Source organism: Mus musculus, chromosome 4, assembly GCF_000001635.26.
Source record: "Mus musculus strain C57BL/6J chromosome 4, GRCm38.p6 C57BL/6J".
Classification (NCBI taxonomy): Eukaryota; Metazoa; Chordata; class Mammalia; order Rodentia; family Muridae; genus Mus; species Mus musculus.
Window position 1 is genome coordinate 9987467 of NC_000070.6, and position 72089 is coordinate 10059555.

The following is a 72089-nucleotide window of genomic DNA, read 5'->3' on the forward strand; positions in this document are numbered from 1 at the left end:
TAGCTCCTCCATCGGGGGCCCTGTGATCCATCCAATAGCTGACTGTGAGCATCCACTTCTGTGTTTGCTAGGCCCCGGCATAGTTTCACAAGCGACAGCTATATCAGGGTCCTTTCAGCAAAGTCTTGCTAGTGTATGCAATGGTGTCAGCGTTTGGAAGCTGATTATGGGATGGATCCCAGGATATGGCAGTCTCTAGATGGTCCATCCTTTTGTGTCAGCTCCAAACTTTGTTTCTGTAACTCCTTCCATGGGTGTTTTGTTCCCAATTTTAAGAAGGGGCAAAGTGTCCACAGTGGTCTTTGTTCTTCTTGAGTTTCATGTGTTTGGCAAATTGTATCTTATATCTTGGGCATTCTAAGTTTCTGGGCTAATATCCACTTATCAGTGAGTACATATCATGTGAGTTCTTTTGTGATTGGGTTACCTCATTCAGGATGATGCCCTCCAGGTCCATCCATTTGCCTAGAAATTTCATAAATTCATTCTTTTTAATAGCTGAGTAGTACTCCATTGTGTAAATGTACCACATTTTCTGTATCCATTCCTCTGTTGAGGGACATCTGGGTTCTTTCCATCTTCTGGCTATTATAATTAAGGCTGCTATGAACATAGTGGAGCATGTTTCTTTCTTACAAGTTGGAACATCTTCTGGATATTCCAAAATGTCAAAATTCTGGTGCCTATAGGTTTATTTCTGGTTCTTTGATTTTATTCCATTGATTCATCTGTCTGTTTCTATAACAATCTATGCAGTTTTTAAAATTACTATTGGTCTATAGTATGGCTTTAGCTCCAGGATGGTAACATCCCTCCTCCCACCCAAATTTCAGGATCATTTCAGCTATCTTGTTTTGTTTTGTTTCATATGAAGTTGAGAACTATTCTATCAAGATATGTGAAGAATTTCATTGGAATTTTGATGGGGATTGCATTGAATCTGTAGGTTGCTTTTGGTAAGATGGCCATTGTCACTATGTTAATCATTCCAATCCATGAGCAAGGGAGAACTTTCCATTTTACCTTGCTAGGTTTCTTTCTTCAGGAACTTGAAGTTCTTGTCATACAGGTCTTTTATCTGCATGGTTAGAGTTAGACCAAGGTATTTTATGTTATGTGTGGCTATTGTGAAGGGTACTGTTTCCCTAACTTCTTTCTCAGTCTATTTATTGCTTGTGTAGAGAAGGGCTATTGATTTTTTTTTGCACTAATTTTTTATCCAGCCACTTTGTAGAAGGTGTTGAATTAGCTTGAATTACCAGCTGCAGGAACTCTCAGGTAGAATTTTTGGGGTCATATATGTATACCATTATATCATCTGTGAATAGTGATACTTTGACTTCTCTTTTGTTCAATTTGTATCTCCTTGATCTTCTTTAGCTGTCTTATTGCTCTTGTCAGAACTTCAAGTAGTATATTGATGAGATATGGATACACTGGACAGCCTTGTCTTGTCCCCAATTTTAGTGGAAATAGTTTAAGTCTTTCTATATTTAATTAGATGGATGCTAATTATTTCCTTTATTATGTTTAGGTATGCCCCTTGCATCCCAGCTCTTTTCCAAGACTTTTATTATGAAGGGAGGTTGGATTTTGTCAAATGCTTGTTTGGCATCTAGTGAGATATGCATGTGGTTTCTTTCTGTCAGTTTGTTTATATGGTGGATTACATTGATGGATTTTCGTATACTGAACCACTCCTGCATCTCTGGGATGATGACTACTTCATCATGGTGGATGATACCTTTGATGTGTTCTTGGATTTGGTTTGCCAGTATTTTATGGGGATTTTTTGATCAATGTTCATAAGGGAAATTGGTCTGAAAAATCTCTTTCTTTGTTGAGCCTATGTGTTGTTTAAGTATCAGAGTGACTGTGGCCTCATAGAATCAGTTTGACAGTGTTCTTTTTGTTTCTATTTTGTGGAGTAAGTTGGGAAGTATTGACATTAGCTCTTCTTTGAAAGTCTGGTAGAATTCTATACTAAAACCACCAGGTCCAGGACTTTTTTTTTTTTTGGCTGGGAGAATTTTAGTGACTGCTTCTATGTCCTTAGGGGTTATAGGCCTATTCAGATGGTTTACCTGATCTTGAATTAGCTTTGGTAATTGGTATCTGTCTAGAAAATCATCCATTTCATTTAGACTTTCCAATTTTGTGGAGTACAGGCTTTTGAAGTAAGACCTAATGATTCTTTGAATTTCCTTAGTGTCTGTTGGTATGTCTCCCTTTTCATTTCTGATTGTGTTATTTTAGGTACTGTCTCTCTGCCTTTCAGTTACTTTGACTAAGAATTATTTTTGCTGATTTTCTCAAAGAACCAGATCTTGGTTTCATTAATCCTTCTCCTTCTCCTTCTCCTTCTCCTTCTCCTTCTCCTTCTCCTTCTCCTTCTCCTTCTCCTTCTCCTTCTCCTTCTCCTTCTCCTTCTCCTTCTCCTTCTCCTTCTCCTTCTCCTCCTCCTCCTCCTCCTCCTCCTCCTCCTCCTCCTCCTCCTCCTCCTCCTCCTCCTCCTCCTCCTCCTTCTTCTTCTTCTTCTTCTCTTCTTCTTCTTCTTCTTCTTCTTCTTCTTCTTCTTCTTCTTCTTCTTCTTCTTCTTCTTCTTCTTCTTCTTCTTCTTCTTCTTCTTCTTCTTCGTCTTCTTCTTCCCTGTTGTTCCTAATTGATTGATTTCAACCCTGAGTTTGATTATTTCCTACCATCTTCTCCTCCTGGGTGTGTTTGCTTCATTATCCTGGTGTTTGCTGGATAATCCTGATGGCAGCAGGACTTTTGGGAAGGTGGGGTGAGCTGTGGGTCAGACAATGGATATCAGGGTACCCGACTCTATGTCTCAGGTAGACCCCACTCTTCAGGCTGTGTCCTGAGTGATCCATACTCTGCAGGTTGTGTCCTAGTCAGACCCATCCAGGGTGGTGGGCAGATCCAACTAGGCTAGGTGGTCGGGCAGGGTTCCAAGATGGTTAGTTTTAGTCCCCTGAAGATTTCCACAAGGGGCAGAGGAGGGCAGAATATTCTTAGGGTCCTGCAAGGCTTCTATAGACTGGGCAGCAAGGCCAGAGCTAGACAATGGGGCTCCAGGAATCATGTGTGCCACTTACCTCTGCTAGCTGCCCCAGGCCTTAATGTTAAACAATTTGAAATAAAAACATAAAGAAGACCCTACCTCTTTTAGAAGAAGGCTCTGGCAGACTAGTTCATCTGAAGTGGTGTTTTACTAAGCCATGGTGATTAAATGGGGAACCTGGTCTGAGAAGAATTAAGTATTATCCAAATTTAGGAATCTAGCAAAGCTGAGAAAAGAGATCTTTCATACAAACTAAAAGCCAGTATCTTTAAAATATGATAGAGATGCCTCATGTCTCCAGAATGATGACAAGTCACTTAGCAAGAGTAAATAACAGTAGGCAACCTTCCAGACCAGACAATTTTGTTCCTCTCTTGTAGCATTTCTAACTTTCTCTGAAACCTATTACTTCAGGACATCCTGCTCTTTTTCTCATAGATCTGAGAGGATCCTGTAGGCTGGCAAGAACATACAGAGACAGTTTAAGGCCCTTCCTGAGACTCTCCCCTGAACCAGATTGCCTATGACAAGTGTCTAAGATAAAGGCTCATGAACCTTGGCTCTGGGTTTGATGCTGTAGAGTTTTGAATGAAAATGGTCCTTCTAGGTTCATTGTGTGTGATTCTGTTGGGAAGTGTGGTCTTGTTGAAGTAGGTATAGTCTAGTTTGAAGAAGTGTGTCACTGGAGTGGACTTTGTAGCTTTAGAAGCCCAAGTCAGGCCCAGTGTAGCCCTTCCTTTCTACTGCCTGCCAATCCAGATGTAGAACTCTCAGCTCCTCTCTACCACCATGTTTGCCTTTATATTCCATCCTTCCCACCACGATGATAATAGACTCATCCTTTGAACCTGTACGCAAGCTCCAATTAAATGGTTTCCTTTTTAAGAGTTGATGTCATCATGGTGTCTCTTCATAGCAGTAAAACTCTAACTCAAGCAGGTGCCATGTAAAACCTCCAAAAGATAATATCTTCTATTAATAGAGAAGGTAAAATATCTCATTACTTTTCTCTCAGCATATATCTACATTTCCCAAATCACTCATCTGTCCTGCTGAAGATCTTTATAGATTAAAAATCTTACCATCTGTTTTTCTTTCTTAAACGTCTAAACAGCTTCATTTGTTCCTTGGATAAAGCCTTAAACTCCTGAGCCCATATGCCTGGAATGATGGAATCTCTCCTTCCTTCTCCACCCTTCTTTGACTCTTCGGACTGTAGCTTTTAGAAATAATGGGACTGGGGAGATTTTGCTCACTGATTGGGCCGTATTGCTGAAAGGCATTATGGTGGTTTGAATGAGAATAGTCCTCATAGGCTTGTATGTTTGCATGCTTGGTTTTCAGTTGCTGAACTATTTGGGAAGGATTAGGAGGTATATCTACATCTACGTCTGTGTCTGTGTCTGTGTCCGAGTCCGCGTCTGTGTCTACATCTATCTATCTATCTATCTATCTATCTATCTATCTATCTATCTATCTATCATCTATCTATCTATCTATGCCCAAATAAGACTTTATTACTGGAAACAATATAATAAGCTGATTTCCAACTTCCATGCTTCAGAGTGGTGACATTTTGAGAAAGTACCTTTTCTAGTACTACTAAAGTTAAATACATGTTTCATTTTGACAGGTCAAAGGGCCAAGTAACCAACACAAATACATTTAGACAGGTACATGTACCCTGACCTATCATATTTCATACTATTAGTAATGGCATGTGTGAGTGTTGCTTGGCTTTAATTAATGATAATCTGATCATTACACTATGGTTTGCATGTGCAGAACTTGAATAGATATAGCTCCTTGTATTTGGCCATTCATAGATGTGCAATTTAGACTCTTGATTTCTCATCCTACCTACAGTGTGTGCATGTGAAGAGACTCATGAGCTTTCAGTTAGAAGGATTAATTTCTTTCTCTTTCTGCCTTCTGATAGCATGCAGAAGCAAGGGGACATGCACCAGATTTTGCTAGTTGCTTTACCAACACCTGCTCTTCTTCCCTCTTAGATGTTGTAACTGGCATTTAGATGCATAGAGTGACTCTAAGATGTGCTTTTGTGTAGTCAGGAAATTACTCTCTTGATAGCAAGATAAAAGTGTTGCCTGAGTCCCTAGTTCCCTAAAGTTTTTTTAATTAAAAAATTTTTTTTTATCATTCCTTCTTCGTTTCTGTGTCTATGGTCTAGAACTCACATGTTATGGCTAGAGTTCTAGAGGACATTTTAAACCAGGATGGCAGAAAAGAGGGATCAGAGTCTGAATCCTAAGTAGGTCAGCTATGGTTCACATATCTCCAGTAACTTTTTTTTTTTTAATGAGAGAATTGACCTTATTTAAGCCACTGTGTCTGTGTCATTTGTAACCAAATCAAATGTTAACACTTATTCAGTGGATGAGGGAAGAATGCATAGATTATGTTTTGGGTTTTGCTACTCATGTAGTATATTCTTCCAGCCCCAAGCAGCATACCAGCCCTTTACGAGGGGAACACACTACTCAGATGGCAGTCAAAGTAGCAAATGGTCGGATGTGTGTGATTAGATTCTGTGCAAGGGTCCACGGAGGTGTGGGTTTTCTGTAACACTTAGATGTTCTGTCTTGTCACCATCATGGTCACAAACAAAAAAGGAACATGTATTTATTTCACTCTACAATGTGACTCCAGGTGTGACATGTGCTTGTTAAAAATTCTCCTAGCATGCAGTTTTTGTAAAGGCTGTTTGACTAACAGTGTGTTAGATATGCTTTATACAAGCTTGCCAGAGTCAGGTTTGTGTGTGTGTGTGTGTGTGTGTGTGTGTGTGTGTGTGTGTGTGTTCTCACCCCTATGCCCAAGGATGGAATTTCAGTATTTTGAAATGGACATTAGCTTTGGTGAGACTATTTACACCACAGAAATGGACAAGACTTGAAAATTCCTTATCACAGTTTTGTGCAGAGATGCTGCATACTAACGGATCACTTTTAAAATATCTTCCCTTTCTCCATTGAACCATTTAGGAAGTGTCCAGGCCACAGTTCTCATGTAGTTCAGATGTTTATGAGCCTGAACGCTTTCCTTTGCATTGTATGATTTGAAATATTACAAAAGCTTATGAAATTTGTAGGGCAAGTGTTATCATCCTTCTTATATAAGGGGTGGTCCACAACTTAGAGGTAAACATGATGAATGAAAAGTGAAATGGGTACTGAATGACATACCTGGGGCTTCTTACTTCTACAAATGCCAGTGGGATTCACTGAGTTTCCCTGAGCACATAGGATGTGGGAAGATTCAGCAAATACAGTTCCAAAGGAAAACACAAATCAAGAAAGATGATGAGCTTTTGATTTTCTGTAAGTTGTTTCTGAGGGGGACCTACTTGGAAAGATCTCATTGGAGAAATCAGAGTAAGCTTAGAAAACAAAGTCTCTTCCTTTGGGTGCTGGGGCAAAGTCATCTGCATAGCTATGGTGGGATCAAGAGTGCTACTGAAGAAAGCCAAGAGTCCCAGGATGAAGGCCAGGGCTGTTTTTTTCTTGTTTCTGTTGTGTAAATCACAACAAGTCACTTTACCTTCTTCCTGGGCTGCCACTCTTATGTAAAATAGGATCATAACGGCTGCTGTGAGGATCAAAGGAGATTACTATTCAAAGCAGGGAGCATAAGGTTCTTGCCTGGTGAATTCTCAGGCAGGTAATATATCCCCTGCTTTCAGACTCCAAGCAACTGCTTATCATAAGATTTATTGCAAGCTATGATTCATACCTGTATTTTCTCAAAATAATCTAAAATATTCTAATTCCAAAGATGTGTGTGTGTGCGTGTGTGTGTGTGTGTGTGTGTGTGTGTAAAATATATATGTTCCAAATGTTCTGAAGATCTACTGGTGTTCTAGGCAGGACAAGCATTACAGGTTTGGGGGAGACATAGGTCTGTCTGAGAAGACTTTTCTGAGAAAAGACCAGCAGTTTTTAATTCTGCTCTGTTTGTAGTACATTCCATGCTGCTTTTCAGACCAAAACTAAATCTGGCAGCAGCAGGCAATCATAGAGTTTTCATGTAATTCAATAATTTATCACAAAGAGTATTCATTTATAAACAATGACTTGTTTTGGAATGATAGCAGCTGTCAGTTTGGAGGCCTTGTTTCTCCCCAGTGGGACAGAAGTCTGGCTTCCCACTCTGTTAAATCATGCAGGGTCGCTGGGTTGGGAATCTGAGACTGAATGCACTTTATAATGTGTTTATGTTTTGGTATGCACATTATTTCATTTTTACTTTGTGGTAATGAAATTCAATGTTGCCAGATGCCTAAAGTGCCTCTGTATATGGACAGGAAATAATCTAGCTCAGAGTCATAATTGCACCTGAAGACACTTGGACCAGAAGTTCAGACATTACCCTGTACCATGACAGACACACAAATGTCCTGGTACTTCTCTGTGTCATCACTTAGATTTGCTTCACCGAGAAAGAATCCTGGATCATTTGCTTCTTGGAAAATCTATTGCCAGAATGATTTGTACGTCTGAATGTTGTGATTGTTTCTCTCCAGTGTCTTGGGAAATTCAGTGTTTTGCCTTCCAATGAAGATCAGACTGCTTGCTGGGAACAGAGTACTTGCCGTCTTACAAAACTATGAAACTACATGATACCTTGCACTTCTTTGCAATGCCCATTCCACCAAAGGCCACTGACTTCTCTTGGAGCTCTTCACGCTTTCCTGAGAGCTTGGGAAACTATTGAATAAATATAAAAAGGAGAACTTGCCCACGTGTCAAGACCTTACACTTCTACAGACAATTTTATTGCCCATGGCAGCTGGCAGCATTTCTATTGTAATTTAGTTTTTGAAAGTTTTATCAAGTTGACCTCTCTGTAGTCTCTTGATATCTATGCCAATAATTATATCTGTGTTATGGTATATTAGTGGTTGATGAAGATTGGCTGAATTTATCCTGCTCCTCTTCCCAAATATGCTGAAGTCCTATCAGAGCTTGTGATAGGGCTTTAGTTAGAAATATGATCTTTGAATATTTAACTGAACTAAAATGAGGTCATTATGATGAACCCTGATCCAATGTGATTGATGTCTTCATAAAAAGGAAAATTTCAACATAGATACAAAGGAAAAAGAACGTGATATTACAGCAAAAGATAGCAGTGATACAGCTACAAGACATGCCATTGTTTGTTACCCACTGTGAAAATCTAGGAAGATGTAAGATAGAACATCTCTACAGGCTTTCTGGACATTTCTTACCCCTGATTATTACTTGATTTTAAACTTAGTATTCAGAAATGTAAAATAGTTTACATCTATGGCTTTAGGACACCACACTTCTGGTACCAAATCCATATTAGTTTTCTAGGGCAACTATAACAAAGTACCATAAGATGATGAAAACTTTTCCAGGACCTCTTTGATGCAGCTCTAGAACTAGAAGAGCTTGCCTTTTCATTTTCTTGAGTTATTCTCTTCTACTCTTTTAGTGCATCTCTCTGTGTCTACACCTCTGCCCTTAGCAGCTGTAGTGGTTTAAATATGCTTGGGCCATGGGAAGTGGCACTATGAGAAGGGGTGGCCTAGTTGGAGGAAGTGCATCACTGTGGAATTGGCATCTTTGAGGACCTATGCTCAAGCTCCACCCAGTGTGGAGAGAGCCTCTTCCTGGCGGCTTTCAAATCAAGATGCAGAACTCTCAGCTCATTCAGCACCACGCCTGCTTGAACGCTGCCATGTTTTCTGCTGTGATGATAATGGACTGAACCTTTGAAACTGTAAGACAACCCCAATTAAATGTTTGCTTTTATAAGAGTTGCCTTGGTCATGGTGTCAGCAATGGAAATGTCTTCCATTACACATTGATCCTTTACTCATTAAAACTAATGGTTCAATTAGATACATTCCCTTCTAAGGGTTATGCTTTTCCATAATCCAGGCACCTTTTCTGGAATTTTCTTAAGAACACAAATTCTTTCTAACACTATGTTGAACCTATGGGTAGGATAGTATTAGGAAGCCCTCTGACAACTTTTTTTTCTATTAGATATTTTCTTCATTTACATTTTAAATGCTATCCCAAAAGTTCCCTATACCCTCCGCCTGCCCTGCTCCCCAACCCACCCACTTCCTGGTCCTGGCATTCCCCCTTTTCTCCAGTTATTTATCTTGCATAGTAATGCTTTAACCTTTGCCATTTTTGCCCAACCAGATTTTACCTCAGGAGAAGGACTTTGTCTTGCAGTTGAGAGAATATATATGATGTCTGGTAAGCAAATCATCTTGAAAGTCTGCCTTTTGCAAACATATAGACTTTACTCTGGTGCATGCGTACCCTTGCTCCAGGGAGCATCACACAAGGAGGAAATATGTGACAATATTAAGCCAGTTCATCACAACCATTTCTTTCCCCTAAGTTGGAGGAAATGAGCCACCTTCACTTGGTCTGCCTGTGTGTAATGATGGTCCATGAGAACCTCATGGCACAAAAAGACATGTGGTAAGTTTCCACTCCTGTTTCTCCTTAAATATAAACTTCCAGCTATTTTTCTCCCTTGTTGAAGTTTTGACTTAATTTAAAATAGTTATATTGAAATAAGTCATCTAGGGCACTTTAGAATGGGGATAATAGAGTGAGTGGCAGAGAGATGGGGGAGGGAGAGGGAGCCAGCACACATGAGAGAATTGGAATCTAGAATTTAGAGGAACATGAATCATTTGAAACCTAATAAGCTGCGTCTGGTGTTAGAAGATCTCACTATTAATAACAGCCACACAACAATTATTTATGGCTAAAGGTATATATACCCTCTTATACAGGCATAGCACATACACGTACATGTGCACATATACCACACACACACACACACACACACACACACACACACACACACACACACACCTGAGCTCTCTGCCTGTATAAAGCTCCAAGTGTGGAGACACCTTTAGGTTAATACTACCAACAGACTTCTTACACGCGTTCGCAACCGGCCAGGAAAGACGCAACAAACCGGAATCTTCTGCGGCAAAACTTTATTGCTTACATCTTCAGGAGCAAGAGTGCAAGAGCGCAAGAGCTCTATTGCTTACATCTTTAGGAGCCAGAGAGCAAGAGCAAGAGAGCAAGAACAAAAGCAAAAAAGAGAACAAGAACAAGAAAGCAAGAGCAAGAGAGAGAAAAAACAAGAACAAGAGAGAGAGCAAGAACAAGAAAGCAAGAGAAGAATGGCAAAACCCCGTCCCTTTTAAGGAGAATTATCCTCCGCCTAGGACGTATTACTCCCTGATTGGCTGCAGCCCATCGGCCCAGTTGTCATCACGAGAAAGGCAGAACACATGGCGGGAAAACTGCCCCTGCACGTGTGCAGATTATTTGTTTACCACTTAGAACACAGCTGTCAGCGCCATCTTATAATGGCAAATGTGAGGGCGGCTCCCAACACAGACTCATTTTAAGTAGCTGCTCAATGTATTTCTTTAAGGTATCCAGGAAGGCTGGCATGTTGGAATGACTGCAGGAGAAGGAATTGTATTGTTTCTGGGATGAGATGGTTAAAAAGGGGGCAGTGAAGAGCACATGAACTGGTGCTTTCTCAGTCATCATACTTGTTATGGACATTCATTTCTGTCTTCTAGGCACATAGGATATTTTGCTTTATTTAGTATTCACAACAACCTTCTGAATACGTTTTATTCTTTGTTCTGTTTTCTGGAAGAAAGAGCTTAATCTTGAGCTTAGAACATTGCCTGGCCCACAGCTTGCCCTTAACAAATGTGCTAACTACGTGATGGAAAGTTAAAAGAAAGTATGAGCAAGATCACACAGGGATTGCCTGAGGCCAAATTTACCTTTACTCTGTGTGGTATTTTCAATTATGCAAACTCATGTTCTTTGACCAGAACTTTGAATAGAAATAGCAGAATTGGAACTGACCTGCCCAAGTTAAGATTCAAGAATCTATGTGTAGTAGCATTGAAATGTAGTTTTTGGCAAAATAAAGGAAGGAGAGCTGAAGTTCACGGAGGTGAAAGATTAGGGCCACCAGAGTAGGGACATGAAGGCCCCCCTGGGGCAGCTGTGGGATAGCCTTAAACTTGACTGCAAGCCCTTGAGTATGAGTGAGGTAAAGGAACTTTACTGGGTATGAGCATAAGGAATGGGTTAGCTGAGTAAGGGCAACTCTGGACCTGCCAATGTCAAGGGATCAGTGATAACAATCTTGGATCCTTTCTTCTTTTGCTTGGAGGAAATTGCTATGACTACATGTTAATGGACAGTTCTTCAAACTCAGAGCCTACAGGGACCTACAGGGGCTCTCAGGGCAATAGAAGTCTGATTCCAAAGAGGTTATATGTATTGGCCTATCTGTTGAGAATGGAAACAGTTTGTGTAACCATACGTGTACATGGCCCTCCAAAAAGCAGCTGCTATTGGAGCCAGTGGAAAACTTCTCGTGAGCAGTAAAATGGGAGCCATGTGCCTGTGCATCCTGCCCAGTTGCCTTCCTCATCTGAGGCATGGCCTGCCCTTTGAAATGCTAAGAGCAATGAGTTTGCACGAGGAGCCTGAGTGTTGTGTGACATGGAAACGTGGAGTTGGCCACTTTGCCAGAAAGCAACTTACACTTCAGACCTGCTTTTACTTTCTTGTTTATCTACTGCCAGATGGGAAGTACCACAGCCAGAGAACAGCATCACCTTTCCAGTGTGATCCCTATAGTTGATGAAGCTCCTTAGATCCTTCCTGATCCAAGAGGCTGTGGATGGGAATGTCATGATTAATTATTTATTACACACTTATTTCATTAGTGTAAAGGAAGCCAACCTGGTCTTGGTAACTAGACATTGGTGATTGCCTACCCATTAGCCATAATTTTCCATTTTCCCACTCAGTTTTGTTCATATTACTTAAGGGCAGTTGCCCCATTTTAATCTTCAGATATGAGACTCCATTAATAAAAAATCACTCTGGGGATCTAGTCTATTTGTCAGCATGAGCAGCTGGCCTAATGCTGGTCTGGAAGACTGTTGCTAGAGACCCCAGGACCAGTTCCTTCTTGCCTTTAGGGAACAGGACAGAGATCAGCATCTCTTTCTTTCAGGGGATGGCAATGAAGTAGTGTGATTCCTGATCTTTTGCTGCTGACTGCCATCTGATGAGTATAGGGGAATTTAGATTCAGGGTTAAGTAAGTAATTTAGTAAAAGAGGGCACTGATTCACAGAGAAATGAGCCTCCCACGCCAGGAACAGAGCCGTTACTCTCCAATGTCAGCTATTCAGCAAGTGTAAGCCCTACATATTTTGGATCATTTGAGTTTGATTTGTTGAAAGTTTCCTGACTAAGGAACCATAGAAATGTCATACAGAGACAAGGCTGAAGACAAAGCTAGTTAGGTAGGTAGGTAGGTAAGTAGGTAGGTAGGAAGGTAAGTGGGTGGGTGGATGGATGGATGGATGGATGGATAGATGGATGGTTAGATAATAGATATAGAGAGACAGAGAGATAGATGGTAGAATGAAGTAGCAACTAGTTTATGAGGTAAAGAATGATTATGAGAGGGAAAACTTGAAAGAATGAGAGAAGACAGACTTTGCCTGAAGTCACTATTTCATCAGAAAGTACTTGCAGAAAGTACAATATTTTTCTTTATCAGTGATTGTAGTCCAAGTGACTGCAATCAACATTTCTTTTGTCCAACGGATCATGGGCAAAGATTTGCCTAAATCTATGTGTATTCTCTGTTTTAATGTCAGACGATAGTTAAAAGTGTAGGTAAAACATGCATGCTAAAAACCAACCAACCAAACAAACAAAACCCTACAAGATTGGTGTACAGTCTGAGAGATACCTTTTCTCATCTGAATGAACAATGTACCTTCAGTCTAAATTGGAAGACTTAAATAGCTGCATAAAAACTGAGAATTATAAGCAAAGTGCTGGAGTGCCGGAATTTTGTTCTAGGTCTCATCTCAGACATGATTTTTTCCAAGGGCTCATAAACACACACACACACACACACACACACACACACACACACACGGCAAGAAGGTAAGGAGAGAGAGAAAAAAACCTATTACATTTATGTAATTTCTACTTTCTAAGTGTGTTTTACTAAGAGTTTGTGTTTACAGAAAGTACAGTTTAACTGCTAGAACTTATTAGTATCAAGTTTTGTGTGAATTTGTTTTGTATAACAGGAAGATCTGAAGCAAATAATAAAGTAGAAAGGGGAACAGGGGAGTACAGTCTTGTATGTTAAAAAGTGACTCCGAGAGCCACAAGCGCAGCTGTGACGTGTGTAAGCACAGAAGTCTCAGGCTATTTTCTGCTGGGGCAGATGTTCTATCAGAATGCCTACACGTTCCCAAGAGTGTGCATGCCAGGACACTCTCCAAGATGCTAGGTGCCTTCAAAGGGACTTGAATCAGTAGACTCCAACTCAATAGAGCAAACAGTCTGTAGTCATTTCGTGTGACATTGTTATAGAGCTGAACCTGAAGTTACTTCTATAGTAAATTAATTGGGTTGGAAATCAAACGTGTATTTGAATTATTGGCCTGGGTAAAGCACCTTGCTGTGCAAGTGTGAATTCTAGAGTTGAGAACCCCAGAACCCATGTATAAGAAAAGTAGTCTGGCAGTCCACCTACAACCCTAGAGCCTGGGAAGCAGAGACAGTGGACTCCCCAGAGGAAGATGGCTAGCTAGACTACCCTGAACAACGAGCCACAGGTGAACCATAAGACCTGCCTCAATGTATAAGGTGAAGAGTAAGTAAGAAAGACACCTGATATTCTCTGGCATCTGTAAGCGCACACACACATATGCAACATTCACCTACAGACATGCATATATGCATACATATACACCTATTCACTACAAGCACATATGAACAGGGGGAATCATTCACAAACTTATATACATCATTATTAGTAGTCAGTCACGTTGCAGCATATCTCCAGGGACTCAGCTTAGTACTATTTGTGAAGTTAGCAGACATCCACATTTCACTTTGAGAAGTCTTTTCCTTGGGAATATGTCAGCCCAACTATTCTAATAAGTATGATCGATTCCATCACTTGTTCAAGCTTCAAGTAGACCTGGTCCCCTGGTCCCCTGTAACTGCCCTACCCCCGTCATTGGGAACAATGCTTCTTGGTAACAGTAGGAAACTTTCAGACCAGTTCCTCCCCATGTATTTGAAAGCTCCTTCCTATCATTCTTCTTTTCTTGGTTTACAGGCAGATTAACCCCAGCACCGTAGACGTCTTAGAAGGATGTACTCAGTTCAACACCCTCAAGTCAGCTAGTTGGCTCAGCTCCAGAAATGGGAAGCCTGCCTGAAGCATAATTAATGCCACAGGACACGTTTATCACAAAGAAATGGCACATATACTTGCTTATATATGTACACACATGATCATGCATGCTTCCTCTGAAACACCATCACAACAATAACATATGCAAATGTAAATGATGAGACACATTATTAAAAGTCCACTGTGGACTGAAGCACCCATGGTTTGAATCAGAACCTTTTTTGCCCCTATACTCTCTTCACCTAAGAAGAGAGAACATAGCATGTCTAGACACTACTTAATATTCAGGGAAGAAAGGTTCACCATGGCACATCAGGGTAGAGCTCATGAGCCCTGTCAACTCTGACCAAAAGAGATCTGAGGAGTTAAGTGTAATGAATCAGAAACAGATGAATGATATTTTTGTTAAAACACACATGGATTTTAAAATTAAGAGAGCAAAGGGGGTTGTGAACAAAACATTACTATAAATGCCCCAGGCTCTGCTGGATTGTATGGGATTGTTCATTGAGCACAGAATACAGCAAGAGTCAGGATTTTATCATTAATGGAGAACATATAGTCCATGATTACACACAAGCCACTAGCAGAAATAATCCTAGTAAGTTACTGTATTTGTGGCAAAAATGAAGTATTACATCAAAGAATGGTGGAATGTGTATCCCACAAGTGGACTCTATCTTGGGATCTGAGAAGGCTGGGGTACTCTCCACACCTCGTTCCTGTCTCAAGGCCCATGCAGACCATTGAGAGATGCTTCAGTGTTTTGTTTCTCTCCTTCACTTTTGACACACCTCCTTTACTAATTGAAAACTGACAATAAAAATACCCCAACCACAAATATCTACAAGAGAACAGATATTTGGACATATTGAAATACTTTGGTGTTGGGAGCCGCCCCCACATTCGCCGTCACAAGATGGCGCTGACATCCTGTGTTCTAAGTGGTAAACAAATAATCTGCGCATGTGCCAAGGGTATTTTACGACTACTTGTACTCTGCCTTTCCCGTGAACGTCAGCTCGGCCATGGGCTGCAGCCAATCAGGGAGTGATGCGTCCTAGGCGAAATATAACTCTCCTAAATAGGGAAGGGGTTTCGGTTTCGTTATTGGGGTGGCTTTCGCTTTTGGGGCTGGGGGTTTGCGCTCCTAGCTCCTGAAGATGTAAGCAATAAAGTTTTGCCGCAGAAGATTCTGGTCTGTTGTGTTCTTCCTGGCCGGGCGTGAGAACGCTATTAAGAATTGGTGCCGAAACCCGGGACGAGAAAATCCGGGACGAGAAAATCCGGGACGAGAAATTTCGGGACGAGAAAAAATCCGGGACGAAAAAATACAAGAAAACTCGGGACCGGCGCAAGGAAGATCCCTCATTCCAGAACCAGAACTGCGGGTCGCGGTAATAAAGGTTCCCGTAAAGCAGACTGTTGAGAAGGATTCAACTGCATGAATTCAGAACTTTTCAGCTGGGGAACGAGAGTACCAGTGAGTACAGCTTTACGAGGTAAGTCTGGTCTTGAACTTTCTAAGGAAATTCAAGACAGTCTATCAGAAGTAAAGTGGAAAATGTTTGGCCTTGAATTTTTTCTAGTGTTAGAAGCCCTTTTGTTCCTTTTCACATGTTATCAAGTGGTTAAGGCAGGGCGGATTCTAGATGAAATTCAGGACAATCTATCAGAAGTAAAGCGGGGAGAGAGAGTAGGAGCAAAGAGAAAATATGGTACACAAAATAAGTATACAGGCCTTTCCAAGGGTCTTGAACCCGAGGAAAAGTTTAGGTCAGGTAAGAATACCTGGGGAGAGATTAGAAGGAAGGAAAAGAAAAAAGAAAAGAAAAAAGATCGATTAGCGGAGGTCTCTAGGAGATACTCGTCACTAGATGAGCTCAGGAAGCCAGCTCTTAGTAGCTCTGAAGCAGATGAAGAATTCTCCTCTGAGGAAACAGACTGGGAGGAAGAAGCAGCCCATTACCAGCCAGCTAATTGGTCAAGAAAAAAGCCAAAAGCGGCTGGCGAAAGCCAGCGTACTGTTCAACCTCCGGGCAGTCGGTTTCAAGGTCCGCCCTATGCGGAGCCCCCGCCCTGCGTAGTGAGTCAGCAATGCGCAGAGAGGCAATGCGCAGAGAGGCAATGCGCAGAGAGGCAGTGCGCAGAGAGGCAGTGCGCAGAGAGGCAGTGCGCAGAGAGGCAGTGCGCAGACTCATTCATTCCCAGAGAGGAACAAAGGAAAATACAACAGGCATTTCCGGTCTTTGAAGGAGCCGAGGGTGGGCGTGTCCACGCTCCGGTAGAATACTTACAAATTAAAGAACTTGCCGAGTCGGTCCGTAAATACGGAACCAATGCTAATTTTACCTTGGTGCAGTTAGACAGGCTCGCCGGCATGGCACTAACTCCTGCTGACTGGCAAACGATTGTAAAAGCCGCTCTCCCTAGTATGGGCAAATATATGGAATGGAGAGCGCTTTGGCACGAAGCTGCACAAGCGCAGGCCCGAACAAACGCAGCTGCTTTGACTCCAGAGCAGAGAGATTGGACTTTTGACTTGTTAACGGGTCAGGGAGCTTATTCTGCTGATCAGACAAACTACCATTGGGGAGCTTATGCCCAAATTTCCTCCATGGCTATTAGGGCCTGGAAGGCGCTCTCCCGAGCAGGGGAAGCCACTGGGCAATTAACAAAGATAATCCAGGGACCTCAGGAATCCTTCTCAGATTTTGTGGCCAGAATGACAGAGGCAGCAGAGCGTATTTTTGGAGAGTCAGAGCAAGCCGCGCCTCTGGTAGAACAGCTCATCTATGAGCAAGCCACAAAGGAGTGCCGAGCAGCCATAGCCCCAAGAAAGAACAAAGGCTTACAAGACTGGCTCAGGGTTTGTCGAGAGCTTGGGGGACCTCTCAGCAATGCAGGTTTAGCGGCTGCCATCCTTCAATCCCAAAACCGCTCCATGGGCAGAAATAATCAGAGGACATGTTTTAACTGCGGAAAGCCTGGGCATTTTAAGAAAGATTGCAGAGCTCCAGATAAACAGGGAGGGACTCTCACTCTTTGCTCTAAGTGTGGCAAGGGTTATCATAGAGCCGACCAGTGTCGCTCTGTGAGGGATATAAAGGGCAGAATTCTTCCCCCACCTGATAGTCAATCAGCTTATGTGCCAAAAAACGGGTCATCGGGCCCTCGGTCCCAGGGCCCTCAAAGATATGGGAACCGGTTTGTCAGGACCCAGGAAGCAGTCAGAGAGGCGACCCAGGAAGACCCACAAGGGTGGACCTGCGTGCCGCCTCCGACTTCCTATTAATGCCTCAAATGAGTATTCAGCCGGTGCCAGTGGAGCCTATACCATCCTTGCCCCCGGGAACCATGGGCCTTATTCTCGGCCGGGGTTCACTCACCTTACAGGGCTTAGTAGTCCACCCTGGAGTTATGGATTGTCAACATTCCCCTGAAATACAGGTCCTGTGCTCAAGCCCTAAAGGCGTTTTTTCTATTAGTAAAGGAGATAGGATAGCTCAGCTGCTGCTCCTCCCTGATAATACCAGGGAGAAATTTGCAGGACCTGAGATAAAGAAAATGGGCTCCTCAGGAAATGATTCTGCCTATTTGGTTGTATCTTTGAATGATAGACCTAAGCTCCGCCTTAAGATCAACGGAAAAGAGTTTGAAGGCATCCTTGATACTGGAGCAGATAAAAGTATAATTTCTACACATTGGTGGCCCAAAGCATGGCCCACCACAGAGTCATCTCATTCATTACAGGGCCTAGGTTATCAATCATGTCCCACTATAAGCTCCATTGCCTTGACGTGGGAATCCTCTGAAGGGCAGCAAGGGAAATTCATACCTTATGTGCTCCCACTCCCGGTTAACCTCTGGGGAAGGGATATTATGCAGCATTTGGGCCTTATTTTGTCCAATGAAAACGCCCCATCGGGAGGGTATTCAGCTAAAGCAAAAAATATCATGGCAAAGATGGGTTATAAAGAAGGAAAAGGGTTAGGACATCAAGAACAGGGAATGTCCAATAGTCCTACTATGTGTCAACTTTATGTACAAGAAGCTCTTTTGCCAGTGAGGGAACAATTCCCCTCTTTAATTTTGCTCCTTTACATGGATGACATCCTCCTGTGCCATAAAGACCTTACCATGCTACAAAAGGCATATCCTTTTCTACTTAAAACTTTAAGTCAGTGGGGTTTACAGATAGCCACAGAAAAGGTCCAAATTTCTGATACAGGACAATTCTTGGGCTCTGTGGTGTCCCCAGATAAGATTGTGCCCCAAAAGGTAGAGATAAGAAGAGATCACCTCCATACCTTAAATGATTTTCAAAAGCTGTTGGGAGATATTAATTGGCTCAGACCTTTTTTAAAGATTCCTTCCGCTGAGTTAAGGCCTTTGTTTGGTATTTTAGAAGGAGATCCTCATATCTCCTCCCCTAGGACTCTTACTCTAGCTGCTAACCAGGCCTTACAAAAGGTGGAAAAAGCCTTACAGAATGCACAATTACAACGTATTGAGGATTCGCAGCCTTTCAGTTTGTGTGTCTTTAAGACAGCACAATTGCCAACCGCAGTTTTGTGGCAGAATGGGCCATTGTTGTGGATCCATCCAAACGTATCCCCAGCTAAAATAATAGATTGGTATCCTGATGCAATTGCACAGCTTGCCCTTAAAGGCCTAAAAGCAGCAATCACCCACTTTGGGCGAAGTCCATATCTTTTAATTGTACCTTATACCGCTGCACAGGTTCAAACCTTGGCAGCCACATCTAATGATTGGGCAGTTTTAGTTACCTCCTTTTCAGGACAAATAGATAACCATTATCCAAAACATCCAATTTTACAGTTTGCCCAAAATCAATCTGTTGTTTTTCCACAAATAACAGTAAGAAACCCACTTAAAAATGGGATTGTGGTATATACTGATGGATCAAAAACTGGCATAGGTGCCTATGTGGCTAATGGTAAAGTGGTATCCAAACAATATAATGAAAATTCACCTCAAGTGGTAGAATGTTTAGTGGTTTTAGAAGTTTTAAAAACCTTTTTAGAACCCCTTAATATTGTGTCAGATTCCTGTTATGTGGTTAATGCAGTAAATCTTTTAGAAGTGGCTGGAGTGATTAAGCCTTCCAGTAGAGTTGCCAATATTTTTCAGCAGATACAATTAGTTTTGTTATCTAGAAGATTTCCTGTTTATATTACTCATGTTAGAGCCCATTCAGGCCTACCTGGCCCCATGGCTCTGGGAAATGATTTGGCAGATAAGGCCACTAAAGTGGTGGCTGCTGCCCTATCATCCCCGGTAGAGGCTGCAAGAAATTTTCATAACAATTTTCATGTGACGGCTGAAACATTACGCAGTCGTTTCTCCTTGACAAGAAAAGAAGCCCGTGACATTGTTACTCAATGTCAAAGCTGCTGTGAGTTCTTGCCAGTTCCTCATGTGGGAATTAACCCACGCGGTATTCGACCTCTACAGGTCTGGCAAATGGATGTTACACATGTTTCTTCCTTTGGAAAACTTCAATATCTCCATGTGTCCATTGACACATGTTCTGGCATCATGTTTGCTTCTCCGTTAACCGGAGAAAAAGCCTCACATGTGATTCAACATTGCCTTGAGGCATGGAGTGCTTGGGGGAAACCCAAACTCCTTAAGACTGATAATGGACCAGCTTATACGTCTCAAAAATTCCAGCAGTTCTGCCGTCAGATGGATGTAACCCACCTGACTGGACTTCCATACAACCCTCAAGGACAGGGTATTGTTGAGCGTGCGCATCGCACCCTCAAAGCCTATCTTATAAAACAGAAGAGGGGAACTTTTGAGGAGACTGTACCCCGAGCACCAAGAGTGTCTGTGTCTATGGCACTCTTTACACTCAATTTTTTAAATATTGATGCTCATGGCCATACTGCGGCTGAACGTCATTGTACAGAGCCAGATAGGCCCAATGAGATGGTTAAATGGAAAAATGTCCTTGATAATAAATGGTATGGCCCGGATCCTATTTTGATAAGATCCAGGGGAGCGGTCTGTGTTTTCCCACAGAATGAAGACAACCCATTTTGGATACCAGAAAGACTCACCCGAAAAATCCAGACTGACCAAGGGAATACTGATGTCCCTCGTCTTGGTGATGTCCAGGGCGTCAATAATAAAGAGAGAGCAGCGTTGGGGGATAATGTCGACATTTCCACTCCCAATGACGGTGATGTATAATGCTCAAGTATTCTCCTGCTTTTTTACCACTAACTAGGAACTGGGTTTAGCCTTAATTCAGACAGCCTTGGCTCTGTCTGGACAGGTCCAGATGACTGACACCATTAACACTTTGTCAGCCTCAGTGACTACAGTCATAGATAAACAGGCCTCAGCTAATGTCAAGATACAGAGAGGTCTCATGCTGGTTAATCAACTCATAGATCTTGTCCAGAAACAACTAGATGTATTATGGCAAATAGCTCAGCTGGGGTGTAAACAAAAGTTTCCGGGATTGTGTGTTATTTCCATTCAGTATGTTAAATTTACTAGGGCAGCTAATTTGTCAAAAAGTCTTTTTCAGTATATGTTACAGAATTGGATGGCTGAATTTGAACAGATCCTTCGGGAATTGAGACTTCAGGTCAACTCCACGCGCTTGGACCTGTCCCTGACCAAAGGATTACCCAATTGGATCTCCTCAGCATTTTCCTTCTTTAAAGAATGGGTGGGATTGATATTATTTGGAGATACACTTTGCTGTGGATTAGTGTTGCTTCTCTGGTTGGTCTGTAAGCTTAAGGCCCAAACTAGGAGAGACAAGGTGGTTATTGCCCAGGCGCTTGCAGGACTAGAACATGGAGCTTCCCCTGATATATCTATGCTTAGGCAATAGGTCGCTGGCCACTCAGCTCTTATATCCCATGAGGCTAGTCTCATTGCACGGGATAGAGTGAGTGTGCTTCAGCAGCCCGAGAGAGTTGCACGGCTAAGCACTGCAATAGAAGGGCTCTGCGGCATAAAATGAGCCTATTCTAGGGAGACATGTCATCTTTCAAGAAGGTTGAGTGTTCAAGTGTCCTTCCCCCAGGAAAAACAACACGGGACCAGACCAGGACCCCTCTGGGTGATGAGCCTGGGAGGAGGTTATGTGTACGGCTCCTTTACCTACACACTGGGGATTTGACCTCTATCTCCACTCTCATAAATATGGGTGGCCTATTTGCTCTTATTAAAAGAAAAGGGGGAGATGTTGGGAGCCGCCCCCACATTCGCCGTCACAAGATGGCGCTGACATCCTGTGTTCTAAGTGGTAAACAAATAATCTGCGCATGTGCCAAGGGTATTTTACGACTACTTGTACTCTGCCTTTCCCGTGAACGTCAGCTCGGCCATGGGCTGCAGCCAATCAGGGAGTGATGCGTCCTAGGCGAAATATAACTCTCCTAAATAGGGAAGGGGTTTCGGTTTCGTTATTGGGGTGGCTTTCGCTTTTGGGGCTGGGGGTTTGCGCTCCTAGCTCCTGAAGATGTAAGCAATAAAGTTTTGCCGCAGAAGATTCTGGTCTGTTGTGTTCTTCCTGGCCGGGCGTGAGAACGCTATTAAGACTTTGGATTTTATGAGCTCTAATAAGGTTAATCAAGGATCTGGAAAGAATTTTTGTTTCATGGTGGACTCAACAAAACAATAAGCCAGGACTTGCAATGACTGGCCAATGTGTGTGTGTGTGATATGTAGTGTGTGTTTGTATATGTGGTGTGTCTGTGAAGTGTTTATGGTATGTATGTATGTATGTATGTATGTATGTATATATGTATGTATGTGTGTGTATGTATGTATGTATGTATGTATGTATGTAGAGTGTGTGGTATATTTGTGTGTGGAGCATGTGGAGTATAGAGGGTTGTGTTTGTGTAGTGTATGTATGTGGTACATGTGTATATGGGGGATGTAAATGTATATGCATGCATGTATGCGTGTGTAGTGCTTGTGTGTGTAGTGTATTGTTTGTGTGTGTAGTATTTGTGTGTGTGGGTTTGTAGTGTGATGGGGTAATCTGAGACCCAGGAAGGACCTGATGACTTGCTGGTCAGTTTGTTTGAGCTGAACTTCTACTGCTTCCCACATTGTTGCAAGCCCTGGGGAATGTGGGCACTTTTTGTTGCTTGGCCATCTAGCATCTGTCCATCTCCTGTCACTGTTTTTCTTAAAGCTCTGATGCCCAGTGAGCTGATTTTCTGAGAAGTTGACTCTATGCTGGAGGAATGTTCCCCAACTAACTTCTTTACTAATGTTATACAAGCTTCATAATAGTGGAAAGAAAAGTTGACATAAGAGTGTCTCCAACTAGGTGTCAGGTTCCTCATGGTTTCTTAGGGAATAAGGGAAGCCACGCCAGCTGATAGGTTTTGGACCCCAGAGTCCTCCTTCCTGTTGACTAGGCTGCTCTGGGGTAACCAACAAAGTGGAGCTGCTGTGAAGTCTCCCCAGTAGTTAGGGTGGGAGCTTGGTTTTTTGCATTTTTATTTTACGCCTTTCTTAAAGTTTCTTTCTTTCGCTCCAAATCTCTTCCCTGATGCTCTTTTTATGATGCCTTATTGATTACCTCAATTAAAATGTCATGACCTTATGCCCTTTCTCAGTTCACTGACCTCCTTCCTCCTGCATGTATTCACATCTGTGTGCTCACATTCCTATGGGTTAACACACAGGACACCATCCTATAAGACATCCAGGATATGATGGGAGTATCATCATGTCATTGTGCTATATCCCATTCCCTCCCCTAGGTGTTTTTATGTTGGCGTAATCATCACTTCCCTGATAGAGAACCTACATGTGTGTGGACTCCTTAGGTCCATTAAAGATGATCCTAAGTCTAGGGGTACCTACAATGGTTGAAGCCTCAAAAACCATACTGAGGCCCTGGGCTAACTTTCAAGGTCTATCATTCAGTAGGGGAAGGGCTATGGAGCACTAGGAGAACTTGTGCTAAGATAGACTTTAGTTTGTTCTGGGTTGGTCAGATCACATGACCTCCAGAACCACTGGATACCAATGCCCATCCTTAAGATTATTGCAAGGAGGAAAGGAATAAACTACAGCAATCCAGCACAGTGCCCTGCATCCCACACACCCAAGTCCCTTTCCATTCTTTCAGTCTCTCATTTACTGCTATAAGCTATGAGCTAGCTTAAGGCCTGCCCTTGCCAGGCTATGGCATCGCACTACAAACACTATCTGCTCCTTGTAAAATTTGCTTTGTTATTGGGATTAGAAGCCTGAGCTTCCCCAGAAGTCCCCACCTTGCCTGAGTTATCTCTTGGAAGCCATGTGCTTTTTAATTGATGAGGCTGGGGGTCTCCTCACATAAGCATGCACCTCCATAATGAGTCCTCATATCGAAGCCAAAGCTCTTGATGTCTCTCCAGGCCAGGGGAAAGGAAGATTTGAGGCTGCACTTTCTCCCTGTGGTCTCTGGTTTTGTCCTCTGATGTGTGGGTCTTCCTTCCCCTGGACAGGAAGTGCTCTAAGTTTCCTTTGAAAGAGAAAAAACCTGGTATTGCCTCCTCCCTCATCCTTCCTCCTTCAGAACAGAAGAAAGTGGATCAGGCCAGGAATTTGGGCTCACAGCTGGTCCCCATGGAGTGTGAAGCTCTTGACTGGACTTGCTGCTGTAATCATAAATATCAAGCGCTTCAGCAGGAAAATACATTACCTTCAACTGGTAGGCAAAACAATCTTGATAAATTGTCATCTTAGTCAATAGTGTTTAAAGTCAAATCAGTAAAGATTGATGATAGAGTCAAAAGAAGTGTACTAAAGTCAATGATCTAACATTCTGAGAGGAGAGGGACAGAATGCAGAGGTGGGGAGAGAGAGAGAGAGAGAGAGAGAGAGAGAGAGAGACAGACAGAGAGAGAGAAACTGAGAGGAACTGAGAGAGAACTGAGAGAGAGAACTGAGAGAAAGGGAGAGGGAGAAAGAGGAGGAGGAGGAAGGAAGAGGGATAGAGGGAAAGTGAGAAGGAGCCAGAAAGAGACAAAGAGACAGATAGAGACAGAGACAGAGAGAAAGACAGGCACAGAGAGACAGACAGATACAAACAGACAGACAGACAAAAACAGGAAGACCGAGAGGGACACAGAGACAGAGACACAGAGACAGGGAGACAGAGGGAGAAAGAGACAGTGACTTTGGATTCATTATTATATTAGAACTCTTAGAGTGTCCTGGGCAGAAAGTCAAAAATCTTCATTTACCAGAGATGTTTAGAAAACTCTCTCAAAACAAAAACTACTACACACTTGACAGAACATAAACATGACTGAATTCTCTCAGTATAGTGATGAATCTGGCCACAGTTCTTTAGGGTGATGTGTGGAAGGATTTCTGGGTGAGGGGGAACCTAGAGGACTTCTTCTTGGAAAGGTGACCTTGTGTCATCTTGTGCTGTCTAATCCAAGTAAAACTCACTAATTCCAACTGAATTAGGAAAGAAGCTGAATAATGAGTTTGAAGTTCTAGAGTCATGATTCTAACTAGAGACAAAAACAAAAAACAAACAAAATACACATCAGATTGAAAACTTACTAGACTCAAAGCCCTCTGTGAAATGTTTTACATGATTTAAAAATAAAATAACTCTCCCAGAGTCGTGTAAAGGGCAAATGGTGCAGCCAGGATTCAATATTAGGGCTCTGCCTAAGTCAATACTTTTAAAACATTATTGTCTTATCTATTACATCTAGAATCCACTTTCTCCTTCCTCCTCTCCTCCCAGTCTTCTCTCCCCTTTTCCACATTCACTCCTCCTCCATGTTTTTACAGAAAAGGACAGGCCTCCCATGGATATGAACCAAATATTGCATATCAAGTTGCAGTAAGAGTAAGCACTAACCCTTGTGTTAAAGCTGGACAAGGCAACCCAGTAAAAGGAAAAGGGTCCCAAAAGTAGTCAGGAGTCAAAGACAGCTCCCTTTCCCACTGTTAAAAGTCTTACAAGAAGATGAAGTTACACCACCACAGCATGCCTCCAGAGGCCCTAGCTCAGACTCATGCAGGCTCCCTGATTGGCAGTTAAATCTCTGTGAGACCCTATGATCCCAGGTTATTTTATATTGTGGGTTTTCTTGTCAGTGTCCTCAACACCTGTCTCCTTGAATTCTTACTTCCCCTCTTCCACAGGATTATCCAAGCTCTGTCTAATGTTTGGCTATGGGTCTTTGCCTCTGTTGCTGGATGAAGTCTCTCTGATGACAACTGGGCTAGACACCAATCTATGAGTACAGAAGAATATCATTTTATTGACTTTTTAAAAATTTGCCAGTCATGTTTGGTTCTTTCCTAGATCTCTGGGCTATCCAATCTCTGGTTCCTGGCCCTCCAGGAAGTGTCAGGCCTAGGATCCCTCTCATGCTATGGGTCTTAAATTGGACCAATCATTGGTTGTTCACTCCCACAAGTTCTGTGCCACCTTTAGCTCAGTACATCTGCAGGCAAATTCTAGGTTAAAGGTTGTGTGGGTGGGTTGGTGTCCAAATCTGTCTACTAGAAGCCTCACCTAATTATGGGAGATGGCCAGTTCAGGTTCAGTATCTCCCATCGCTATGAGTCTTATCTGGGGTCATCCTCATAGATTCCTGATAGAGTCCATTGTTTTTTAATAGCTGAACAATACTCATTGTGAAAATGTATCACATTTTCTTTATATATTACTTGGTTGAGAGACATATATGTTTCCAGTTTCTGGCTATTGCAAATAAAGCTTCTATGAACATAGTTGAGCAAGTGTCCTTGCAATCGAATGGAGAGTCCTCTGAGTACATGTCCTGGAGTGGTAATAGCTGGGTCCTGTGGTAGATTTATCCTCAATTTTCTGAGACACTACCATATTGATTTCCAAAGTGGGTGTACAAGTTTGCACTCCCACCAGCAATGGAGGAACATTCCCCATGTTGAACATCCTCACCAGCATGACCTGTCAGTTGTGGTTTTAATATTATCCACTCTGACAAGTTGGAGATGGAGTCTCAGAATCATTTTGACTTGCACTTCCCTCATGGCTAAAAATGTTGAACATGTCTTTATATGCTTCCCAACCTTTTGAGATTCCTCTTTTGACAATTCTCTATTTAGGTCTGTACCCCAATTTTAGTAGGCTATTTGGTTTGTTGATGTCTAGTTTCTTGAGTTCTTTATACATCTTGGAAACTACTTCTATATCAGATGTGGGGTTGATGAAGATCTTTTCCCACTCTATAGGCTGCCGTTTTGTCTTATTGTTGGTGTCCTTTGCCATATAAAAAGTTTTCAGTTTCATGAAGTTCCATTTATTAATTTATAATAATTAATTATAAATTTTAGTTCTTGCACTATTGCTGTTCTGTTCAGAAAGTTGTCTCTTGTGACAATGTTTTCTTTTTTTTTTAATTAGGTATTTTCCTCGTTTACATTTTCAATGCTATCCCAAAGGTCCCCCATATGCACCCCCCGAATTTTTTTTTTTAATTTATTTTTTTCCATTTTTATTAGGTATTTAACTCATTTACATTTCCAATGCTATACCAAAAGTCCCCCATATCCACCCACCCCCACTCCCCTGCCCACCCACTCCCCCTTCTTGGCCCTGGTGTTCCCCTGTACTGGGGCATATAAAGTTTGCAAGTCCAATGGGCCTCTCTTTCCAGTGATGGCCGACTAGGCCATCTTTTGATATATATGCAGCTAGAGTCAAGAGCTCCGGGGTACTGGTTAGTTCATAATGTTGTTCCACCTATAGGGTTGCAGATCCCTTTAGCTCCTTGGCTACTTTCTCTAGCTCCTCCATTGGGAGCCCTATGATCCATCCATTAGCTGACTGTGAGATTCCACTTCTGTGTTTGCTAGGCCCCGGCATAGTCTCACAAGAGACAGCTACATCTGGGTCCTTTCAATAAAATCTTGCTAGTGTATGCAATGGTGTCAGCGTTTGGATGCTGATTATGGGGTGGATCCCTGGATATGGCAGTCTCTACATGGTCCATCCTTTCATCTCAGCTCCAAACTTTGTCTCTGTAACTCCTTCCATGGGTGTTTTGTTCCCAAATCTAAGGAGGGGCATAGTGTCCACACTTTAGACTTCATTCTTCTTGAGTTTCATGTGTTTAGGAAATTATATCTTATATCTTGGGTATCCTAGGTTTGGGGCTAATATCCACTTATCAGTGAATACATATTGTGTGAGTTTCTTTGTGAATGTGTTACCTCACTCAGGATGATGCCCTCCAGGTCCATCCATTTGGCTAGGAATTTCATAAATTCATTCTTTTTAATAGCTGAGTAGTACTCCATTGTGTAAATGTACCACATTTTCTGTATCGATTCCTCTGTTGAGGGGCATCTAGGTTCTTTCCAGCTTCTGGCTATTATTAATAAGGCTGCTATGAACATGGTGGAGCATGTATCTTTCTTACCAGTTGGAATATCTTCTGGATATATGCCCTGGAGAGGAATTGTGGGATCCCCTGGTAGTACTATGTCCAATTTTCTGAGGAACCACCAGACTGATTTCCAGAGTGGTTGTACAAGCTTGCAATCCCACCAGCAATGGAGGAGTGTTCCTCTTTCTCCACATCCTCGCCAGCATCTGCTGTCACCTGAATTTTTGATCTTAGCCATTCTGACTGGTGTGAGGTGGAATCTCAGGGTTGTTTTGATTTGCATTTCCCTGATGATTAAGGATGTTGAACATTTTTTCAGGTGCTTCTCTGCCATTCGGTATTCCTCAGGTGAGAATTCTTTGTTAAGTTCTGAGCCCCATTTTTTAATGGGGTTATTTGATTTTCTGAAGTCCACCTTCTTGAGTTCTTTATATATGTTGGATATTAGTCCCCTATCTGATTTAGGATAGGTAAAGATCCTTTCCCAATCTGTTGGTGGTCTTTTTGTCTTATTGACGGTGTCTTTTGCCTTGCAGAAACTTTGGAGTTTCATTAGGTCCCATTTGTCAATTCTCGATCTTACAGCACAAGCCATTGCTGTTCTGTTCAGGAATTTTTCCCCTGTGCCCATATCTTCAAGGCTTTTCCCCACTTTCTCCTCTATAAGTTTCAGTGTCTCTGGTTTTATGTGAAGTTCCTTGATCCACTTAGATTTGACCTTAGTACAAGGAGATAAGTATGGATCGATTCGCATTCTTCTACACGATAACAACCAGTTGTGCCAGCACCAATTGTTGAAAATGCTGTCTTTCTTCCACTGGATGGTTTTAGCTCCCTTGTCGAAGATCAAGTGACCATAGGTGTGTGGGTTCATTTCTGGGTCTTCAATTCTATTCCATTGGTCTACTTGTCTGTCTCTATACCAGTACCATGCAGTTTTTATCACAATTGCTCTGTAGTAAAGCTTTAGGTCTGGCATGGTGATTCCGCCAGAAGTTCTTTTATCCTTGAGAAGACTTTTTGCTATCCTAGGTTTTTTGTTATTCCAGACAAATTTGCAAATTGCTCCTTCCAATTCGTTGAAGAATTGAGTTGGAATTTTGATGGGGATTGCATTGAATCTGTAGATTGCTTTTGCCAAGATAGCCATTTTTACAATGTTGATCCTGCCAATCCATGAGCATGGGAGATCTTTCCATCTTCTGAGATCTTCTTTAATTTCTTTCTTTAGAGACTTGAAGTTCTTATCATACAGATCTTTCACTTCCTTAGTTAGAGTCACGCCAAGGTATTTTATATTATTTGTGACTATTGAGAAGGGTCTTGTTTCCCTAATTTCTTTCTCAGCCTGTTTATTCTTTGTGTAGAGAAAGGCCATTGACTTGTTTGAGTTAATTTTATATCCAGCTACTTCATTGAAGCTGTTTATCAGGCTTAGGAGTTCTCTGGTGGAATTTTTAGGGTCACTTATATATACTATCATATCATCTGCAAAAAGTGATATTTTGACTTCTTCCTTTCCAATTTGTATCCCCTTGATCTCCTTTTGTTGTCAAATTGCTCTGGCTAGGACTTCAAGTACAATGTTGAATAGGTAGGGTGAGAGTGGACAGCCTTGTCTAGTCCCTGATTTTAGTGGGATTGCTTCCAGCTTCTCACCATTTACTTTGATGTTGGCTATTGATTTGCTGTAGATTGCTTTTATCATGTTTAGGTATGGGCCTTGAATTCCTGATCTTTCCAAGACTTTTATCATGAATGGGTGTTGGATTTTGTCAAATGCATTCTCAGCATCTAACAAGATGATCATGTGGTTTTTGTCTTTGAGTTTGTTTATATACTGGATTACATTGATGGATTTCTGTATATTGAACCATCCCTGCATCCCTGGGATGAAACCTCCTTGGTCAGGATGGATGATTGTTTTGATGTGTTCTTGGATTCGGTTAGCAAGAACTTTATTGAGAATTTTTGCATCAATATTCATAAGGGAAATTGGTCTGAAGTTCTCTATCTTTGTTGGGTCTTTTTGTGGTTTAGGTATCAGAGTAATTGTGGCTTCATAGAATGAGTTGGGTAGAGTACCTTCCGTTTCTATTTTGTGGAATAGTTTGTGAAGAACTGGAATTAGGTCTTCTTTGAAGGTCTGATAGAACTCTGCACTAAACCCGTCTGGTCCTGGGCTTTTTTTGGCTGGGAGACTATTAATGACTGCTTCTATTTCTTTAGGGGATATATGACTGTTGAGATCATTAACCTGATCTTGATTTAGCTTTGGTACCTGGTATCTGTCTAGAAACTTGTCCATTTCATCCAGGTTTTCCAGTTTTGTTGAGTATAGCCTTTTGTAGAAGGATCTGATGGTGTTTTGGATTTCTTCAGGATCTGTTGTTATGTCTCCCTTTTCATTTCTGATTTTGTTAATTAGGATGCTCTCCCTGTGCCCTCTATTGAGTCTGGCTAAGGGTTTATCTATCTTGTTGATTTTCTCAAAGGACCAGCTCCTTGATTCGTTGATTCTTTGAATAGTTCTTCTTGTTTCCACTTGGTTGATTTCACCCCTGAGTTTGATTATTTCCTGCCTTCTACTCCTCTTAGGTGAATTTGCTTCCTTTTCTTCTAGACCTTTTAGGTGTGTTGTCAAGCTGCTAATGTGTGCTCTCTCTAGTTTCTTTTTGGAGGCACTCAGAGCTATGAGTTTTCCTCTTAGGAATGCTTTCATTGTGTCCCATAAGTTTGGGAATGTTGTGGCTTCATTTTCATTAAACTCCAAAAAGTCCTTAATTTCTTTCGTTATTCCTTCCTTGACCAAGGTATCATTGAGAAGAGTGTTGTTCAGTTTCCACGTGAATGTTGGCTTTCTATTATTTATTTTGTTATTGAAGATCAGCCTTAGTCCATGGTGATCTGATAAGATGCATGGGACAATTTCAATATTTTTGTATATTTTGAGGCTTGTTTTGTGACCAATTATGTGGTTAATTTTAGAGAAGGTACCATGAGGTGCTGAGAAGAAGGTATATCCTTTTGTTTTAGGATAAAATGTTCTGTAGATATCTGTTAAGTCCATTTGTTTCATAACTTCTGTTAGTTTCACTGTGTCCCTGTTTAGTTTCTGTTTCCATGATCTGTCCATTGGTGAAAGTGGTGTGTTGAAGTCTCCCACTATTATTGTGTGAGGTGCGATGTGTGCTTTTAGTTTTACTAAAGTTTCTTTAATGAATGTGGCTGCCCTTGTATTTGGAGCATAGATATTCAGAATTGAGAGTTCCTCTTGGGGGATTTTACCTTTGATGAGTATGAAGTGTCCCTCCTTGTCTTTTTTGATTATTTTGGGTTGGAAGTCGATTTTGTTAGATATTAGAATGGCTACTACAGCTTGTTTCTTCATACCATTTGCTTGGAAAATTGTTTTCCAGACTTTCATTTTGAGGTAGTGTCTATCTTTTTCTCTGAGATGAGTTTCCTGTAAGCAGCAAAATGTTGGATCTTGTTTGTGTAGCCAGTTTGTTAGTCTATATCTTTTTATTGGGGAGTTGAGTCCATTGATATTAAGAGATATTAAGGAAAAGTAATTGTTGCTTCCTCTTATTTTTGTTTTTAAAGTTAGCATTCTGTTCTTGTGGCTGTCTTCTTTTAGTTTTGTTGAGGGATTATCTTCTTGTTTTTTCTAGGGCGTGGTTCCGTCCTTGTATTGGTTTTTTTCTGTCATTATCCTTTGAAGGGCTGGATTCGTGGAGAGATAATGGGTGAATTTAGTTTTGTCGTGGAATACTTTGTTTTCTCCATCTATGGTAATTGAGAGTTTGGCTGGGTATAGTAGCCTGTGCTGGCATTTGTGTTCTCTTAGTGTCTGTATAACATCTGTCCAGGCTCTTCTGGCTTTCATCGTCTCTGGTGAAAAATCTGGTGTAATTCTGATAGGCTTGTCTTTATATGTTACTTGATCTTTTTCCCTTACTGCTTTTAATATGCTATCTTTATTTAGTGCATTTGATGTTCTGATTATTATATATAACGAGGAATTTCTTTTCTGGTCCAGTCTATTTGGAGTTCTTAGGCTTCTTGTATGTTCATGGGCATGTCATTCTTTAGGTTTGGGAAGTTTTCTTCTATAATTTTGTTGAATATATTTGTTGGCCCTTTAAGTTGAAAATCTTCATTCTCATCAACTCCTATTATCCGTAGGTTTGGTCTTCTCATTGTGTCCTGGATTTCCTGGATGTTTTGAGTTAGGATCTTTTTGCATTTTCCATTTTCTTTGATTGTTGTGCCGATGTTCTCTATGGAATCTTCTGCATCTGATATTCTCTCTTCCATCTCTTGTATTCTGTTGCTGATGCTGGCATCTATGGTTCCAGATTTCTTTCCTAGGGTTTCTATCTCCAGCGTTGCCTCACTTTGGGTTTTCTTTATTGTGTCTACTTCCCTTTTTAGGTCTAGTATGGTTTTGTTCATTTCCATCACCTGTTTGGATATGTTTTCCTGTTTTTCTATAAGCACTTCTACCTGTTTGGTTGTGTTTTCCTGTTTTTCTTTAAGGACTTGTAACTCTTTAGCAGTGTTCTCCTGTATTTCTTTAAGTGAGTTATTAAATTCCTTCTTTATGTCCTCTACCATCATCATGAGATATGCTTTTAAATCCAGGTCTACCTTTTCAGGTGTGTTAGGGTGCCCTGGACTGGGCGAAGTGGGCGTTCTGGTTTCTGGTGATGGTGAGTGGTCCTGGTTTCTGTTAGTAGGATTCTTACGTTTACCTTTCGCCATCTGGTAATCTCTGGAGTTAGTTGTTATAGTTGTCTTTGTTTAGAAATTTTTCCTCTGGTGATTTTTTACTCTCTATCAGCAGATGTGGGAGACTAGCTCTCTCCTCTGAGTTTCAGTGGTCAGAGCAGTCTCTGCAGGCAAGCTCTCCTCTTTCAGGGAAGGTGCACAGTTATCTGGTGTTTGGACCTCCTCCTGGCTGAAGATGAAGGCCCAAAACAGGATCTTTCCCAGAAGCTGTGTTGCTTTGGCCAGGAAACCTCTCGGGCTGGGTGGACCCCTGTGCTCTCACCAGGAAGGTGGCCGGTTGTCTGGAGCCGAAGATGGTGCCGCCTCAGAAGCTTTCTGGCTCTTGCCTGTCCCAGAAATGGCTGGCCTCTGTATTCCACACCCTCACCCGTGCAGCCTGTCCTCTGCGGAGTCCCCGTAACCAAGGTGGCTCTCCGGAAGAAGAAGGTATAGTCTTTTGTGATTGGGTAAAATGTTCTGTAGATGGCTGTCAGGTCTATTTGAATCATGATGTCTGTTAGCCTCATTATTTCTCTGCTTAGTTTCTATCTGTGTGACCTGTCCATTGTTGAGAATGGAGTGCTGAAGTCTCCCACTATTAATGTGTGATTTAAGCTTTAGTAATATTTCTTTTACAAATGTGGGTGGACTTAAGTTTAGGGCATAAATGTTCAGAACTGAGATATCTATTTGATGATTATGAAGTGTCCTTTCCCATCTCTTTTTATTATTTTTGGTTAAAAATATATTTTATTAGATATTAGAGTGGCTCCACCAGCTTGCTTCTTGGGTCTATTTGCTTGGAAAATTTTTTTTCCAACCCTTTATCCTAAGGAAATGTCTAACTTTGATGCTGAGGTTTGTTTCTTGTATAGAGCAGATGAATAAATCCCATTTTCACATCTATTCTGTTAATCTGTGTCTTTTTATTGGGAATTGAGTCCACTGATATAGAGAGAGATTAATGTCCAATACTGTTAATTTTTGTTATTTTGTTGCTGTTCGTAATGTGTATGGTGTGTGGGTCCCTTCTTTTGATTTTTGTTAGTGTGACATTATTTAGTTCCTGTGTTTTTATGGGTCAAGTTAACCTCCCTAGGTTGAAGTTTTCCTTGTAGTAACTTTTGTAGGGCTGGAGTTGTAGATAGATGCTATTTAAATTTGACGTTATCATGGTATATCTTGTTTTCTCCACCTATGGCGATTGAAATTTTGCTGGGTATAACAGTCTGGACTCACATCTGTGGTCTTTTAGAGTCTGCAAGACATCTGTTCTGGTCATTCTGGCTTTCAGAGTCTTCATGGAAAGTTGAGTGCAATTTTATATATTATTTGACCTTTTTCCCTAGCAGCTTTTTATATTCTTTTGTTCCATATGTTTAGCATTTTGATTATTATGTGTGTGGAGGAGGCCTTTCTTTTACCAATCTATTTTGTTATGTAAGTTTCTTATACCTTTTAAGGCAACTTTGGCTTTGTGATAGAAAAAATTTCTTCAATGATTTTGTTGAAAACATTTTCTGGGCCTTTGAGCTGGGGATCTTTTCCTTACATTCCTATTATTCTTAGACTTGGTCTTTTCAGAGTGTCACAGATTTCCTGGATGTTTTATGTAAGGAACTTTTTTAGATTTTTAGATTTACCATTTTCTTTGACAGCTGTATCAATTTTTCTATCATATCTTCTATGCCTGGAATTCTCTACTTCATCTCTTGTGTTCTGTTGGTGATGGTTGTATCTGTAGGTTTTGTTCACTGACTTAGATTTTCCATCTACAGGATTCCCTCACTTAGTGTTTTATTTATTGCTTCTATTTCTATTTTCAGATCTTGTAGACTTTTATCCATTTCCTTCACCTGTTTGCTTCTTCTTGTTTCGCCCCCCCAAGGAATTTATTAATTTTCTCCCCTTTTTTTGTGTTTTGCTGCATTTATTAATTTTCTTCCTTTGTATTTTTCTGGATTTAGTCAAGAGAGTTATTGATTTCCTCTTTAAGGACGTTTATCAGTTTCATGAAGTTGTCTTTAATGTTGTTTATTTGTGATTAAGCTGTGTGGGAATATCTAGGATTTGCTGTATGTAGTAGGATAGCTGTGCTCTGGTGATGCCATATTGCCCTGACTATTGTTGATTTTGTTCTTACACTGGTGCTTAGGCCTCTAGGTTTGGGGTAATTTTAAGTTTAGGTGCCAATTTCTGAGTTTATTTTTATTGGAAGGATGTTTATTCTCTTTGTTTCTGTTTCCTACCTGGTCTTCTTGCCTGAGTGGCTGGGTTTATGGTGACCCATGAATCCTCAGGTCCAGTAGGGTGTTTCTGTTGGAGTTTTGGCAGCCTTCATGACTTCTGGGGTTTGGAGTGCTGGCATTGCCTTAAGGGTTCTGTAGATCTGGGAACTGCCCTGGGTTTCTGAATACTGCCTTGGGTTTCTGGTTTGTGGTAGAGCAGGGAGCTTCTGCAGGAGTTGTGGAATATTGAGATGAGGGAAGGACGTGCTGTTGGAGAAGCTGGGCATATTTTGAGCAAGCTTTGAATGTCTGTGGCAGAATCTTACCTGCGACTCTGGTACAAAGTGTCCTCTGCTAGGGCAGTAGGCTAAGTCTGTACTCTTAACTACTATATATATTCTCAATGGTCAATCTAAAAATTGTAAATTTACAATTTAAAAATTGTAAACTCAAATATCCACATGAGTACGTGTTATTTGTTTATTTTCCTGGTCAACACATGGAGAGGTTTGTCTTTATTAATATTTTATTGATGTTTCCCTAGTATCCTTCATTTGTTAATTTCTTTTCTCACTATTTTGTTTACTTGTATTTCACTCGTTTTTGTTCCTTTTCACTTCTTTTTCTTCAATCATTTTCATAAGCTTATGTAGATATTAACTTGAGATCTTTTTTGTTTTGTACTATAAGCATTTAGTGTTATAAATCTCCCACAGAGGACTTATTTCATATCAAAGATTTTTGTGGATTTTCATTTTTATTCACTGAAAAATAGTTTTCTCTTGTGCTTTCTTCTTTAACCCACTGGTATTTTGAAGTATATATTAGGGTCCAACTACTTGGGAATATTTTTCAGATACCTTTCTGTTACTGATTTCTTTTGTTGTCAGAGAATATACATTGTACTCTTTCAGTCATTTTAAATTCATTGAGCTTTGCTTTGTAGTCTAAAATATGATCAATTTCACTGAGTATTTTTTACATACTGAAAAATCTGTTTGAAGCTGTTTTTGAGTGGGATGTGGATAGATGGAGATGGTAGGTAAATCTTTTATATCTTACATATCTTTACTGATTTTCTGTCTTCTTGTTTTATTAATTACTGGGAGAGGGTTTTTGGGATTTCCAGCTATGTTAAAGTATTTATTTATGTCTACTTTTAATCCTTTTAGTTTGTACTTCATGTGTTACAAGGTTCTATTATTGGTGATACAAAATTGATATTAACATGCCATTTTAGCTTTATCTTTATGAGATAGATATCTCTATCCATTATAATATCTCATGGGTGATATTAACACAGGACATTCTTAATGCTTTCATGGCATTTTTATATATCTTTTTACTTGCATTTTTAAAAGAAAAAGTAAGATTTTATTTGTAAATGGCATGATTTTCAACATATTCCACCGAAAACAAAGCAAAGCAAAATGAAAAGACCAAATCCAGATGATTGCCCATGCTAGGCAAGTGTTCCATAAACTAAGTCAGATCTTAGTCTTTTTCTAAAGAGTTTTGATTTGGTTACATTATCATAGTTCAAAATGCTGCATCATAGTTGTTATATAATTTAGAAGTTCTCATTTCCAACTAATGCCAGATGCTGTGCACAATCTCAAATGAACAAACACAAAAACTCTTGAGGTTGGCATGGAACTTGTTGAAAGGATTCAGCAGGAAGAGAAAAGGGGACAATAACTGGACTAGAAGGATTAGCATTCATTATATATACACCCAGATGATACTCCCAAAGTATGATAAACAAATGTAAGTTTGTCAAAACTTAAATTTTAAAATGATGTAGTAAAATAGCTATTTAAAAGTATTTTGCTAATGGCTATCTTGCCAAAAGCAATCTACAGATTCAATGCAATCCCCATCAAAATTACAACTCAATTCTTCAATGAATTAGTAAGAGCAATCTGCAAATTCATCTGGAATAACAAAAAACCTAGGATAGCAAAAACTCTTCTCAAGGATAAAAGAACCTCTGGGGAAATCACCATACCTGACCTAAAGCTGTACTACAGAGCAATTGTGATTAAAAAATGCATGGTACTGGTATAGGGACAGACAAGTAGACCAGTGGAATAGAATTGAAGACCCAGAAATGAACCCACACACCTATGGTCACTTGATCTTTGACAAGGGAGCTAAAACCATCCAGTGGAAAAAAGACAGCATTTTCAACAATTGGTGCTGGCACAACTGGTGGTTATCATGTAGAAGAATGCGAATTGATCCATTCCTATCTCCTTGTACTAAGGTCAAATCTAAGTGGATCAAGGAACTCCACATAAAACCAGAGACACAGAAACTTATATAGAGGAGAAAGTGGGGAAAAGCCTCAAAGATATGGGCACAGGGGGAAAATTCCTGAAGAGAACAGCAATGGCTTATGCTGTAAGAGTGAGAATTTACAAACAGGACCTCATAAAACTGCAAAGCTTCTGTAAGGCAAAGGACACCATCAATAAGACAAAAAGGCCACCAACAGATTGGGAAAGGATCTCTACCTATCCTAAATCAGATAGGGGACTAATATCTAATATATATAAAGAACTGAAGAAGGTGGACTCCAGAAAATCAAATAACCCCATTAAAAAATGGGGCTCAGAACTGTACAAAGAATTCTCACCTGAGGAATACCAAATGGCAGAGAAGCACCTGAAAAAAATGTTCATCATCCTTAATCATCAGGGAAATGCAAATCAAAACAACCCTGAGATTCCACCTCACACCAGTCAGAATGGCTAAGATCAAAAATTCAGGTGACAGCAGATGCTGGCGAGGATGTGGAGAAAGAGGAACACTCCTCCATTGCTGGTGGGATTGCAAGCTTGTACAACCACTCTGGAAATCAGTCTGGTGGTTCCTCAGAAAATTGGACATAGTACTACCAGGGGATCCCACAATTCCTCTCCAGGGCATATATCCAGAAGATATTCCAACTGGTAAGAAAGATACATGCTCCACCATGTTCATAGCAGCCTTATTAATAATAGCCAGAAGCTGGAAAGAACCCAGATGCCCCTCAACAGAGGAATGGATACAGAAAATGTGGTACATTTACACAATGGAGTACTACTCAGCTATTAAAAAGAATGAATTTATGAAATTCCTAGGCAAATGGATTGACCTGGAGGGCATTATCCTGAGTGAGGTAACCCAATCACAAAAGAACTCACATGATATGTACTCACTGATAAGTGGATATTAGCCCAGAAACTTAGAATACCCAAGATGCAAGATACAAAGCACATGAAACTGAAGAAGAATGAAGACCAAAGTGTGGACACTTTGCCCCTTCTTAGAATTGGAAACAATCACCCATGGAAGGAGTTACAGAGACAAAGTTTGGAGCTGAGACAAAAGGATGGACCATCTAGAGACTGCCATATCCAGGGATCCATCCCATAATCAGCCTCCAAACGCTGACACCATTGCATACACTAGCAAGATTTTGCTGAAAGGACCCTGATATGGTTGTCTCTTGTGAGACTATGCCAGGGCCTAGCAAACACAGAAGTGGATGCTCACAGTCAGCTATTGGATGGATCATAGGGCCCCCAATGGAGGAGCTAGAGAAAGTACTCAAGGAGCTAAAGGGATCTGCAACCTTATAGATGGAACAATATGAACTAACCAGTACCCCCTGGAGCTCGTGTCTCTAGCTGCATATGTATCAGAAGATGGCCTAGTTGGCCATTAGTAGAAAGAGAGGCCCATTGGACTTGCAAACTTTATATGCCTCAGTACAGGGGAAGGCCAGGGCCAAGAAGTGGGAGTGGGTGGGTAGGGGAGTGGCGGGGAGGGTATTGGGACTTTTGGGATAGCATTGGAAATATAAATGAGGAAAATACCCAATTTTAAAAAAAAGTATTTTGCTTATTTATCACCTTCCTATATGTAAATCCTGATTTAGCATTGGTCATCAAATAAGCATATGGTAATGCTTGTTTCCTAACACAATGTATGGGACTTAAGTCTTTTTTATATCTGTTTTTGTTTTTTTTTTAAACTATAATATTTGATGATCTAAGATATCTTCTTTTCATATTAAAATAATTTCAAAATTAAATGTTAGCACCATTATCTGAAATTAATTTTAAAAAGACTAAATATTGTCTAAGTAGTCATTGTATTATTACTGCAAGTCAGTCACTATTACTTTTGACTAATGCTTTGCAATCTTGTGCCAGCTTGGGTCCATTCATTTTAACTTTGTGACCTTGTTCTCATGTCTCCTGAGGACAAGACATTTCTGTGTTTAAGACCCTCTTTTGTCATTCTATTCATCATTTGCTTAATCTGAGTTTCTTATGTCTTCATCATAATTTATTTTGTTCTACCTTTGCTTAAACAATTACCCTAATTAGTTAGATGTTTCAGCAATATTAGTCATCTTTCCTCATCACTGCCTCTGTGTATCCACTTGCATCCTATTTGAATAAACTCACTACACTTTCTTAAAGTATGCTTATTTAAAAAGGAAGGAGGAGAGGGGGAGAGTTGGTTTAGCTCTCTTAGATACTGTCCATCATTTCTTGTATCAGCTTTCTTATGTAGCGACTTGCAGCACGGTGGTGGGGAGCAGGTTTACTTTGTGTGGGTTCTACAAAGAAGGTGTTCATACATTTTTTTAAAAGAAAAAAACAAAAAAAGACAAGTACCTGACCATGGGAAGGTTTTTATCTCTAATGTGCTCTTAGATTGGGTCATTGTTTTAGAACTTCGAAAGCTGTGACTACATTATCTTGAATAGATCAAGCCCTCTTAGGTCACAATAATCATCAAGAGCCCTTTTAGAAGACTGAACTCATCTTAGAACAAAAAGATTTGTTAAGGAAATCCAAAGGAATTTTATCTGTGACTTCTTGACAATGGAAGTGTCTATAATCCCAAAGTTTGTAAGGTCTACTTACTGTCCAGGGTTTCTATTTGTATATTTAATGTAAGATAGTGACAGTTCTTTAAGTACTTAATAGTTCTTTTAAGGTTTCTAGAATGAAAATTATACCTTGATTATTTAGACCTCTGGTTTCATATTCTGTGTCTTTACTGTTTGATTTTGCTTTTGAAGTGGGCTATATTCACTGAGCCCCTAGATTATATTATAATAATCTGAATAAATATGACCCCTGAGGATATTTATATCAGGCAGATATGGACCTCATTGCCCTTTTGGTTTTGTACATTTTTGATTTTCTAGAAGGGGAATTCAGACATTCTTTCATTCTATTTACTTATTTATTACAGAGAAAGCAGAAAAATTAAGCACATAACAAGTATAAGAAGTTACAGGAAGGTGATAGTTTGAGTCCTGTCTTCTCTTCTTTCATAAACCCGTCTATAGAACATTATTAGTTCTCTGCAGTCAGCCCAGGTTGTCCTTCCTGGAGTGTAAGAGAAGCAACGTGATACCTTCAAAGTCAGTCTCCCTATCATAGCTACTTTTCAGTGGCTATGATAAAACACAAGGACAAAAGCAACTGGTTTACAGTTTCAGAGAAATATAGTCCATCATGGCAGTAAAGATGTGGCAGCACTCAGGGAAGGCTTATTGGCAGGAGGAGAAGGCTGGTTGGTCATATTGTGTCTATACTTAGGAAGCAGAGCATGGACAGGAAGTGGAGCCAGGCTTCAAATCCTCAAGTTATGCCTCCAGTGTCTCATTTCCTCCACTGGACTCTGAGTCCTAAAGTTCTGCATCCTGCTCAAACAGTGCCACTTGCTGGGAGCTGTAGGTTTAAACAAGTGCCCGTGGGAGGCACTTCACATTCAAACCACAAAGTCTCTATGGTCCCCAAACTGTCATGTGAGATAAAGCGCTGGCTTTTGCTATTCACTGATATCAAAGAACACGGAGAGAGAAAAGTTTGCTTGTGTGCAGAACATGGCTTATTAGAAGGATGACTGAAGTCACCATTCCGAGTAGAAATCAAGCATCTATGTCACCTTCTGCTCTGGAGCGGGACAGTGCCAATGGTTGCAGTATGAGGCTGGTCACAGCAAGTCAGGCCTTGTTCCTGCAGGACGGTATCCCTTTGTGCATGTTGGACACTGCTTTTGGTCAGTTAGAGGAAGAAGTTAGTCAGGTTTAGTCCAGCAACTAAACCTGTGAGTTGAAAATTAAGAGGCTGCTTCAGGGAAACACAGCTGAGAACAGCACTGCTATTTGGCCTGGGTTCAAGTAGACTGTGTGGTCTTTGGGAGTCCAACTTTCTTTCTTCTTAATTTTTCTTCTTTACTGAACTTGTTCTTTGACAGTTTCATCATGTGTGCATGTTTTTGAGTATTCTTTTCTCTACCTCTGTCAATGCCCCCTCCTTACTACACATCTATTTTTGACATTCATGTGATTTTGTTTTCGGACACACTGAGTTTAGCTAGGACTGTCGTGTGAACGTGGCTGTAGACATAGCTACTGGACTTGAGAGAATCACTAGTGATACACAACCAATAATAATGACTCTCCCTCTCCTAGAATCTTTTAGTACCCAAGACGTCATGAGTCAAAATAAACCTTTGTCCCCTTGATTCTATCAGGTATGATAATCACAGCATTGCAAAGGTAATTACTGTAGATAGGCATATGTTGGGTGAAGACATTTATATGCTATAATAATGACTTTATATTTTATCTGGACATCAAGATAGGAATCTCTGAATGTGTCCTAGAATATGTCATGTATCACATCATGCTGGTCTGATTATAGAAGGTTGCTGGGATCATAATGGGTTTGGCATGAGGGAGACCTATGACCCACTATTCATAGATATGGGTTGAGGGCTGACATTTGGGCCTGAGGCAGTAAATACAAGGATCGGAGGTTGAAACATGCTTCAGTTAATGAAAAAGTGTCTGAATGTTGGGGAATGGGAGAACTCATGCATGATTTCTGATTTTCTGATTGGAGATGACAAAATAAAAGGAAGAACAAGAGTTCTATTTTTTAAAATTTTGTGTTGACTTTCAATTTATCTAGATCCAATTTGTTGCTCAAAAGAGTCATCTCTGCTGGAAATAAACACGCAATGATAGAAAGAACGAGCAGCCAGTGACATAGGGGAATGGATGACATTGCTCCAATAGATCATGTAAGTGAGAAGAAACTGGGGCCAGAGATCTCTGGAGAATGTTAGCATTTAAGGGCCGAGCTGACAAGTGGGGAAAGCTGAGTGGAAGGAGCCAACTGATGATTTATTTTGGAATAATCCCATGATTGATTGTCCTGGTGATAACTACCTGAGCTCTTCTTTCTTGACTTTGCCCCCCTTCTCCTTCACTCTTCTTTAGCTTTCTCTTTCTAATGTCTTTCTTTTCTCCAGCCTCTTCCTCCCTCCTCTCCATCCTTCTTTGTTTTTTCTCTTTCTTTTCTCATCTCTACTTTCCTCCTCCTCCCATTACATTTTTATATACGTGTATATATATATTCTTTCCAACTCAAAATCTCAGACTCCGACAACACACTTTTATTATTCTTTTCCTGATCACTCTCATTTATGTTGACTTTGGGCAAGGCATCTGACTTTGGACAAAGCATTTACTTGCTTTATAAATGCTACATAACAGAAAATACAAAAAGTAATACTTGCTTAATTTTTTTTTTCATCCCAGGAATGATCTCAGGTGACTCTCCCTATGTGAGATGTATTTTACTTCCATTGTAACTGAGATGGAACCACACTACCAGCTAGATATGGCAGTCCATAGATATGGTCTATGACTAGACCTGGGGCTCATAAGCCTTGGTTCTGCATCACAACACTCTTCTCTATTTCCTGCTACTAGCTCCTCTTTCCAATCCTGTGTTTGCTCTGCTCTTTCCTTCTGTGTTCACAATGCTTCAGCTCTTTATTCCTTTCAGCACAGAAAAATGTTCTTTTTCAAGACTCTTTGCATTGGCTTCTATAAGACTTGTTGGGCTCTGGATCTGTTCCAGCTTGCCAGACTCTTATTAAAACCTTGGTAGCTTTGTGTGTACGGCTCCCAGTTTGTCTCTTCTGACCACTTCCTGGAAAACTCCACTCCTGGTGGTTGTTTCTGATGGTGGATGATGTTAATAATTGTTACATTAGCAAATGTTTGTACTTGTTATTCAGCAGCCATCTAGCAGTTCATTCTCACTTCATAACATCCCCAAGGCTTGTGTTTGGGACTTGCTCTTCTTCCAATAGCTCCTTTGTATGTAGGCTTGACCATGATTGGTCTACTGGGAATCTCACATATACTTGCCTTTTTCTTCTGCTGGTCTGTGGTTAAGCCTTATCACTCCCCCTCCCAGCTCATGACTTCTCTCTGTCTGGGCTCTTCTGCTTAAGATAGTCTTAGTTTTCTGGGACTTTTACTTCCTTCAACTTCTACTCTCTTTACATATTGTTGAAAACAGAATGTCAATCTGTCTCAGTTGTAAACAGAGAAATAATCAGATATGATATCCTTCCTGTGAAGACTGGGGAAGACAGGACTGCCAGGTGAGCAGACTCTCTCTCTCTTTCTTTCTTTCTTTCTTTCTTTCTTTCTTTCTTTCTTTCTTTCTTTCTTTCTTTCTTTCTTCCTTCCTTTCTTTCTCTCTCTCTCTCCCTTCCTTCCTTCCTTCCTTCCTTCCTTCCTTCCTTCTTTCCTCCTTTTCATTCCTTCTTTCTTTTCTTTCTTAGTTGAAGTTAATCAGGTGGTTACTCAGTCTTTTCACAACATTGAAGGGTGGAGGAATAAATCATTCTCTTCACCATTCAGAATATTGCTCCTTGCTTTGAGATGGAAGATTCCATCTCAAAGACCAATGGAAGAGGTCATGAATAGTGTGACTATGGGCTTGCTGGGCTGCTTTTTTGTGGGTAGAAGCCTGTAGTGTAATCACAACAGAAGCAGAACCCCAGCAGGGTGATGTCTGCATAGGGTGGATAGTGAGTGTTAAGCCTGCAGTGGTTTGCTTGGGGACACATAATGGTCTGCTGTCAGGAGCCTAGAAAAGCAAGGGTGTTTGAGGAATTTAGTCATGGAAGGCATCCTTTAAGACTGTTTTGGATTCCTGAGGAAGAAAATATCATGTTAATTATGTATTTGGGATAGGCTGTAACAGTTTGTCTGTAAAAGGAAATTGGTTGTTAATTAAGGATTGAAGAATAGTGATCAGCATAGTTGATTTGACTAGAGGTAGATTAGATTGACTTTTGAACTTTAAAAGAAATTTAAACTTTAAAACAAATTGAAAATTCTTTGGACATACATCATGAATGCTAGGGAGAAAAATAAGCATTTAAATAAAGAAGCAAGAAAATTTGGAGATGAAAAGCATGAACATTGTTTCAGGTGTTCCTGTTAGGGAAAGCAAGCATTTAAACAAAGCCTAAAAACCTTTGGGTTAAGGGTATCAGGTGCAGTTTTTCTTTGTCTTTGGCTGGGCTTAGGTGCAGGGGGGAGGGGCCTGCTCTGTCATGAGGTGACTGTGTGCTCTAGCAGAGGGGTCCTTGTTTTCCCTGTTTGTTTTTTCTTGGCTGGTATATCCTAAATGGAAAGCAGAAGGAGATGAAAGGCCAACCTTGAAGAAAACCTGAAAGGAATAAGCATAGAGGCTTCGTAGCACAGCCAGGGACAGAGGGATTGAGAGGCAGCCCCTGTAGCTCTGTTTTGTCTGTGTTCCTAGCCAAAGCGGTGGTAGCCCACTGGCCAGTGTGACTGGCAAATCCTTTTGGCATGCAGGGACCTCAGGGAACCACGTGTTGGCTGGCAGACAGAGGAAGCAGAGAGCTCAGAGCAAGCACTAACATCTGAAAGGCAGCTCCACAGGAGCCCAGGCTGGAGGGAAGGCAGAAAGTAGAGGCCAGTTGCCACCTAGTAGAGCCAGTTAAGTCTAAAATGAGATTTGGAGAATGTAGCTAAGAGTCAAAAGGAGGAGGCAGGAAGAAGCTGGCCAGGAAAACACACACACACACACACACACACACACACAGAGAGAGAGAGAGAGAGAGAGAGAGAGAGAGAGAGAGAGAGAGAGAGAGAGAGAGAGACTATGTTCAGAGGAAGGCCTAGTCTTTTGAACTAGGTCAGGGCTTACTCAAATCTTTAGTGATCTGGAGTTCTGATGTGGGTCTCTGTTTGTGGGCTCCAGCTGGGAGTACGCTTTAGCTGGTTCTGTCCACATTGGGTGCCAGCTGTGGGTTATATGGTGGCCCACATCCCCTTGGGGCTTGGGCCGTTCGGTGAGGCGTGAAGTGGGAGTTTTGACTGCATACCCCATGCCAGTGGTGGGCAGGCGTCAGACTATGAGAAGCCGCAGGACCCTGCTCTGGGGGTGGGGAAGTGCAGTCTGAGATCCCCGCAGACTGTAGGGGCCAGCTCAGTAGTCCCGGAGCCTGTGTGGAGGCTGGAGATGGCAGGTTCTCAGACTCTTAGGCACCACAGATGTCACTGGAAGCTGCAGAAGAGCCGAGAACAGAGTAGGACCTGCGGGCTGGGTCTAGCCTGGGGCCCAAGTGGAAAGTGGGAAGGAGGGCTCCGGCTGGATCTTGCAGGGAGGAGAAAGTCCTTGGCTTGCTCAGCAGGCAGCTTGGCTTGATGGAGACAGTGGCTGGGAGTGCTGGGAGGCCTTCTGTGAGAGATTAGACAAAGGCCTGCTCCATTGTTCCCCACGGCAGATTTCCATGGGAAGAGACAGTCCATGGTTTTAAGACATTTATTGTCATGGAAGGAAGTTGTGATAAGTAAAAACCATGTCCCACTTTCTCAGGGTGGGCCTGAGGTTCAATACCTTTTGCAGGAAGGAGTGCCTGAGAAGGGGAGCTTAATTGGCTAACTCCTTAAGACCTTTAGGTGCCTCGTTAAAAATTGAGATCTGTCTTGAGGCTACATGATCTGTGGTTACATCCTCTACCTGTGGAAGGGCTTGGGGGTGTTGTCCTTATTTGACTGATGGTCAAAGACCTATGGAGTGGAGAGCTGCAGCCTCGTGTCAGGAGCCTGGTGTCTAGGAGCATGGCAAAATGCCTACCGTACCTTGCAGGCTATGGTCACCTGCTAGGTAACCGGGATTTTAAATCTAGCTCAACCAGAAAACAGGCTGCCTCTCATGGTCCCACATCTTTTCCTATAGCAACCACTTTATTCTATGAGAAAACAGGAACCCTATCTAGCTTGTGGAGTAGAACATATAATTCATGTTCATTTGTGGTGGTTTGAATAAGACTGCCTCCCCCAGTAGGCTCATGTGTTTGAATGCTTGGTTGCCGAAGACCCTCTGGGCCCCTTGTCTGCGTGGAACAGGTCTCTGGTCACAGGTGGACAAGGAGTTGGAGGGAATTGAATGACAGACAGATGCACACAGGAGAGGTTATGTAGAATTTGAATGTAATTTGTCAAACTGAGCATCAAACTTTTTATACAGAAGAAAATAGGGAAGTTAGGTGACACATCGGCAAGGTACAATGAGGTTACCGGATGCTTAATGACTCTTAAACAAAACAGAGGAATGTAAACACAAAGACTGGCAGGAACTGGGCAATAAAACAACTGAGACAAAGTCATCTCTATCTAAGGTCAGCTATAGTCTTAGAAGTCAGGTGTGAGGTCTTAACACTCCTAGGGCAAGGGCTTTCACACCCAAGTCATGGTTCTAATTAGGGAGTTCCATTCTAGCTAACCATCTCATGAATAATGCAATACTCTAAAACCACAGCCCTATCTACTTCCTAAACCATTGTAAATTCCTGTATATGGGAGCAACTTGGCTTTTATTCTAAGTAATAGTGTAATACCAGAGGCAATTCTGAATGTCACTGAATAGGCAACATTCTTACTGAATTCCAAGCCCATGGTCAGCTCAAGGACTTTCTAGGATGTTGGAACACTGGTGAAGGCTTAGCTATGTCAGAATTCAATCTTAAAAGGCACTTATAATAAGACAATACTAAAAGAGAGCACGTGGATCCATACACCAGACTAACTCGAGAATAGGGTATGAGTATATGAGTTAATGAGAACGCTAGAACTCCAGGAGGTGAGCTTCCGTGAAACTCTTTGCCTTGTGAGCGCTTCCAGGCCTCTCGGCCTGCCAAGCAGACTTCACGGTAGTGTGTGTGGCACTTGGTTGCCATAGAGAATTTGATAGATTAAGAATTATGATATATGTACTTTTTGGAAGAAAAATGTTACTGGAGGTGGACTTTGAGATTTCAAAAACCCATACCAGACCCAATCTCTCTCCCTCCCCCACCCCCGCTCCTCTCTCCGTGTTTCTGCCTCTCTTGCTCTCTGTCTTTGCCACCATGTATACTCCCGGCAGTGGTAATAATGGACTGAGGCTCTGAAACTGTAAGCAAGCTTCCAATTAAACTTTTATTTTACAAGAATTTCTGTGCTCATGGTATTGGTGTCTCTTCACAGCAGCAGAACAGTTGCTGGAACACCATTTTATGATAAAGTGAAATTTCAAGGTAAACTTATAATCCCAGTGCTTGCAGGAGGATGACAAGTTCATCCTGAGCAACTTAGTGGAACTGTGACTCAAAATAGACAGTAAAGAGGGTGGAGGGTTCCACTTGGTCTGGTTTGTTCCTAGAGTGTGTGAAGCCAAGGCTCCATCCTTGGTTTCCTCTTTGCCACAGGCTTAGTTCCTCCATGCTTTCTTCACTTTTCTCCAAGGTCAGAGGCATTTTGATAGAATATTTTGTAAGATTGCAGCATTTGTGATCTGAGGCCAGAGAAAGAATGTGCTATGTCCTACATGCTCACTGAATTCCATTTTCCTCCTATCCTCTTTGCTTTCACCTTTTAAAACAGCCCCTAGCTTTTGTTTTCTCTTTCTTCTGTCTTGGTGAGAAGCTATCATTGGTGGGAGTAGTTTGTCATGGGCAGTTTTTAAGCATCAGTGTGTTTGAGAATTGTAGAACTGTCACAATCTCTTAAAATGCAGGATGCCACAGTGACCACAGAAGCCCATTTTCCTACAGGAGCAAATTAGTCAGGGTCACATAGCTGGCCAGTAGTAGAACCAGACAAGACCCTGGGGTTCCTGGCTCCTGTTCCAGAGCTCTTAGCAAAGTCAAATAGGCTTTGAACCAGTGTTAACTCTCATTTCATGGACAGATTGTGGGATTTGCAGGTCATTCATTGCTGTTGCTATAAGAACAAGATTGTGGTGAGAAGGTGTCCCTTCCAGATTTCCAGAGAACAGCTCTTCTGGAAATACCAGAGCTGGAGTCTCTTGCTGAACTGTAGCAACCAGTGCCCATGAGACCTGGGGATCCAGATCTAGCCAAAACCAGGGCCAGCTGCTCTAGGGGAAGGAACAAATTGTTCCTTCCTTGTCCATCTGGGGAGTTGGGCATGTCCTGTGGCAAGCCGCAGCTACCACAGCTGCTTTCCTGAGAGGAAGGACACTGTGGGTGCCTTCAAATTCCTGAATCTTTGTTCTCTTTGGCAAGAGGCTGGTTATTTTTCTCAATGATTTTATGGTAGATTAATAACTAAAGGCTATTTTTAAATGTGTTATGGACAAGCATAGATCTCTTTTTTTCAGCAAAAAATAAAACTATAGTTACAAGAACAATAGGCCCAGAGGCATTAAAATTTTACAGGTTGATGAGATAATGTTGAATTCTTTTATAAATATGTTTGAGAAATACACCAAGTTCTGTGGACGAGCATGGAAGACAAGTGTGAGACATGACACCTGACCTCCAGGATCTGACAACGTGATGAGAGTTATTGTTTTACAGTTCTGTGTCAGACATCCAAAATGAACCTTATCCAAGTCAGGGTGCTGTATTTCTTTTGGAACCTTTAGGTGAGAATGCATCCCTTGCTTTTTGTAGCTCCTAAAGTCTACCCACATTCCTCAGCTTAGGGTCCCTTCTATCTCTGAAGAATCAGGAGATGACCACTAAAGTTCTCCTTCCTCTGCCTGGCACCCAGATCCTTTCTGGTTACTTTAAAGACCTTTGTAATCATTCTTGGTTCATGTGTGTCATTCTCTCATCAAGTCTGTTTATCACCTTTTCGAATGGGATCCCCCAAGCACAAGAGTTTCAGAGATTAACATTTAATACTTTCCAAGCTTGTCTTTCTTTTTACTGTGGGGTTTCAGACATCCTCACAGATAGTGATACAAGTTAAGATTAGGGTTGGGTGGGAACACATGAGGAGACCCTAATGCAACGGGGAGGGGATGTGATGATCAGGAATGTTGTCTGGGGAAAGTTGAAGTTTGCATTTGTACTGTGACATGTAAGAGAGTCTGGTCATGTCAGGGAAAGAAGAAAGATTACATGGTAAGGTACACAAGTGAGGTGGAAACATAGGTTCTTGGCAAGAGAATGAAAGGGATAAGCAAGACTGGAGGAGTTATACTTCCAAAAGTACTAGTAGGAAAGAAACAGTTGACATCCTAAAAGGAGCATCAAAATGACCTTTTCACAATGTTGGATAAAGGGCCTTTCACAATCAATGGATTGGTTAGAGAAATTGGTTAGATTATCAAGAACCAGCAGTTCTACTGCCTCTATGTTTTAGAGATTCAGCTATAGAAAAAAATTGAGTGACTAGAGATGTTGAAATCTTTGACTAGATTAGTCCAATATTATAGAAGTCATGGCCTAAAATGTATGTGTGTACCCTCACCACACATACACACACAAAGAGATACCTGAAGAGACTGATTACCACACACATATTCACACACATAGTAACAAACAGAGAAGTCAGTAAGAGAAAATCTGTGGAATGCAGACAAAGAAAAAAGTTTTCTTCCCACTTCTCCATGAGCTGTCTGATTGGCCAACCCAACTAGGAATCAGGATCAGCTAAACCTAGTGGGCATAGTCTGTGAAAGTGAGCCTTCTGTGGCTCAGGAGACAGCAGATCTGCATAGAAAATTTCAGGGCTCAAACAGGAATACCTGCCATGTTGTCATTAAGAATGAAAATTTTGATATTCATGAATGAGGGAGAGGGCATGGTATTTAGTTTTTCTACGTCAGGGTTACCTAACTCAGTATAATTTTTTTTTTTGGGGGGGGAGGGGGTTGTTGTTGTTGGTGCCTTGTTTTGTTTTGTTTTGTTTTTTTTTAGACAGGAATTTATAGCTGACTAGTATCCCATGGTGTGTATATACCCCGTTTTTATCATCCATTCATTGGTTGAAGGTTACTTAAATACTTTTTATTCTCTAGCTATTATAAACAGAGGACCCATGAACATGAGTGAACAAGTATCTTTGGAGTAGGTTTTCTAGTCGTTTGGGCATATGTCAGAGTGGTATAAATGGGGCATACAGTAGATCTAATTTTAGATCTGTAAGTAATCTCACTGATTTTCATAGTGGCCTCACCAGTTTGCAGTCCCACCAACTGTCAATGAGGCTTCCCATTTCCTGAGATCATTGCTGGAACTTGTTAGATGTTTCTTTGATCGTAGCCATTCTGACTGGGGTAAGATGAAGTTGTAGAGTAGTTATACCTTGTGTTTTTCTAATCACTAAGGGTGTTGAGAACATTTAACAATATTTTCCTTAGTCATTTTTTTGAGATCACCATTCAAATTTATAGTACATTTTTCATTTGCTTTTTGTTTGTTTGTGATTCTTGGTATTTGAGTTCTTTGAACATTCTGGATATTAATTTTCAATTGGATGTATAGTGGCAAAGATATTCTTCCACTCTGTAGGCTTCCTTTTTATGTAATTGATTGTTTTCCTATACTGGACATGCCAGGGAAATGCACTCATGAAATCTTAACATCATGGTTTCAGGAATATGCTTAGCATGGTAACAATGTCATCTGACATGTCAACATGAACACGGGAAATCTCACATGCTTCTACTCCCAGACAAAGATATAGGTGACCAATAGCCTCTGAAAGCTGAGAATCAGTTTCTGCCAAGGATGAACTCCCACACAAGTTGTCCAGTTCCAAGTGGTCAGTCCATTATACAAGTACATATAAGACACCCTAAATGAGCACACACACACACACACACACACACACACACACACACACACACACACACACACGCACACGCACACGCACATCTATGGAGAGTAAAGTATCTGATTAAAAATTATGTCAGTTAGAAAAAAATTAAAAACAATGTAAATTTTAAATGGAAAGTCAGAGAATCCTGGAAGCTCTTTAACCAGTTAAAGCTATGGCTTTTTGTTTCTTCCTCTAAGTTTGTCACTAGTTACTTTTGTCAGTGTTGTTACCTGATGAGAGGCAGCTTAAGAGGAAAGGTTTTTCTCTGCTCACAGACTAAGGCATAGGGTTCATCATGTCCGGCAAGGCGTGGTGTGGAGTGGTCAGAAGCAACTGAAGATGAAGCTCATTCACATCTCTGAGCATCAAGCAGCAGTGAAATGGAAAGTGCTGGAACCACCTGCTTCGTGTTCCCACCCCAAACCGGGTCCCCTTGTTTCAGTGCAAGACTCCAGCTCATGGGATGACAGTGTTCAAATTCAAGGTGGATCTTCCTGCCTCAATGGAATGCCAAGTTCCTGTACAGTGCTGGGCATTGGCGGTCCACATGGTTCCAGGTGAGTGTTCTCATCTTAGCAGACTCTCTGGCCCAGTTCTTATCTCGTGGAGACTCTCCGACTCAGAGCTCCAAAATCTCTTCACCCAGCACACTAAGTTCTCACTGGTGGGTCCCCACCTTGCCAACCCCGTGCTTCAAAACCTGCAAGGCCTTTGTGGTACACATCAGGCAAACCCATGCTTTGCTACCATACCTTTCTCTCTGGAACCCAGTCAAGCCACCATGTGAAGAAAAATACCACACAAACTTAGTTCAAAAGCAACGGTAACTCAATCTCTGGGTATAACAACTAGAAGGCTAATCTTGTGAGCCATATTAAATCTGAATCCTCCTCCTGCTTCCTCTTCTCCCCTATCCAACCTGGAAGTCCCTTCTACTCACCCAGTCATTGTTAGGGTATGGTTTACAAGAAGTCACCTGAGTATGTGACTCACTCCTTGTCTGCAGCTCCTCTAAAGAGAGCAGAATTAACATTAAAGTACAAACAGTGCCAGTCCCATTCACAACAAATGTCCTCATAGACACACTCAAATGTGTGTCTCCCCAGTCCCCTTTATGGCTTTTAATACAATTAAATCAACAATAAAGTTTAACCATCATATCTTATTTTCAATATTATGTTTATCACATCAGACAAAGATTTATGTATCGATTATTTACTGTCTTTATCCCATCTCTTAGAATCCCATCAATCTCTTTGTAAGCTGAAGTGTTGAAAACTTAACAATTCCTTAATGCACTTTTTCAAATGAAGTTTCCATTCTTGGTAGTTTTCACTATCTACATCAGTCACACTTTGATTAAGTCAGACTATATTAGAAGCCAGTTTTCAAGTGATACTCACTTATTTAGAGACATGCATAGGTTGATGATTTAGACTGAGGTTTTCTTTTGTGATTGTAATAATGCTTACTCACCTCTCTGTGGGCCATTAAATGAGTTTGCAGTTAAGTAGTATTTAAAGATATTCTACCCACAGGTCTCCACCTCACTCCATAGATTGGCACATGCAACAGTGTACAAGTTCAAAGGCAAATGGTCTAGGTTGGCTTTATCTAAGCATTTGCTGGTGCCATAGCTATCCATATCCTATTGGTCAATGAGTCATGTGACTAATTTGATCTGTTGATGAAATGAATTGAAGAGTTGCACAGCAAAGGACATGATTGATGAATACAAGATGGGGGATAATGATCGTAGGAGTTATAGGGGATGAAGGACACTAGCCAAACATGGTCTACCAAATCAACTAAGCAGAGCTCATATGGGTTCACAGAAACCAAAGCAGCAAACATGGGGCCCACATGGGTCTGCACCAGGTCTTCTGCATGTATGATATGGCTGTTAGCTTGATGTTTTTATGGAACCCTAACAGTGGGAGTAGCTATATCTCTGACTCTTTTGCTTGCTCTAAAGACTCTTTTCCTCCTTGTGGGTTGTGTTGTCCAGCCTGGATATGAGATTGAGGGCTTTTGCCTTGTTTTATTTCATCCTGTTTGGCTGTTGTCTCTTGCAGGCCTGCTCTTTTCTGAAAGAGAAACTGAGGGGGAGTGGATCTGGAAAAGAGGGAGGTGAGGGGGAACTGAGGAGAATAGAGGGAAGGGAAACTGGTAGGGATGAAAGAAAAGTCTATTTTCAATTAAAATTACTGAAAACAAAGAACTAGCATGATCAACACAATCAATTGCTGGGTGCCTTCCCACAGACGACAAAGGACTTCTTGAACCTATCATGTGATTTGTCTACTGTGAGACTTGCCCACTGAAAGGAAAGTTCTGTGAGAGCGTCATAATACCTCTGCAGGCTCTCAGTAAGTTTTTCACTGAAGCCTAAGGAAGTGTTGCTGGATACACAAAGGAAAATATTTGAAGAATGGTCTTTATGAATGTATTCTAGTTCAGAAAGTCCTGATTAGTGGATAATTGTCCTTGAATAAAAAGAGTACAAATATAGTTTTCAAGTTTCCCAAATCGCTAAATCACGGTTTCTCCTTCCTTTTTGTGTCTGATCAATTGGAGCCTGCCCAAAGGTGTGAGGCACAAGGAGAGGATTGGCCTCCCCTTCAGGCACGACCCATCTCACCTTGTTAATCTCTATCATGGCAGAGGACCTGCACACTGTGAACAGACACAGAACCTCATGAAAGGTTGTGACATTGAATGCTGTACTTAATCATGTGCCTCAAGTCCCTTGACTTACAGAGACTGTGACTGCACCTGGTGGTGTCTTTAAAAAGCTGAGTAATGTCAAGTGAGGCCATATGGGAGAGGGTCCTTAGGCAACATGCCTGGTGTTGTTATAGGAAAACACGAAGCTGTAGACAATGCAGAGAGGAAGCCTGTGAATACACAGGCAGAGGAGAACCTGCTACCACCCGAGGAAAACTCCAGAAGCAAACCTCCTGAGACCTTGAGCTTGAACTTCTACACTCCAGACTGAAGGAAATAAATTGCTGTTTTCACATGGTCTATGGTACTTTGTTACAGAAACCTTTATAAGCTGATATACCACATTTGTCTTTAAAAACAAAATATCTAGAGGCAGACCTTTTGGGAGGATCTCGCTCAATCTCACCTCCAGCATGACTGGACTTCAGCATGATTGAACTCTGAGGGTGAGTACAATACCCATAGGAGAATCTCTAGGAGGTGTCTGCAGGGGAAGGCTCCAGGGACCCCTCCAGAGTGCTGGTGAAGGCTGAAGACAGATGTTACTGGATCCTTTCATGTGGCATTCCTGGGGCTTTGCAAACAGTTCTGACTTATTCCTTATAGGCTAATGCTAAATTCCATTCATTAGTAAGTTTCCCAATGGCCCAATTTTATTGGTTCTTTGAGACTTCCTCTTTTGCTTCTCAGGTCTCTGTTCTTCTAAAATATGGTGTCTTCAGCAAATTCACCCACCTCATTATGTGTGATCTCTCTTCTAGGCCATTTAGCTCTTCTCCCAACTTTTAATAAATAAATATAGGTTCTAAGACCAAAACCCAAGAGGCCATACATTTAATTGCTTTGCATGCTGAGAAAGAATCATTTATTAGCATTGTGCAAAGCACTGAAAACCTCAAACCACATGAAACATGCACGTTCTGAGCCAGAGCTTAGCAGAAAAGCAGCCAAATTTCATCTGAACTTTGTTAGGCCTTGTGACCTTTCACAAAACCTCAAAGCAAACACAATTCAGCCCCTGGATAGGCTCAAGTCTGAGCTGAGAGCTGTCATTTGTTTAGTTTTTCAGCAGCTGCTTATATGACCAATCCCCATTCTTCTTCTTCTTCTTCTTCTTCTTCTTCTTCTTCTTCTTCTTCTTCTTCTTCTTCTTCTTCTTCTTCTTCTTCTTCTTCTTCTTCTTCTTCTTCTTCTTCTTTTCTTTAAAAAAAAAACTGCAAGATGGCTTTAATCCAGTGTGATTTTCTGTTTTATTTTTGTTTTGTAACATGTCTACTCATTGTGAAACTCAAGCCTTTGGAAAGCTTGTTCCACAGAAACAGTTGTGGGTGTAGAATTTCCAAGCAAATCGGAACTCGGAGATTAACATGTAATTTCATAGAGAAACTCACTGAAAAGTCACTGGTTTGACGAGAGAAGGTGGAGATGAGGCAGGAGCAGGAGGTGAAAGGAGAGTTGTATTGATCTGTCTTAAAGACGCTAGTGTGGGAGTGTGATGGTTCTGGACAGAGTGAGGCTTGGGCAAGATGCTGACTGGCTTCTTCAGCACGTGCCATTTGTAGTTTCCTTGTGTTCTTAATTGAGAGATCCCTTAATGGGTTTTCACAGCTATCTCTATACCACTGTATATTCATCAAGGCTTCTTAAACTACCATTCAGTTTCATTCGATAGCTTTATGGTGAGTGTTCCTAATAGAAGGAATCAACTAGTGACTTGTTATAGTTGGCTTCAGGAATATGCCAGACATTGTGGGGATAAGAGGCCTGGGTTTGTTTTAGTTTATTTTCCAGTTGCTGTGATGAAATACTTTGAGCAAAACAACTTAAGGAAGAAAGGATTTACATGGCTTATAATTCCAGGTTACTATCCATCATTGCAGGGAAGTCATGGTGGCAGGAACTTGAGAGATTTGGTCACACTAAATCCATAGTCAAGAGAAGAGAACAATAGGCTAACGATTGCATGCTAGTGCCCAGGTTGTTTTTCTACTTTTATAGAATCTTGAAGTAACTGCCCCAGGGAATGTTGCCAACCAGAGTGTGTGGACCTTTCCAGTTCAACTAATGAAATCAAGATAATCTCCTATAGATATGGTCAGAGATCAACCTAATCTAGGCAATCTCTCCCTAGGACTAGGGTCCTGGGTGATTCAAGATTGTATTAAGTTGTTTATTAAAACTACCAATTACAACTTGCATTCCTTTTAAAGCAAAGCCTTTTAGTCTTCATATCTATAACTTTACAACCATTATATAGTGTAAAATGATCAGTCCAACTGTAAAAGTCCCCATAATCATTAGTAGCTGTAACATTTTAGAAGTCCAAGCCAAATGTGAATTTCTATGAAAAACAAAACACGGTTATGTTCTAACATTTAATAAAACAACATAAACATTCTCATTTCAAAATGGAGGAACTGGGGCCCAGTGAGAAGTGATCACACCAGAAATCCCAACAATTACTGGGATCCCAAAGACCTGGGCAGCCCAACTCCTCCAGCTTGCCAACTGTGGCACACAAAGCTTCTCTCCTAAGCTTAGGATGACTTCACTGCACACCTGCAGTCATTCATTCTTCAGGGATCTCCTAAGACCCCACCATTCCCACCATCCTAGAGTCTCCTCCACGGAAGATTAGGGTTTACCTTCACAGCTTCATGCAGTGGCTTCTCAGTGACTCTCAACACAAACTCCAACCCTCCCGCACAGTTCCTTGTCTCAGTTATTTTCTGGGACCCTTTTAACCTTGCATCTTTCATGCCTTTACAACATAGACTTCTGTGCCAAGTTCTCCTGCTAGCTGGAGGTATAGCATGGGTTGCTTGGACCACAGCTGTATTAACATCTATGTGATGATGCTGAGGAAACACATTTATATTGTCTTAGGCAGAGTGCTAGGATTCCTTACAGTGCTATTAACATTTTAAAAGTTATGGTTATTATATCTATACTCTTTTTCTGAAAAATTAAGCTTGTCCACAAACCTTTACTCGATTGGATTATAAAATTACTGCATTAACTTTGACTCAGCTTCACTCAGAACATGGGCAGACTGAAGCAAAAATCTTGGTCAAAGTATCACATGAATGGCCTGTAGCTCAGTTCCTGACAGCTTTTACTCCCCTCTGAAGTCTCAAGGGCCAGGTACACTGCCCATGTTTCTTTCAGGATTCTTTTCTTCTAAACTCCCATAGAAATGTTCATTGAATGTGAGGTGAAGAGATGGGAAAGATGTTGGAACAGAGCAGTGTGGGAGGCAGAGCTAAAGCAACAGTGACAGGAATATGGAAGCATGAGCATGACCCATACAGGTGCATGTTGTTGTTGTGTAGGGCCAGCAGGGTGGTGCACAGCCACCTGGTTCTACCCTGTAACATACTATCCAATAGCATGGTCACCTTGGCTCTGAGCAACAAGATATCCAAGATAAAGAATGGTTGGTTTTCTGGATTAAGCCTTTTTGAAAGACCTCCGTGGTCCATTCTGTTGCAGAGGCCATGTTGGTGTTCATGGTCTGTGTTACTGCTGGGCAGTTATGTTGATGCCCATGGGCTGTGCTGCTTCCTAAGGTCATGTTGAGGTTTGTGATTTGTTGTGCTGCTGGCTGCCATGAGCAAGGAGGCTTCTTTTGCAGTGGAGTTGATGATAGCAGACTCATAATTGAGAATGAGAGACATCGAAGGCTTCTGTGACAACATAACTCCCCTGCCAGACTCCCTACAAAATAAACAGTCTAGACAGAAATCTATTGAAGAGAGTCCTTAAAAACAGTGATAAAAATGCAGAAGTGTAACTCTTCACAGTTGATGGCTTTTTTGGGGTGGTGGTGGAAGGAGTCCTAAGTTATGTTTAATGAACTGGCCACTAGGAGTTTGACCATGCTCCGATAAGTATATGGGCAACACAAACTGGACTTGCTGGTTGTTTTTTTTTTTTTCTTCTTTTTATGGGTAGAGCAAAGAGTGGGAGGGTGGACCTGGAAGGAAAGGGAAGTAAGTGTGATTGGGTACATTACATGAAATTCCCAAATAATTAAATAATACATCATGTTGGGGAAAGTCGACAAATCGCCACATCATATTTGGTAATTATTTGGTAATTAATAGTATTAATAATAATTTTCTTGAAACAAAAATAAGTGTTTTAACTATTATAGAAGTGTTGCCAAGTAATTGAGTCAACAAAGAATAATATTTAGTATGACAAAAGTTCATCAAGTTTAGTGTAATTATCTTAATGGAAACAATAGTGTTAATAAGTGTAGAGATAAAATACCTTTGGACCTGGTACAGAAACTCAAAATGTCATTATCAAAACTACCAAAGTTAAAATATTACACTTTTATTCCTTTTGGGGGGACTGATATAACATTATAACCATCACTGAAATCAATATCTACGAAAGGATTGCCAAGGTAAATAATTTGGATTTGGTTCACATAGCACCTGAAATGTGGGGAAATATATTACATCTGATATGTGGTTCCTGCTTAGGCTTGCCTTGGACAGCAAGGAGCCCATGGAAGTTAAGTTCCTGCCTCCCTTACCCTACAATGAACTCCAAAGTCCCATAATACCTGTATCTCCCCATTCTCCAGCTCCACACTATTTCCAAGCACAGCTCTGTTGGAAAAGGACTAGGGCACGGGACCAAAAAGATGAGAAGTCCCGCAAGTACCAGTCTAACTCACAGAAGAGGTCACATTGGCTTTCCAAATTTTGAGGCTTGTTTGGAAAGCTAGGTCTTTTTCAGCTGTAAGACTCGATTATTACCCAAACTCCAGTGAGTCCACTCTTTTTTTTTTAAATATTTTTTATTATTATGTATTTTCCTCAATTACATTTAGAATGCTATCCCAAAAGTCCCCCATACCCTCCCCCCCACTCCCCTATCCACCCATTCCCATTTTTTGGCCCTGGCATTCCCCTGTATTGGGGCATATAAAGTTTGTGTGTCCAATTGGCCTCTCTTTTCAGTGATGGCCGACTAGGCCATCTTTTGATACATATGCAGCTAGAGTCAAGAGCTCCGGGGTACTGGTTAGTTCATAATGTTGTTGCACCTACAGGGTTGCAGATCTCTTTAGCTCCTTGGATACTTTCTCTAGATCCTCCATTGGGGGCCCTGTGCTCCATCCAATAGCTGACTGTGAGCATCTACTTATGTGTTTGCTAGGCCCCGGCCTAGTCTCACAAGAGACAGCTATATCAGGGTCCTTTCAGCAAAATCTTGCTAGTGTATGCAATAGTGTCATCGTTTGGAGGCTGATTATGGGATGGATCCATATCGAAGTCTCTAGATGGTCCATCCTTTTGTCTCAGCTCCAAACTTTGTCTCTGTAACTCCTTCCATGGGTGCTTTGTTCCTAATTCTAAGAAGGGGCAAAGTGCCCATACTTTGGTCTTGTTCTTCTTCAGTTTCATGTGTTTTGCAAATTGTATCTTTTAACCTGCAATTGCATTAGCTCCGCACTAAGTTTCTTTTTTGCCCTGTTTCAAAGTAACTTTTAACACACAGTGAGCAAAACTCTGCCCTAACGGCCTTATGCATAGAGCAATTGCTTGCTTGCAGGCCTTGCTTGAGGCCACTGAAAGGGCTACTATATACACTGACTCCATCCTATCCTTGTCAGAGTCATCTCCATTTGCTTACACCAGCACTATGCTGTCCAACCAAGCATTATGTTTAGTCTGTATTAATAAACTCCTGGTACCCAATCTAGAATCACACTCTACCCAAGGTACCTGCCCCAGTCCTGAACAAGTCTAGTTTAAAGTACAAATGTACTTCTCCTTCAGTCTCCCGATGTCATGGACTATAATCTGAAACTGAGCTGTGAATTTCATTACAGCAACAGGGAAATTAATTTAGAGCTGTGTGAAGACAAGAACTTGAGATACAGCAGAGGTAGAGTTTGCAGGTGTGAGGGCGTGGCTGCTTCAGGACTGTATCACAGAGATGTGTAAAGCTACTTGAACAAAATAATACACTGTGTGCAAACTGCTATGTGTCACACAGTATATTGTTTTGTTCAAAGAGCCTTATATGCAAATATTCATTACGACATGTCTTTGGTCTGGTTCAAGGTGTCTGAAGTACCATACATAATAGAGTATTCCTAAGACACATCTTGGACACCCTGTGTATTTGTGGGGTTGGGTAAGGGGGTTGCGGAGAGCAGAGCCATACAGACTCTCAGTGCCAGCCACCCTACCAGCTTCCCCGAACTATCACTGTGTTCACAGCTCATGGGGCTACTGTGCTCGCAGCCCACGGGGCCGATGTGCTTGCAGCCCATCATGCTCACATACCTGTCACCTCCACCACAGCCACATCTCTAGTTCCTCTCCTCCGTACCCCACCCTCTCCATTCTGTCATCTTTTCTTTCCAATTCCATGAAACCACTTTTTAAAAGCTCCTTCCTATTCCACCCGCTCTTTGAAAAGGGTTATTCTAGAGATACTTTTTGCTCTGCAGCCTTCTCTGCTGGGGAGTCTCTCCTGCAATGTGAGTCTCTCGGGCTTTTCGGAGGCCTGGACCCCTCTGGTACTGGAGCATGATACCGTATTTTTGTTTTGTTTTGTTTTAATTTTGGTTTTATTTTTGGTTTTTCGAGACAGGGTTTCTCTGTATAGCCCTGGCTGTCCTGGAACTCACTTTGTAGACCAGGCTGGCCTCAAATCCACCTGCCTCTGCCTCCCGAGTGCTGGGATTAAATGCATGGACCACCACACCCGGCATGTCCTTATTTTTAATTAATTAATTTATTCACTTTACAACCCAATATCAACCCCTCTCTCCTCCCTGTACCCCCTCATGCAAGTCCTCACCCTATTCCACCTTCCCTTCTCTTTTAAGAAGTGGAAGCCCGCTCTGGGTCTCACCCCTCACACTAACACCACCACATCCCCCATCCCACCTTACCCCATGCCATCTTGGAGCTGCTTGAATCTCCCTTCCAGCTGGTCATAGTCGGTGGAGGTCAGGGACAGTGTTCAGCATATCCTCTGTAACTCCATTATGCCTGACCTAAAATCATCCAGGCAGGCTGCCAAGAAGGGATCTCATTCTGACCCCCTTCTCCCCCCATCCACCTCCAAGCAGCTTTGGAGGCTCTGCTCCTAAACAGGTGAAATACCCCTGTCTGTCGGAAATGGGTTCAGGGTGATCTTATAGGAAGTATGAGGAAGTATAGGAAGGAAGGAGGCTGTAGAGTCCTCCTTAGCCCAATGGCATTACCACCCCAGCATCTAATCTACTGTAGATTCCCTTCCTTGTGTGGCCCTTGCCTGGAAGTTAGAAATGAATTACCCAGGAAGGAGGGGGGAGGAGGGAAAGAGGGAAAGGAGGAAAGAAGCACACACAATTCTACTAGGAAATATTTAGAATATGGCTAACCCTAAGCATCCTGGGACCCTGCTCTCCTCTTGCTTGCCTACCTACCTGATGCCATTTTGTAATTTAATTGGAGCCCAGCTTATTTATTTTGATTGAGTTTTTTTTTCAAGTTACAGCTTTTGTGATTAAAACCTTTTTACTTTTAAAATGATAATTTGATGACCTTTCTCCCTCCCCTTTGTCCTCTATTTTCCTTCAAATCAATGGCCTCTTTTGTTCACTAATTGTTATTACATGCATTTATGTATTTGAATATATATTAAAGACTATTGAGTTCATATAATGTTGCTTGTATGTATGTGTCTAGGGATGACTCTTCGGCACTGTGCAGTTGCACTTCGTGCACTCTTCCTGGGAGGATCACCTGACTCTCTTCCTGGGAGGACCACCTGACTCTCTTCCTGGGAGGATCACCTGACTCTCTTCCTGGGAGGACCACCTGACTCTCTTCCTGGGAGGACCACCTGACTCTCTTCCTGGGAGGACCACCTGATTCTGTGCCTCTCACCAGTCTGCACTCTGTAAATGATAGCTTGTTTCTGTTGAGGCTCACTAGGATGATCTCTTGGTTAGTTTGTTCACATGTGTGACAACTTTATCAACAGGTAACAAAGAAGACTATGAGAAAGGAAAGGGTCCAGAGACAAACCACTGCGTGTGCTGCCTAGTTTCTTGTCAGCTTCTCACATAAGATATGGTCATCTGGGAAAAGGAAGCTCCCTTAAGATTCACCAACAGGCAAGTCTGTGGGGGAAATGTTCTGGATTAATGACTGATAAAGCAGAGTTCATCCCACTGTGTACAGAGCTCCAGCTGTGCAGGGGGTCTTGGAGTAAAAAGGCAACCAGAGAGCAAGCTGGTAAGGATCATTCCACATGGGCTCTGTTTCAGCTCCTCATCTCCAGTTCCTGCTATGGTTTCTCTCAGTGACAGATCACTAATGCTATAAACTATATCACTATAACATGATTGCTATAAACTATAAGTTGAAATAAACTCTTCCCTCAGTTTGCTCTTGGTCATGTTATTCATGATAACAACAGAAGCAATCTGGAACACTGCTTCAGTAGGACAAAATTCTAGAACAAAGCTAAAACTCTTAGAAAATCTTTGACAATAAATTCTCACTCAAAATTGCCGTTCTCGGGTTACAACATTAAGGAAAAACCAAGCATTGGGGCTCACTCCTGTGAGAAGCAGATACCAGCTAGTGCTGTTATCTGGGCTGTGTATAAAAAAACGACTGGAATTAATGAACTCTAAAAATGAAAAACCACAACAGAAAGAGGAAGCAAGCAACTAAGAACACATTTCCTACCTCCAGTCTGGTGGTCCATCTCGCTCACTGGTTCCCCATTGGCAGAGATGAACATGTAACCCTCTAAGAAGGAAGTATGGTCTATAGGTTACTAGGTTTTCCCAGAGCCACAAAGAGAATCAGGGAGGTGGGATTTTCATTAACTTGGTAACTTTAAAGGTTACAGCCCTAGTAGCTCCCCAAGAAAGCACTTGATGGAGACACTTGCTTTGCTTTTATCTGTGATTTTTCACATTTGAGAAATGAACCTCTAAGTGTGCCTGGGCATGGGATTCCAGGCAATAAATTACTTTTCTCCAGGACATTTTCCCCATGTCCCTCTGGTTTTCAATTTGTACTGTTATTGCTGGGATGGTCAGTGCCATCCTATTCTAAACTGTTTAATAATAAGTTATTCTCTCAGGTTGTAGAGCATCTTTGTAGTCTTCTAAGACTGCCCAATGACACGACACAGAGTGTCTTGTTTTGTTGTCTTGAATTGATATATATAGATATAGATAGATATAGATAGATGATATAGATATAGATATAGATATAGATATAGATATAGATATAGATATAGATATAGATATAGATATAGATATAGATATAGATATAGATACAGATAGATATGTACATACACACACACATATATATAAATATATACACATATTTTTCTTCAGTTCTCAAGAATTTTTCTTGAATTGATTTTCCAGTGATTTCTTTTCTAGTCTCCCAACCCCTTTTATTTGTATATTAGATGACCTAGAACTGTTACTTAATTTTCTGATTTTCTGTTCTTACTTGCTAAAAATTACTTATTATTTTAGTGCACGTGTTCGTGAGTGAGTGTGCACACAATGGTATGCACACAAACTGGAGGACAACTTTCAGGAGTTGGTTCTCTCAATTTTGTTTGAAAAGCAGAATCTGTCTTATTTCTGCCACATAGAGTATACCAGACTAGCTAGCCTATGCACTTCTGAGTGATTCTTCTAGTGTAGCCTCCCCATCTCATCATAGGATTGCTGGGATTACAGATGCACACTACAACATTTGGCTTTTTACTTAGGTTCCAAAGATAGAAGCCATTCATGAGAGTCATGTGGTAGATGCTTTTACCTGTAGAGATGTCTCACCAATCTCTTTATGTTGTCAGCATTTTAAAAAATTGCTTCTTTTTGAACTTTTATGCAAAGTGCTCTGATTATACTCACCCTTCCTCCACACTTTCCCAGTTTACTGTATTTCCCTCCACACCCAAGGTCATGGTGTCCTTTCTGTTTTAATCTTTCAAGACCAATTTTGCAAGGCTGCAGATTCTTGGATGTGTGGTCAGTCGTCCACTGAAGTCTGGATTACTTTCCAGGAGCTACACTCTCAGAGAAAACTCTTTTCTCTTTCTCGGGACCTAATAATTGCCAATATTGCCATGGATTTTTCTACTGACTTTTCCCTCCAATTTCCATAAGATTTCTCCATATTTTACTTGTAAGATCTCAGAGTTTACCATTTCTTTTGTTCCTTTCCCAGGAACATAATTCCTTCCTCATTTTCCGACAGTTTATTACTAGTGGCTTCATTGCAGTTTTCTTTTTCTTTCCTGCCTTGTGTCACTTTGCATTTCTATCTGTTTCACGGTTGAACCTAATTAACATATTATTCTAATTTAAAAATTGTGAGTTGTGTGCAGTTCTGTCCACTTTAGGAAAAACTACCATTGGTGGTAGCTTCCTTCTCTCTCTAAACCAGTCAAATATTTTTCCAAAGCACCAGCTCAGTATGAGCCCAGCACTCAAGTGCTTTTGTTGGCAAATGAATGCAGGAGTCTGCTTGTAATAGCCCTCCTACAATTCCCTAATGCACAGCCAATTCAGGGGTCACATGGTGTAGTTAGCCACCCATCCCCCAACCTCTAAGGTACTGACATCACTTAAAGCTGCTACAGTATTTTATTAATCTTCGTAATAGCCTTTATCTCGAGTGTAAGTAATTTTTTCATTGGCTATGAGCCAGTGTAAAATATGTGACCAAAACGTGCATTGTCATAAACAGGGGTGTCTAAACTATTATGTCATATTCCCAGTAATGGGCTTACCTCACACGTGGACCATCTCCACCACATCATTTGGTACTTTGTAGGACCCAAGAGAAAATATTAGGAGTATGTTGTATGCTGTCTAGCACCTGATTATTGCACTAATAATGTTCCAAGTATGTCATTTATCACAGCAGTAATTAACAACAACAAAACCCCTTATATGCCACTGAGCTCTATGAAATCTACTTCAGTTACAGCATAATCCTGGGTTTTTTTTTTTCCTCTCAGAAAGGGCCCCTGGAGATCACTTTATTCTTTTATCCTTGGGGTAACAGTGTGGGGGTCAGTGATTTGTGCTCCAGATACCATGGCTGAGGCCCATATTAGGTCAACCCTTGTCCCAGCCTCTAGGTCTAGCTCTGCCTTTGTGTTCCTGAGTTCTGCATCTGGGATTGGCAAGGTTGGGCTCTTACTTGCACCTCACGTGTTGTAATGACTGCACTTTTTGAGGAAAACTGTTCCTCAATACCCAAGTTCATAGTTTCCTTTACCCTAAATAATAAATAAATAATAAATAATAAAGAGAAATCTAAAATAAATGCAGAAAGACTGCACATTTTGACCACATGGCCAATTAATTGATTCCATGTGCTAAAGGTGGCAGCTGGCATTTCAGCAAGTGCAGCATCCTCAGAAGGGAGTGAGCAGAGGAAAGATGGAGCATAGGAAGGTGCTGAGTCCTTGTGCACAGGCTCTCTTGCTGCATACTGAGGAGGCTGGGCTCTTTGCAGGCTATGCATGAGGCCTCTAAAGAACAGAAGCTACTTGGCATGGGAGGGCTGGTGGGAAGCAGGAGTTACATCTACCCTCAAATGGCACTGGGTGGAAAGGCTGGAATTTTACAAGTGGGACAAAGGACACCTCTATTCAGATGTGGATCTGTGTAAGTCCTCCTTGAGAGCTGCCTTTTCAATAGGAGCTCCACTGAGCATGAAAGAATTCCCATAAAGGACTCCCTTCCTGCAGAATAGATGTATGAGAAGCACACTGGGTAAGGTTGAAGGTATAAGTTGGAAAGACAAGGGTGTTGAAGAGGATCTATGCTGGTTTATGGTCAGTCTTCTGTAACAGAGAAACCAGCACTCCTCTTTCTACTACCTTCAATCACTCCAGCTAGTCTGTGCAATATGTGCCATGCAATTTCTATGTTACTTACAACCCCAATTGCCTGGGAGACTGAAAATATGAGTGACTGACCCTCCCCCATACCCTTCTGAGCACATCCCATCTCTGTTTCTCAGGGATGTTCATTTCCTTGGCTTCCACCTTTGAGGCAGGGTAGTGATTGCCTACATGTGTCTCCAGCTTTCCTCATGCTGTGTGGCAGATGGGTGCTCACTGTCCATGCCAGGTGCCCAGTGATGTGCACAGTTCTTCAATGATGCACACAATTCTTCTGGTCTCCAGTGATGTGCACAGGGCTTCTGGGAACCATGTTTTGGTTTTCCTTCATTTCTTTTACTTTCTATATTCTTTTTTAATGAATAAAATCTTGCCACATGACCTATGAGGGAAAAATACTTGCCTATTTGACTGTCTGTTTCTGAGAGAGGTTTGGAAGTGAAAGGCATGCTGTATGTATCAGCAAAGTCCTGGAGGTACAGAAACAGTCCTATCTACAGAAGCCCTCAGAGTGATCACTGTTCACAAGTCACCATTTTGAAGGTGACTTGCTAACCCCAAGTAGAGTAAAAAAGAGAACTATTTGGCATAGACAAATGGAAGGATTTGATGAGAATTACAATTACAGAGAGAAGTACAGAGACCATGACTTTGAAAAATATATGCAGGGAGCTGGGTACAAAGGAGAGATTGAAAGAGGGAAGGGAGAGGGAGAAATGACATAATTATTATTTAATCTTAAAAAAGAGGCTGTGAGGGGCTGGAGAGATGACTCAGCAGTGGAGAGAAATGGATGCCCTTCTAGAGGACCTGGCTTCATTCCCAGCACCCACATGGCATATACTGTCTATAACGTTAGTTTCAGGGTATCCAACACCCTCACACAGACATACATGCAGGCAATAAACCAGTGCATGCAAAGTAAAAAGATAAAATTTTTAAAAGGTTGCTCACTTTTAGTTAGACCTGATAATTATTATTATGTTAGTGGAGAGATTCACCAATTTCAAATTCAGAAACTAAAATCAACCCATTTTTACTAAAAGTAATGATTTGTTCACATGATCCTTATGTCTCTTCAAGAATGTGAGAAGTGGCAGAGACACAGGTGAGCCTGCATTGCATTTGGAGCAACCTTTCTTGTCTTGCCCTATACGATATACAAATTTCCTTGAGCTTTCCTATACACCACTGAGGATAGACTGATTCAGTGTGAGGGTTCTTGGCACAGCATGATACAGGTGTTCACCCTGAAGTTATTGTCTATGTCTCAGGACACAGGGCATTAGGTTGGACAAGTGTGGATTGAGTACCAACCTCTGGGCCAATCTTCTATGGCTAGAAGGGAGCTGTTTTAGTTACTTCTCATATAGTTGTGACAAAATACCTGCCACAAACAACTTAAAAGGAGTGTGTGTGTGTGTGTGTGTGTGTGAGAGAGAGAGAGAGAGAGAGAGCTCTTAGTTTTAGAGGATTCAATTCATAATGCCTGGTTCCATAACATGCTTAGATAAAATACCATGGTGAGGGCTTGCGGTGAAGGAGAGCTGTTGACATGACTGACCAGGAAGCAGGGCGTATAATCTGTCCTTCAGAAGTATATCTTACCCCAGTGACCTACCTCTTCCATCCAGGTTCCACATTTTAAAGTTTCTACAACCTCCCTAAACACTGCCACCAGCTAGCAACCAAGCACTCCAAACTGAGGCTCTGGAGAACCTTCAGACTGAAACCATAATAGTAGAGGTCATGGTATTCATGTGCAGTTCCCATGTTCATTATGAGCATCAAGGAGGGCAGCGTAGAAAATACCTCAGGTGTCATCCACATAGTTCAGTGCTATTTAAAGCAATGCCCTTTGTGTGCTTGTTTTCCTTACAGCTTTGCTGATGGTAGGAAAAGGATGTTTCTTCAACTTAATGTGGAATGGAAGTCACATTTGTGCTTGTGCCTGGAGGATATTTTTGGCTGGAGGAGGTAGGCTCACACTCTTCCAGAGTGAATGCTAATGGCATTAAATAGTGACCTTTGTAAGAACCAAATACAAATGGATGCTAGCCAACATCATGATTTGGAGAATATTGTGTTTCTTATAATTAAAGGTTCTTAGGCAGCAGCTGGATGGAGGAAATGCTTGACTCAAAGATCAGCATCTTACAGCATGCTGATTTTCAGTGAACTATGAGGGAGGGTTTGTTGCCACACACCTCTTCCTGCCACGTATGAGACTTTCTCTTTTCTGTTTCCATTTTAAGAATAGCCATTTTCAATACACTTTACTACCTTCAGGGTTGCAATACTACTACTACTACTACTACTACTACTACTACTACTACTACTACTTCTACTACCAACAATAATAATAACAATAATAAACAATAATAACAATAATTGCTTGATATCTCTTGACTTGGTTTATAATCACAAAATTGCTAAAATGTATTGTGGAATCTCAATGACAGTAATAGAAATACTGAGTCTTTTGCTCTTTGGAAACACTTGCATTGATTCAAGCACACAGAAAGCCCTAGAGGACAGATTAGGATTAGGAAGAAATGCAGTTGGATGCCCCCATTCACTTCACCTGCTTCCAAACACAAGTAATCAGAGATCTGAGGAGGAAGTGGACAATTATAGGCACATGAGTCAACAAGGGAAAAAAACACAAATAGCATGTGAAAATATTTAGTAATATAAGGAACGGTAAGTGGTTCATTGCAGATATAAAGGAAAACTTATGTTAGAGAAAAAAATAGTTGATTCCAGGAATCCAAAGTAAATCTTTGAAAGCATCTGGTTCATGTCCTCAATGAATTTTATCAAATCCACTGTTAAACAAAAGGGAAACTACAAGATAATATGGTAATAAACAAAAATTTAAAAAGTTAAAAAATTAAAAAAAAAACAAGTATGGCAAACTCATTTAAATACTTCATACATCTTGGATTTGATATCAAGAGTTAAAACAGTCACAAGAGGTCTATTTCCTCCATTTCCTCCAGTGAAGCATATGGACCTAAGCCTCATGATGTGGGTCCCCAGGACCTGTGATGAATTTCCCACTCTTCTACAGGAAGGACGGTGGGAATCCTCCAGAATCCCCAGAAATATTTGGCCAAGTAGCCAGATCTTCCAGCTATGAATGATGAATTCTGAATCAATTTAGAAGGCAAATACTAATACAGAATGTTGTCTTTTGATTCGCACACAGGTTCTATGGAACACTACACACACACACACACACACACACACACACACACACACACACACACAAACACACACACACACACTGAGCAGGTAGTGCCCAGGGAGATTGTAAGAGCAAGAAGAGAGGAGTTTGGTTCTCCAGTAGTACATGTTAATTAGCTTGATGATGGTAATCATTTCACAATATATACATATGTAAAGATAACATCAGATATCTTAAATATTTTAATTTTATGTGTCTATCATTTTGTAAAAATCTAGAGAAATTTTTTTGTGAACTTAAACTTTAGGCTTTATAAAAATTGCTTCTTGAGATGTAGTTGTAATTATTCTTACATAACTGATAAAAATGGGAAAATGAATCATACATTTTGACAAATAGTAATAAACCATGAAATGTGTAAATTTATTGGGAAGATAGCTCTTGATGAGATGGTCAGTCAGTTCCTGGTTTAGTGAAGAGTAACACCTTTGAATGAGGCTGGATTTCACACGATTCTATTATTTCTTTTCATAAAGGAACATGCAGGGGAACTATTTTACATAAATGGAAATCAAATTTTTATTATAAGTTATATTATAAACATAAAATAGTGTTATATTTTCTAAACTTTTATGACACTTATACTTAAATTCATTTTGCCACAAAATGTCAAAATGATTTTAGCTATATAGCAGCTTATAAATGTGTAGTCTTCTTACAATTTCATTGAAAGTAAGAAGTTAGAACCACATGATACATGACAGTGCATGCTATGAAATGCTTGGGTCTTTTATGTTACTAATACTTGACAACCAAGGTTGTCCTTTTTTGAGGCACTCTGGAGGTAATTTTTGGAACTGATGCACCTGTTTTGCTTGCCACTGCTGTGCAACAAAGAGACCCAGAATCTAGAGGCATAAGTCAACCACTTTAGACCCGAAGGAGTTAGGGAGAGCATAGTGCAGATATTCTCTCCAATGTCAAAAGGAAAACTACAATGCTTGGGTGACTCCTACCAACTGAGAGTAGAATGATCTATATGATACCTGTCTTGCACTGTTTGTGCTTCAATAACTTAATGCCATGGACTCAGTGATTTATAAAGTACAGAAATTAATTTTGTGTGGATATAGAGGCTGAGAAGCCCAAAGTCAAATGCCAGAAAGTCTCTTCCCTGTGTGTATACATGGCAAATGGAGGGACAGAGGATAGAGAGTACAGACAGATACCTTGTCTTCATATGGTAGAAAAACAGACGAGAGATGGTCTCCTCTATGTACTGCCTTTAAAAAGGCCTCCATGAGAAGGTTGTGGCCTCATGAGGTAATCACTCTTAAAGTCTTTGCTTTCCACAAGTATTACTTTGGTAATTTTGTTCAGAGATGCCATCATCAAAACATTAGCACATCTTCACTTATACGTCATTTCCAGTACGTGAACTGAAATCTCTTGAAGGCTGGGCCAAGCTGAAAGCGTCCACCACAGGGTCCACACATGGCCTTTCCACGGGGCTTGGCCTACACTATCATAACCTCAGTGCAATCTTATTTCTTCCAGGGCAGAGGCAAAATAGACACAGCATTACCTTTGTGACCCAGCTTTGGAAGCCACATGGCCTCCCTTCTCCTGAACTCTGGCTACAACCAAGGAGAACACATCGCTTGACAGAAAATATGTCATGAAACCTATGTCCACTGTTTAGAGACCACCGGAGCACTTGTAAAGATTTGAAAAGAGATATGTGCAAAGATGCAGAAATCAGTGGAGGAAAGGAAGTGGGAAAGATGAGCCTTGTGATATCTTGATAGCATGCCTTTTCAATTTTTGAGAAATTTACACAGAGAGGCCAGGAATCTGGAAATGAGCTTCTCCAAAGTCATCCAGGCTTGCAACCACATTGGCAGACATTCCTGCACCACCAGAATATGTGGACATCAGTTTGAAGATCACTGCTTCAGGATTCTGTTTGGCAAAGCTGCCTTAGATAAGTCTTGTTAAAGTGTCAAAAAGATACAGGCTTCGCATCACACGTGGGATGAATAATGACGAGAAGGTGACTGCAAACACTCTCAACAGTAGGAAAACCCAAACCATCTTCAGTAGAGGAAGAAGAAAGTCTTCCTCGTTTAAAAAAATTCCAGTTTCTTTTTTACAAAATCAAAAACTAGATACAGCATCACATTTAGTACAGGACTTCATGAGATTAAGAAACTCTGTGGCAGCAAATTTTCATGCATGAAAGGACTGTGAAAAAGAAGACAAGCCCAGGAGAGAGATTGTTTTGTTGTTCCTTGGAAAAGGAAAGAGCTGAAGTTCAATGAAGATACACTTCAGTAAAGATAAGAGTGAACATTAATAAAATCTCAAGATAAAGCAAGAATTAGCAATGGGTTTGGTGGTGGCTACAAAGTGTGTATACATATTACTGATTGCCACATAAGAAGCAGATGAGTAGATAGACACCAGACAAAATTCATGGGCATGTTACAAAAGGGAGAAAGGTCAAAGAAGAATGTGTTGTAAAAGGTCACCATGACCACAGATTTATTGTCTTCTACCTGAGCTAGAAAAGGAGAGCTGTCCATGAGTAGGAATGTGCACAGCTTAAACTACCAAAGAGAATTTTTGGTAGGTTAAAAAAATTATACATGAAAATATATTAAATATCCCAGAACCTCAATCAAACAATATTCAAATCCATTTCAGCAACTATAAAACATTTGAATTAATTCTAAGAAACAAATTGGCATCAAAATAAGAAAGAAATTATGTATGTAGCTTAAAGAAAAACCTCATTCACATCAAATGCCGGGTTACTAAGATGGAAAATTTTACTCATAGAACCAATTTATATTTAACAACTGAAAAGAACTTAGTAAGACCACATGTACAACATATAGAGGGCTTTAAAAACCAACTTTAAGCAGCAAAAGATTAAAAAGAAAGCATATTGAGGTATGGGATGTAGTTCAGTGGTAGAGCTTTTGCCTTACATCTGCAAGCACTCCAGTCTCAGTCTCTAGTCCGCCAGAGCAACTCCCAAACACAATGTTACACTCCTGCATTGGTTATGTTTCATGTTTTTCTGGCCACAGTACCTGACAGAAAGGAGCTTAAGGAAGAAATGGCTTATTTCAGTTCATGGTTTAGAAGGGTTCCAGTCCATCACAGTGGTGAAGGAATGGCAGAATTTATGGTCATTGAAATGGGAAGCAGATGGACAAGAAAAGAGAGAGGCTGGAACTAGGCAAAACAGCCTTCTTACACCCACCTCTCATGGCCTATCTCTCTTAGCTGTCCCCACATCCTAAGAGCTCAATATTGCCTCCACAAGTACTTCCATCAACTGAGGAACAATCATTCAAAACAAGAGTCTGTGTGAAACATTTCAGAATCAAACCATAACAACATTTAATCCATATGTAAAATGCATGCAACAGATACATGAATACAGCATCCAAGAAGAAAATATGTAGGAGGAGAAATAATTGTGTAAA